Source organism: Bubalus bubalis, chromosome 16 (assembly GCF_019923935.1).
Source record: "Bubalus bubalis isolate 160015118507 breed Murrah chromosome 16, NDDB_SH_1, whole genome shotgun sequence".
Lineage (NCBI taxonomy): Eukaryota > Metazoa > Chordata > Mammalia > Artiodactyla > Bovidae > Bubalus > Bubalus bubalis.
This window is the reverse complement of record NC_059172.1, coordinates 36,051,632-36,123,720: the sequence shown is the minus strand read 5'-3', so window position 1 is coordinate 36,123,720 and position 72,089 is coordinate 36,051,632. Positions and strand designations below refer to the sequence as shown.

Sequence of the window (72,089 nt, the reverse complement as noted above, 5' to 3'; positions counted from 1 at the left end):
CAAGAGTGAACATTGACATTTTAGGAATCAGTGAACTAAAATGGATTGGAATGAGCAAACTTAATTCAAATGACCATTATATCTACTACTATGGGCAAGAATCCCTTAGAAGAAATGGAGTAGCCCTCATAATCAACAAAAGAGTATGAAATGCAGTACTTGGGTGCAATCTCAAAAAGGACAGAATGATCTCTGTTCATTTACAAGACAAATCATTAAATATCACAGTAATCCTAGTCTGTTTCCCAACAACTAATGCTTAAGAAACTGAAGTTGACAGTTCTCTGAAGACCTACAAGACCTTCTTGAACTAACACCAAAAGATGATGTCCTTTTCATCATAGGTGACTGGAAAGTGAAGGTAGGAAGTCGAGAGATACCTGGATTGACAGGCAAGTTTGGCCTTGGAGTACAAAAAAGCAGGGCAAAGGCTAACAGAGATTTGCCAAGAGAACACACTGGTCATAGCAAACAACCACTTCCAACAACAAAAGAGAAAACTCTACATATAGACATCACCAGATGGTCAATACCAAAATCAGATTGATTATATTCTTTATAGCAGAAGATGGAGAAGCACTATAAAGTCAACACAAACAAGACTGGGAGGTGACTGTGCCTCAGATCATGAATGCCTTATTCCCAAATTCAGACTTAAATTAAAGAAAATAGGGAAAACCAATAGACCATTCAGTTCAGTTCAGTTCAGTCACTCAGTCTTGTCTGACTCTTTGCGACCCCATGAACTACAGTATGCCAGGCCTCCCTGTCTATCACCAGCTCCCGGAGTCCACCCAAACCCATGTCCATCGAGTAGATGATGCCATCCAACCATCTCATCCTCTGTCGCCCCCTTCTTCTCCTGCCCTCAATCTTTCCCAGAATGAGGGTCTTCTCCAATGAGTCAGCTATTCAAATCAGGTGGCCGAAGTATTGGAGTTTCAACCTCAACACAGTCCCTCCAATGAACGCCCAGGACTGATCTCCTTTAGGATGTACCAGTTGGATCTCCTTGCAGTCCAAGGGACTCGCAAGAGTCTTCAACACCACAGTTTAAAAACATCAATTCTTCGGTGCTCAGACCATTCAGGCATGACCTAAATAAAATCCCTTATGATTATAGAGTTGAAGTGACAAATAGATTCAAGGGATTAGATCTGATAGACCGAGTTCCTGAAGAACTATAGACAAAGGTTTGTGACATTGTAGAGTAGGCAGTGATCAAGGCATCCACAAGAAAAAGAAATGCAAAAAGGCAAAATGGTTGTCTGAGGAGGCTTTACAAATAGAAAAGAATGCAGAGATCCAAAGAATAGGAAGGAGAGATAAGAAAGCCTACCTCAATGATCAGTGCAAAGAAATAGAGGAGAACAATAGAATGGGAACAACTAGAGATCTCTTCAAGAAAATTAGAGATACCAAGGGGACATTTCATGCAAAGATGGGCTTAATAAAGGACAGAAATGGTATGGACCTAACAGAAGCAGAAGATATTAAGAAGAGATGGCAAGAATACCAAGAAGAACTATACAAAAAGATCTTCATGACCCAGATAACCACGATGGTGTGATCACTCACCTAAAGCCGGACATCCTTGAATGTGAAGTCAAGTGGACCTTAGGCAGCATCACTACGAACAAAGCTAGTGGAGGTGATGGAATTCCAGCTAAGTTATTACAAATCATAAAAGATGATGCTGTGAAAGTGCTGCACTCAATATGCCAGCAAATTTGGAAAACTCAGCAGTGGCCACAGGACTGGAAAAGGTCAGTTTTCATTCCAATCCCAAAGAAAGGCAATACCATAGAATGTTCAAACTACCACACAATTGCACTCATCTCACACACTAGCAAAGTAATGCTTAAAATTCTCCAAGCCAGGCTTAAGCAATATGTGAACTGTGAACTTCCGGCATTCAAGCTGGATTTAGAAAAGGCAGAGAAAGCAGAGATCAAATTGCAAACATCTGTTGGAACATGGAAAAAGCAAGAGAATTCCAGAAAAACCATCTACTTATGCTTTATTGACTATGCCAAAGCCTCTGACTGTGTGGATCACAATAAACTGTGGAAAATTCTGAAAGAGATGGGAATACCAGACCACCTGACCTGCCTCCTGAGAAATCTGTATGGAGGTCAAGAAGCAACAGTTAGAACCAGACACAGAGCAACAGACTGGTTCCAAATCAGGAAAAGAGTACATCAAGGCTGTAATTTGTCACCTGATTATTTAACTTATATGCAGGGTACATCATGTGAAATGCTGGGCTGGATGAAGCACAAGCTGAAATCAAGATTGCCAGGAAAATATCAATAACCTCAGATATGCAGATGACACCACCCTTATGGCAGAAAGCAAAGAAGAACTAAAGCGACTCTTGATGAAAGTGAAAGAGGAAGGTGAAAAAGTTGGCTTAAAACTCAGCATTCAGAAAACTAAGGTAATGGCATCCAGTTCCATCACTTCATGGCAGATAGATGGGGAAACAGTGGAAGCAGTGAGAGTTTTTTTTCGGGGGCTCCAAAATCACCGCAGATAGTGACAGCCACCATGAAATTAAAGGACACTTGCTCCTTGAAAGAAAAATTATGACCAACCTACACAGCTTATTAAAAAGCAGAGACATTACTTTGCCAACAAACGTCCATCTAGTCAAAGCTATGGTTTTTCCAATATGGGTTTTCCAGTCATGTATGGATGTAAGAGTTGAACTATAAAGAAAATTGAGAGCCAAAGAATTGATGTTTTTGAACTGTGGTGTTGGAGAAGACTCTTGAGAGTGCCTTGGATGGCAAGGAGATCCAACCAGTACATTGTAAATGAGATCAATCCTGAGTATTCTTTGAAAGGACTGATGCCGAAGCTGAAACTCCAATACTTTGGGCACTTTATGCGAAGAACTGACTCATTTGAAAAGACCCTGATACTGGGAAAGATTGAAGGCAGGAAGAGACAATGATGACAGAGGATGGGATGGTTGGATGGTATTACTGCCTTAATGGACATGAGTTTGTATAGGCTCTGGGAGTTGGTGATGAACAGGGAAGTTCAACATGCTGCAGTCCATGGGGTCACAAAGAGCTGGACTTGACAGCAATTGAACTGAACTGAACTGGATATCTCCACAGGATAGTTTTGCAGTTCCCATGTGTTCACAGTAGGTTTGAGGTATTATTATTATTGAAACTGGCAAAAGCATAAGCAATAGATGACATAGATCATGGGAAGTGTAAGCAGGTTTGGACACATTATAATGTACAAAGTGGTGCCCACAAGCACCTGGGATGTCAAGATGGTCATGTGCTGGAGTGGAGTACAAATTGTCACATAGCAGTTAAAGGCCATCGCCACCAGGACTTGAGCCTCTATGCCAGTGAAAGCATGGACCAAGAATATCTAGGCCACACAAGCTCCAAAATTGATCTCATGAGCTTTAAACCAGAAGATACCCAGCATATGCGGTCCTGAGGTTATCAAAAGGGCCAAATCAATTGTTGAAATGATGACCAGAAAGTAGAACATGGGCTTCTGGATTGTCTGGTCCATCTTGATAACCAGAAGATTGTGACATTGTTCAGTAAAGCCAAAAGGTATACAGAGCAGAAAGGCAGGGAGATCCAGCCATGGACCTCTTCTAGACCTGGGATTTCAATGAGGAAAAATGTGGTTGGGTGAAAAATGCTCCTATTGTGATAAAACATTCTTCCAAATCACAGATTAGGAGAAGTTGCCACTCCTAGAAGCAGGGGAAAAAACAGATTTAATAAGAACTGGTTATAAAAATGATCAGCTAAGTGCTTCAGTACTAAGTGAAAATGGAAAGGTTTCCTATATGGAAGGACTTATCTGTTTCTTTTTTAAATTCTAAAGGAAGTCAATCTCATTTGAATGGACCAGTCTTAAAGAATGCACATAATCTTTATACAGATTTAATCCTATTTTTTAACACAAAAGTTTTAGCATCAAATCCATGGCAGAACTATAAAACATAACATGAAGTATGGAATAATGTAGTATTTCCCATACCCTTTATGAAGTCTGTGTCTGAAGAGGGACACGTGAATAATCAAGGATACACTTGTGAAAATGCAGGCATAACCCAAAAGGAGATAGGCAAGTGAGAAAATAAAGTCAAAGGCATAAATGGACACACTTCCATAATTAGAAAATGTGAAAATTCTCTAAAGATTCATTCATCCTTACTGACACAGAGAAGATTCCAACATCATACCTACTATCCAGTCCAAAAGACAGAAACAAATTTAAGAAAAATATATTATCACAAACAAAGACAGAGGCATTCTCACCTGCCCAAGAGCAGATATAGTCTGGTCACATACCTCTGTACTCAAAGGAGCCCAAAAAGAAAGATAATATTAAACCTGCATAGATTTTCATTGATATCTCTGTTTTCCCAAGGCCATTCCATTTCTTAGTGGCTCATTCTAGATTGTTATGATTGGGGTTGTTTATGGTGGTATGTGTCAATTCCTCATTAACTTCTCATTCTACATCAGTTCCACAGAAGAAACCTCCTATAACTGCTTCAGAAATAATATGCACTAGGTTAACTCCTCCTGATTAAGACACTGAAAATGTGGGTTGAGAACAACCTAGAAGGCTTCAGATTGTTAGGAATCTGCTGAAGGCATTTTTGTGCATCACAATACTGTCTAGAATAACAAAATTTAATAGGAAAAAAAGTTGCTTTCTGTCATTGTCTATAGGACATGGAGAAGGGTATTGTTGCAATGCCTTGAAAATGATGAGGAAGCAATCAAGAGAAGCCCCATAATATAAAATAATAAAACAGATTGAATTTTTTCAGAGTCCTCAACTCGAGGCAGTGTTGTTCAAGATTGGGATAAAATAGCACCTACCTCTGTTTTTACCTTTAGTATAACTCCATACTTCCCTATCTCCCAATATTTCCAGTATCAGGTTGAAAAAATAAACTGAATGTTATATATATTCTCAAGTTGAGGTGTGTGTGTGTGTGTATGTGTGTGTGTGTAAGAGAGAAAAAAAAGAAAAGAGAGCTGTATTTTGCACTGCTACTTAAACCACAATGAGGTACCATTTCAAGCCAGTCAGAATGGCTGCTATCCAAAAGTCTACAAGCAATAAATGCTGGAGAGGGTGTGGAGAAAAGGGAACCCTCTTACACTGTTGGGAATTAAAACTAGTACAGCCAGTATGGAGAACAGTGGGAGATTCCTTAAAAATCTGGAAACAGAACTGCCTTAGGACCCAGCAGTCACTGCTGGGCAAACATGCCAAGGAAACCAGAATTGAAAGAGACACATGTACCCCATCGCAGCCCTGTTTATAATAACCAGGACATGGAAGCAACCTAGATGTCCATCAGCAGATGAATGGATAAGAAAGCTGTGGTATATATACAGAATGGAGTATTCAGTTCAGTTCAGTTGCTCAGTCATGTCCAACTCTTTGCAACCCCATGAATCACAGCACGCCACGCCTCCCTGTCCATCACCAACTCCCAGAGTTCACCCAGAGTCACATCCATCGAGTCAGTGATGCCATCCAGCCATCTCATCCTCTGTCATCCCCTTCTCCTCCTGCCCCCAATCCCTCCCAGCATCAGAGTCTTTTCCAATAAGTCAACTCTTTGCATGAGGTGGCCAAAGTACTGGAGTTTCAGCTTTAGCTTCATTCCTTCCAAAGAAATCCCAGGGCTGATCTCCTTCAGAATGGACTGGTTGGATCTCCTTGCAGTCCAAGGGACTCTCAAGAGTCTTCTCCAACACCACAGTTCAAAGGCATTAATTCTTCAGTGTTCAGCCTTCTTTACAGTCCAACTCTCACATCCATACATGACCACAGGGAAAACCATAGCCCTGACTAGATGAATCTTTGTTGGCAAAGTAGTGTCTCTGTTTTTGAATATGCTATCTAGGTTGGTCATAACTTTCCTTCCAAGGAGTAAGAGTCTTAATTTCATGGCTGCAGTCACCATCTGCAGTGATTTTGGAGCCCCCAAAAATAAAGTCTGACAGTTTCCACTGTTTCCCCATCTATTTCCCATGAAGTGATGGGACTGGATGCCATGATCTTCGTTTTCTGAATGTTGAGTTTTAAGCCAACTTTTTCACTCTCCTCTTTCAACTTCATCAAGAGGCTTTTTAGTTCTTCTTCATTTTCTTCCATAAGGGTGGTGTCATCTGCATATCTGAGGTTATTGATATTTCTCCCGGCAATCTTGATTCCAGTTTGTGCTTCTTTCAGTCCAGCGTGTCTCATGATGTACTCTGCATCTAAGTTAAATAAGCAGGGTGACAATATATAGCCTTGACATACTCCTTGTCCTATTTGGAACCAGTTGGTTGTTTCTTGTCCAGTTCTAACTGTTGCTTCCTGACCTGCATACAAATTTCTCAAGAGGCAGGTCAGGTGGTCTGGTATTCCCATCTCTTTCAGAATTTTCCACAGTTTATTGTGATCCACTCAGCCATTAAAAAGAATACATTTGAATCAGTTCTAATGAGGTGGATGAAACTGGAGCCGATTATTCAGAGTGAAGTAAACCAGAAAGAAAAACACCAATACAGTATACTAATGCATATATATGGAATTTAGAAAGATGGTAATGATAACCCTGTATGCAAGACAGCAAAAGAGACACAGATATATAGAACAGTCTTTTGGACTCTGTGGGAGAGGGAGAGGGTGGGATGATTTGGGAGAATGGCATTGAAACATGTGTAATATCATATAAGGAACAAATCACCAGTCCAGGTTTGATGCATGATACAGGATGCTTGGGGCTGATGCACTGGGATGACCCAGAGCGATGATACAGGGAGGGAGGTTGGAGTGGGGTTCGGATGGGGAACACGTGTACACCCGTGGCGGATTCATGTTGATGTATGGTAAAACTAATACATATTGTAAAGTAAATAGCCTCCAATTAAAATAAGTAAATTTAAATTAAAAAAAAAAAAGAAAGAAAACTGAAACTTCCAGGTAATTGCCAGTGGTCACTGTCAGGGTGCTGGCCAAGAGCAAGGCTTCTAGACTTTGTGATGCCTACTTGAGTTTGTCTCCGGAAATAAATGCTCAATATTAAGTCAGTGCTTACCTCAGACTTTCATCAAGCTTCCTTAATGCATTTCACTCAATCCCTTTAACCCTTTCCAGAAGCAGAAATTTTACTTTATCAACCAAATACATAACCGTTATTATAAATAGATTTTAAATGCTTTTGATCTAGATATTTTTGAAGATACATAATCTCCATTTAAAAGTTGCAAGATAGAGACACTGATGTATAGAACAGTCTTATGGATTCTGTTGGAGAGGGAGAGGGTGGGAAGATTTGGGAGAATGGCACTGAAACATGCACAATATCATGTATGAAACGAGTTGCCAGTCCAGGTTCAATGCACGATACTGGATGCTTGGGGCTGGTGCACTGGGACGACCCAGAGGGTTGGTATGGGGAGGGAGGAGGGAGGAGGGTTCAGGATGGGGAACACATGTATACCTGTGGCAGATTCATTTCAATATTTGGCAAAACTAATACAATATTGTAAAGTTTAAAAATAAAATAAAAAATTAAAAAAAATAAATAAAAGTAAAAAAAAATAAAATAAAAGTTGCAAGATTTCCCACCTGAAATGGATTACTGCATCAAGCATATCATATCAAGGTATTAGCTCTCAGCCACCTTGAATAGATCATGCCTCTTTCATTTGAATTCAGTACACACCTAATTCAAAAGAAAAGCCATCATGATGCTTCATTCTCCACAAGAAGTGAGACGCATAATAAATATCAAGCAGTAAAAATCTATGCCTATTTTTTCATATAGTCCAAAGACAGAAGTTTTATATTAAGATTGTAGCTGCTTGTAGGTTTGGAAAAAATGAGTTAATTCCACTTTCTCTTAGGAGAAGGCAATGGCTACCCACTCCAGTGTTATTGCCTGGAGAATCCCAGGGATGGGGGAGCCTGGTGGGCTGCCCTCTATGGGGTCGCACAGAGTCGGACACTACTGAAGCGACTTAGCAGCAGCAGCAGCAGCCACTTTCTCTTATAAATCGTGTCCTGGGATTAAATCCTCTGAAAGTGAAAGTGAAGTCGCTCAGTTGTGTCCGACTCTTTGCTACCCCATGGACTGTAGCTTACCAGGCTCCTCCATCCATGGGATTTTCCAGGCAAGAGTACTGGAGTGGGTTGCCATTTCCTTCTCCAGGAGAGCTTCCCAACCCAGGGATTGAACCCAGGTCTCCCGCATTGTAGGCAGATGCTTTACCATCTGAGCCTCCAGGGAACAAAATCCTCATACTATGATTTAGAAAAAGAGAAACCCACGAGAAAGTAACATGGATAGGAATTTATAGAGAGAAAGTTATGAATGTGGGACAAAACCACACATATTATCATTTGTATATGCCGTAGTTAGAAATATTCATGTCCTCTAAGGAAGATTTTGCGTTCAGTTCTGTGGGTTTCTGTTTTCTAGGTAAAATCCGTATTCTAAGTTAGAACATAATAACCTAGCATTGGAGACTCTGTTTTCAGCCTTAGCTCTCCCTGTCTCCCTTCACTGACCAGGTATCTCAGTTCATTGAATGCTTAGCTTTAGGAATTCTAATCTGTCAGTCTTTGGACCCACTATCCTCTGTCCAAGATTGTTCCCCTTTTATAGTTATTCATATATACATATGACAGAGGTCATACAAATGAGTGGTAAAAATAGTCAACCCTGGAAATTTAGACTCCATTCAAATACTAGATTCCCCACGTATGACTATAAAACTATGAATGATTTACTAATTATCTCTATATCTTTGTTTCCTCAACTGGAAAATTAGGGATAACAGTAGTACCAACAGCATAGGCTATTTTTAAGATAAATTAAGTAGTGGATATCAGGCACTCAGTATAATACCTGGCATGTTTTAAGCAGTTAATTAAAGTAGAATTTAGCTCACAACACCACTTTTGTAAACCTTGGACCTATGTAAACTACACTGAGAAATCTCTCAAGCCATCTAGTCTGTAGCATTTGGTCTGAAATTCTCAATTATTGTAACATTTTTTCATGAGTTTTTAGTCTAATATTTACATAGTTCTTATTCTCACTGAAATAAATTTATTTTGAGTGTGAAAATTATATCTCATTACATTTAAACTGACATTTTAGATAATACTTAAGCAAAAGTCTAAAAAGGCTTAAGATACAAAGCACAGACTACAAAGTGTGAAGTTAAATGTTTCTTTTGACTCATCTTTCCAGTTGTATCACACAAACCTTAAAGTTAAATCCCTGTTAATATAAAATTTAATACATCATATGAAGTGGAAATATATATGTATATATACATATAAATGCATTTGTATGTGTATATATGTATATATAGTGCATATATATGCACACACATATATATTTTCTAAAACAATTGAAGATATATACATTTGAGAATGGCATTTTCTTGGAGATCTTGTGCATATAACTGATAAGTTCAGTTAGAGTGAATTTTAGAACATAAACTGAAAAAGCTTAGGCAAGATCATACCCCTTTTTCTGGTCTTTGGAAATGAGGAAGCATCTATTCCTGAGGAGTTGCTGGTTAGATGTCTTAGGACCAAGCCAAGAGCAAGCCTTAGAACCAAGATGAGTCACAGAATGTCAGCCCTGAAATATTGTAAGAAACTTATTCCCTGGTATCAAAAAATATCAGACCAACGTCTTGGTGACAGGGTACTCAAACCAACATTTGCACTTTGTCCAAGGGTGAGACAAAATTCCTGTTAATGTTTGAGTAAAGTTAAGTAAGATTAGTTTTTGTTTGTTTTATTTTTTATTTATAACCTAAAATGTTATACATTTTAGGTTATACACAACCACATTTTCACATTTTTTTTTCCCATGAGAACTTCTTATCAGAGGCCCTTATCCCATTGTCCCAGCTAGGTTTGCTTTTACTTAATGTGTTATTAAGTAAGTGAAAGTGAAAGTGAAAGACACTCAGTCATGTCCAACTCTTTGAGACCCCATGGACGTAGTCCATAGAATTCTTCAGGCCAGAATACTGGAGAGGGTAGCCTTTTCCTTCTCCAGGGAATCCTCCCAACCCAGGGATTGAACCCAGGTCTCCCACATTGCAGGCAGATTCTTTATCGGCTGAGCCTCAAGGGAAACCCAAGAATTCTGGAGTGGGTAGCCTATCCCTTATCCAGTGGATCTTCCCGACTCAGGAATTGAACTGGGGTCTCCTGCATCACAGGCAAATTCTTTACCAACTGGACTATGAGGGGAGCCTAAGAGGTATCTTCAAAGTGCATTTTATTTTGTTCATCTTTTTAGTCTTTGAAATAGCCCTATGATATAGATACTATGCTCATCTGCTTATACAGATGGAAAACTTGAACTGTGGAATATTTTTAGAAACAACAAAGGTAAAATTTGAACCCAAATGTCTGATTCCAAATCTGTGCTATTATTCAATACATTATAGTGGTGGTGTTGTTCAGTCACTAACTCCTGTCCGATTCTTGGTGACCCCATAGACTGTAGCCCACCAGGCTCCTCTGTCCATGGGATTTCCCAGGCAATAATACTGGAATGGGTTGTCTCCTCCAGGGGATCTTTCTGACCCAGGGATCAAATTCGCCTATCTAGCTTGGTAGGTAGATTCTTTACCACTGAGCCACCAGGGAAGTCCCTTGATACATTATACTGCCTACATTTTCAGTTTTGAGATATTGAGCCTATCTCATGTTTCAACAAGCCTGTTAAAGTTTCCAGAATCATACTGTACAGTCTTCACTTACACATGAGCTTATAACTTCATACACACTTAAAAATACATGTATTGTGGTAGGCACTGATTGTTCTGAATGCCTTCCAAGGCACCTCAAGCCTACCTTCCATTTCAGCAAGTGGGTCTCTCTAACCATAAAAATTGGTTTCTAATTTTCAGAAATAGCTGGGAGGTTGAGGAGTTGGTATCCTCAGAATCAGTTAATCTTCATAGTTTTGCTTGAAGCTGCAATCTGACTCATGATGTGTGATAGTATGTCTTTTTCATGTTCTCATTTATTTGGTGCAGCAGGCAATCACAGGCTTATTGTGATACTGCGTGAATTCAAGCCACTTTGTTCTGTACTGCCACCACTTCTTCCAATTTGGAACAGGAACAACAGAACCTATGGCAAAGTGTTATGGGAAAATGAATGGAGATTACTTCTGTAGAGAGAATTAAAAATCTCCCATTTGAAGACATTGATGAATATCCATGTTAAGTGCAGTATTATTTTATCAACCAGCCAAGCCTTCTGATTCTCACTCTGGCTTTACTCCTGAGATCAAATGCTAGACTGGAGACAGGAGCCAGGAGGTCAGAAAAGGAGTTCCAAGGAGTTAGATGCACTTTGTTAAGTCACTGGAATTGCAATTCCTAAAAGTTGCACAACAGAAAAAAGCAAATAAGCCTGAATTTTTTTTTGTTGTTCAGAGTAGTAAAGTAGTAAAGCTAGAATTTAGTGTGATTAGAAAGCAAACACTTCAGCAGTTAATGTGAGGAAACAAAGTTAAATTAGGGAATCATGAAAGTTAGAAAAAAGGAATATTTGAAAATGTGAAACTTAAAAAAGTGATCAAAAACAAAGGTCAGGAAAGCAGAATTATGTTCTAATTATTAACAGTCCTGCTGACCAACAATTCTATATTAAATTATAAACCCTGGATAAATGATCTAAAAACTGTTTATAGAAATAAAACAATATGCAGCATATTTCTAGTTGGAAATTAATATGAATACCTATTAATCAATGGATAGGTAAATAAAATCAATGTTATAAAACAAAATATTTTAATCTAAATGAATTAATAACTAAAATAGTGTGATTGGTTGTAGAGCTAAAAATTTATGTACTGTGATGTCAGAAAAACACATGATAAATTTTGCCTCTGGAAAAATAGCAGAGAAGCTGTATTGAAACAGTGTTAAAGATGATTTCAAGTTTAATTCTGTATACATATTTATTAAGCTTTATCTCTGAGATGAGTGCAATGTTAAAAGTCATTAATGTGTGAGTTGTAGAACCAAAGATATTTATTATATTTTTACTTTAGTTTTATTTGTTAAGAGAAGGAAAAAGAAAATGATTCTTTGAAAATAGTAATGTAACAAGTTTGATGATGCAAAAGCTTATTGTTTGGTCTTGGAAAATCTTATTGAATCAATCAAAAGTCCTTGGTCATATAAAAAATTGACTATTCTTAGATGTATAATTTGTATGTTAAAGTACAAATGATAATTTGTAAGTTAAAGTCTGTGAAGGCATTAGGGATAGATCATGGGTTTAGAAAGAGAGGTCTTGGATTTGAGGATGGAATATTTCAGGGTCAAGTGTAGATTGAGAGAACAAGGCAGTAAAGTGATAGGAAGAAGTCCAGCATGCATCGTGTAGACAGCAATGCTATACGTAATAAACCTCAAGACCACATTTACATTATGAGCTAGAGTGCAAAGAAATCACCTAAATGGCACAGATGACATTAGTGAGAAATTGTATTTAAATTTTATGTGTGTTTTGTCTTCTCATTACACTGAGTGTTACATGTTTGGCAGACCTTTCCACTTCAGGATACAGAGTTGATAATAATTTTTATTGAAACTATGAGCCTGGCTTTTTTTAAGGGTACAGCAGGATGCAAGCTCCATAAGAATAGATGTTCCTGTTAGTTGGGGTCATTGATTAATCCTCAGTGATAAGAATCATTGAAGACATACAATAAACACAAATGAGTACAAATTGAGTAAAACATGAATGAATGAATGAATGAGTGGACACAGGAAACAGGGTCAAAGTTTTAGCACCCCATTTCTCTAATTACAGAACAATAAAAACACAATATAGTAAATCATCTCCAGAAAAGAAGCGATTTCACGTTACCAAGGACAATGTATGATAACATACAAATAGGGGTCACACAATTCCCTTTCAGGACAGCCCATAAACCTTTGAACTAAATTTCCAGTGAGTTTCCACAAGTTCTAAAATTCATTAGTCAGCAGTCAGGAACAAACCAACTTGTGTTGCAATCTGGCAGCAGGAGATACTTGTTAAGACAAGAACACACAAATTTTCCTAACGAGATCAAAATCCTTAGTAAAACAATATGGTAGGTGTTTTATTTTTTAATAACATATGGAGCACTCACTCCCGTATTTGTTTGGTCCTCACACCATAAATGATGGGGTTGAGCGATGGTGGGATAACCAAATAGAGATTGGCAACAAGAATGTGAATATAGTGGGGTACGTTGTGTCCAAATCGGTGGCTGAGGAAAGAGAAGAGTGAGGGGATATAGAAAACACAGAGGACAGCAATGCGGGAGGCACATGTGCTTAGGGCTTTTAGCCGTGCATCTTGGGATGGCAGATGGAAAACAGCCCGGAGTATATAAACATAGGAGATGCCAATAGGGACTGGGTTTAGGAGAAAAACAGAGACCACAAAGAGCCCATAAATACCATTGACACGGATGTTTCCACAGGACAGTTTTGCAATTCCCATGTGCTCGCAGTAGGAATGAGGTATTATTACATGAGCCTGGCAAAAGGGTAGCCAGTAGATGAGATAGATCATAGGAAGTGTAAGCAAGACTGCAAAAATTATAATGTACAAAGTGATGCTCATGAGTACCCAGGACGTCAGGATGGCTGTGGAGTGGAGTGGAGCACAGATCGCCACATAACAGTCAAAGGCCATTGCTACCAGGACCCCAGCCTCTATGCCAGTGAAAGCATGAATCAGGAACATCTGGGCCACACAAGCTCCAAAGTTGATCTCATGAGCATTAAACCAGAAGATACCCAGCATACAGGGTACTGAGGTTGTTGAAAGGGCCAAATCAATTGTTGAAAGAATGGCCAGGAAGTAGAACATGGGCTCCCTGAGGGTCTGGTCCATCTTGATGACCAATAGAATTGTGACATTGCCCAGTAAAGCCACAAGGTAAACAGAGCAGAAAGGCATGGAGATCCAGCCATGGACCTCTTCCAGACCTGGGATTCCAATGAGGAAAAATGTGATTGGATGAAAAGTGCTCCCATTGTGATATGTCATCCTGTCACTTCTCGAAGAAAGTGAATCTGGTTCTCTTGCTCCTGTCGACATAAAAAGTAAAAGAGAGAGGGGGAGAGAGAGAGATCAGAGGGAGAATGATCTGTTTCATCAATTCCTAGCTCAGTGTGTCAGCACAGAGTTTATGTCATGTTTACTAGGTAAGTAGGCCTGTTACTGAATCACATGTATGGAGTCGTTCCCCCTAGCATTTAATATACCAGGTCAGAGTCATATTCAGTTTTTATTCTGCCTGCTGATTGAGCTCTAATTCCAAATGTGAAGGCTTATAGCAAGCTCAGTGCAGAATGCCAATAATTAGACCATGCCATTCACTTTGAAAGAGAGTTGGATGTGATTCTATTTGGGGAAATCCACTCTGGTAAGTGACTCTAGAAAAATCAAGACTACACAAGAGAACAAGTTAATGCATTACAGAGGCATTCAAAAATGCCTTCAAGGGTTCATAATGAAAATAAATTATAGGTGTATAGGAGCTTGTACAATTCAAGCCTGAATTCTTCTGATTCCCCATTATTCACATAGAGACATACATGCAAAAATTCTGACCCAAGCCCAGTAGCCTCTCACAGACACCAAATCAGATCATAAACGACACAGTTACATGTTCTCAGACAAATTACTGTCCCCTTGAGATGACTGGCCAGGAGCAGAGACAGCCATTGTTCATGAGTTACAGACTGCACAGAGTATCAGTTGGAGAAGTGGAGTGTTTTCTAGTGTTATTTACACTCTTCTCTTCTCTGTCCATAGTTTATCAGGTACTCTCAGAACAGCTGTTAATTTTACTTGAGTTAATTTTACCATTGCTGTTGAGCCAACACTTGCTTGGCTACTCCTCCTACCAGTTCAATACACTGGAAGTAGATAGAAAAATCTGAAAGCCTAAGATCATTTTGGTACTAGAGGAGGTATTTTTGGTAGCTCTCTGGGATATAAGTGTCTCAATAGAGAAGAATCTACCTCTGCAGTTAACTAAAAGTGTGGAGAAAGATACTTGAGAAATGCTTTCAAAATACAGCAGAATGTTGAGCATCTTGCCATGTGTTTGTTGGCCATCTGTATGTCTGCCTTAGTATGCAAGACAGCAAAAGAGACACAGATGTATAGAACAGTCTTTTGGACTCTGTGGGAGAGGGAGTGGAGGGATGATTTGGGAGAACGGCATTAAAACATGTATACTATCATATAAGAAATGAATCGCCAGTCCAGGTTCGATGCAGGATACAGGAAGCTTGGGGATGGTGCACTGGGATGACCCAGAGGGATAGTATGGGGAGGGAGGTGGGAGGGGAGTTCAGGATGTGGAACACGTGTACACCCGTGGCGGATGCATGTTGATGTATGTCAAAACCAATACAATATTGTAAAGTAAAAAATAATAATAATAATAAATAAAAAATAGATATGAAACAAGCAACAAAGGTTTACTGTATAGTCAGTATCTTGTAATAACCTATAATGGAAAATAATCTGAAAAATAATGTGTATGTATATGAGTAACTGAATCACCTTGCTGTGCACCTGAAACATTGTAAGTCAACTATATTTCAATAAATATATATATTAAGAAAAAAAAAAGAGAGAAATATCTATTTAGGACTTCTGCCTAATTTTTGTTTGGGTTTTTTGTTTTGATATTGAGCTACAAGAATTGTTTACATATTTTGGAGATTAATCCTATGTCAGTTGCTTCATTTACAAATATTTTCTCCCATTCTTCAGCCTGTCTTTTTGCTTTGTTTATGGTTTCCTTTGCTATGCAAAAGCTTTTCAGTTTAATTAGGTACCATTTGTTTATTTTTGTTTTTCTTGTCATAACTCTAGGAGATAGGTCAAAAAAGATTTTGCTGTGATTTATCACAAAGAGTGTTCTGACTGTTTTCCTCTAAGAGTTTTTTAGTGCCCAGCCTTACATTTAAGTATTGAATCCATTTTGACTTTATTTTTGTATATGGTGTTCAGTTCAGTTCAGTCGCTCAGTCGTATCCGACTCTTTGTGACCCCATGAATCGCAGCACGCCAGGCCTCCCTGTCCATCACCAACTCCCGGAGTTCACTCAGACTCATGTCCATCGAGTCAGTGATACCATCCAGCCATCTCATCCTTTGTCGTCCCCTTCTCCTCCTGCCCCCAATCCCTCCCAGCATCAGAGTCTTTTCCAATGAGTCAACTCTTCACATGAGGTGGCCAAAGTATTGGAGTTAGGGAGTCTCTGATTTCATTCTTTTTACATGTAGCTGCCCAGTTTTCTCAACACCACTTATTGAAGAGACTATCTTTTCTCCACTGTAGTTACAGCAGTTGTAATTCAAAATAAGGCATAGAGATCCTTCCTTTTTGTCCTTGTCATTGTTTCACTTTATTGCATTTTTAATTTGGTCTCTTTTGATATAGAAAACATACCATGGTGAAAAAAAACCAAACTTTCCTTTTTTGTGAATTCAGTCTAACAGAGAAAGAACTAGTGCTGCCGAGTGCACTGACTGTTGTTTGTGATCTATAAATACATAAGCAAACTGGGCAATTAAAATGCCACTGTCCAGTAGAAAAATGATGGCCATGGCCAAGGCCAAGGCTATAGAGTCCTTGTTTATTTTGAAGCAGTTCTAGGATCCCACACTCAACAGTGGGTGCCACTGTCCAGTAGAAAAATGATGGCCATGGCCAAGGCCAATGCTACAGAGTCCTTGTTTATTTTGTAGCAACTCTAGGAGTCCACCTTCAACAGTAGATCACCACTAGCTTCAATCCTTCCTGCTGCTACTGCTGCTAAGTCACTTCAGTCGGGTCCAACTCAGTGCGACCCCATAGACAGAAGCCCACCAGGCTCCCCCGTCCCTGGGATTCTCCAGGCAAGAACACTGGAGTGGGTTGCCATTTCCTTCTCCAATGCATGAAAGTGAAAAGTGAAAGTGAAGTCGCTCAGTCATGTCCGACTCCTAGCGACCCCATGGACTGCAGCTTTCCAGGATCCTCCGTCCATGGGATTTTCTAGGCAAGAGTACTGGAGTGGGGTGCCATTGCCTTCTCCGAATCCTTCCTACTTCCAGAGAAATATATCTTATGTAGTGTGATTGACAAGATGATATTTTATGCCTTGGGTCTTTCTGAGCATTTTAAAGAATAAGCTTGAAAGTGAAAGTGAAGTCACTCAGTTGTGTCCGACTCTTTGTGAACCCATGGATTGTACCCCACCAGGCTCCTCCATCCATGGAATTTTCTAAGCAAGAGTACTGGAGTAGGTTGCTATTTCCTTCTCCAAAGAATAAGCTTATCACCATTTAAAGACATATTATTTTTTCCTACCTAGTGCAGTCTGGCAACATGATCCATTCTCAGCCTGTTCTGCCCGTGTGTCTCCCCATTTACTAGAGAGATCTATTCACCAGAAATCAGCAACTGATTCACCTTTTTCATGTGTGCAGAGGTCTTATGCACAGCATCAAGTGGCACAGTACTTACCCCTCATTCTGAACAGGGCATGGAGGGCATATTTATATTAGAGGTTGAGTATTCAAGAGATATTTCTAAGAAAACACCACACCTTTGTTCTGGGACTGAGTCCTCAGGGACTGCTCACAAACTTCAAGATTCTACTCTAGAGGCCAAAAACTCCAAAGGATATAGAAGAAGACTGAAGTGTATGTAAATAAAAGTTAAAAAGTGGAGATAAAACAGTTAGTTCATCTATACATATGTGAAAAGATATATATTATTGTATCTTCATGTGAATGTGAATACATGGCTCAGTTCTACGTGTTACCTATATTCTACACAGAGAATAAACTAATTTAATTTAAAATGTTTTTAAAAAATATGAAAAGATTTTTTTTCTTTTGCTTTAGATTTTACTAAAGAGTGCTATTGTCTAAGTCATGGCCCTGTCACATACTAGCCATGTCACTTTGAGTGACTTACATATTTCTATGCCTAAGTTTCCCTAATAATAAAAAGGGACTCAAAATACTGCCTTCCTTCTTGAGTAAATTTGGGAATAAATTAAAATTTTATTGTACATTCAGAACAGTATCCTGTACATTGTAAGTGGTCAATTATAGTTAATCTTATTATTATCATTATTATTTTATTTTTAGCAACAAATTTGTTTAATTAAAATATAACATTTATAATATTCATTTCTGGTATACAACATAATGATTCCATATTGCAAAATGGTCACCAGGATAAGCCTAATTATAATTTTTCTCTATAAAAAGTTATTAAAATAATATTGACTATATAACCTTTCCAAGTGGTGTAATGGTAAAGAATCTTCCTGCCAATGTAGGAGACACAAGAGACACAGGTTTGATCTCTGGATCGGGAAGGTGCCCTGGAGAAGGAAATGGTAACCCACTCCATTATTCTTGCCTGGAGAATTCCATGGCCAGAGGAGCCTGGTGGACTTTGGTCCGTGGGGTCGCAAAGAGTTGGACAAAACTGAGTGACTAATACTTTCACTTTCATCAGTGTTGTAGATTATATTTCTGTGACTTACTTATTTTATAACTGGAAGTTTCTGCCTCACCATCTCCCTCATCTATTTCACTCATCCCTTTATGCCACTTCCATGTGGCAACCACTTGTTTTTTCACTATATCTATGAATCTGTTTCTGTTTTGTTTGTTCAATATTTCATTTTAAAAAAATTCTACATATAAGTGAAAGCATCTGTTACTTGTCTTTCTGTGCTGATTTGTTCAACTTAGCATAGTACCCTCAAGGTCCATCTCTGTTGTCAAAAATGGCAAGAGTCCAGTCTTTTTTATGACTGAGTAATTTTCCTTTATAGTTGTATACCACATTCTCTTTATCCATCTTTTGATGGGCACTTAGATTGCTTCCATATCTTGGCTATGATAAATAATGCTGCAATGGATATTAGGGTACACGTATGTTTTTGCATTAGTGATTTTGCTTTCTCCAGGTAAATACCCAGAAGTGAAATTGCTGGAGCATATGACAGTTCTAGTTTTAAGTTTTTGAGGATCTTCCATGTTGTTTTAAATAGTGACTGCACCAATTTACAATTCAAACCCTGTGAGGGTTTCTTCTCCACATCCTTGTCAATACTTGTTTGTAACCTTTTTGGTGAGAGAATTTCTAATGGGTGTGAGTGATATCTCACTATGGTTTTGATTTGCATGTCCTTGATGATTAGTGATGTTGGCATCTTTTCATACATCTGACTGCCATCTGTATGTCTCTTTGGGGTTTAAACTCACAAGAACAAGTCCATAGGTATTATTCATGCAAAACTGCTTAAGGAATCACTTCCAATTCTATACCCATTTTCCTTCTGAAATCTCTAAAGATATTAAATATTTTCTAATTTTAGAGTCAATCATATACATATAATTTGACTTTTATTAGAAGATTAGTTTATAGATTGAAGTAATTAGATCTCTTTAACAACAAATAAAGTTTCTAGATATCTCCATACGACAATATTTAAGATTAAAAAACAAAGCATTGAGTTCAAAAAATTAGAAGTAATATTTTTCATCTGACCTTGTCAGTCTTATTTATCATTTTATACAAACACTAAAGCTATTTCCTGCAAATCCATAATTTTTGCTTCTGTTAGGTAGGTAGAATAGGAAAAAGGAGTCCAAAATGGAGGTGGCTAAAAGACAAGGAAGGTCCGAGGACCAGAGTGAAGACTTCAGGCAGAACAAACAGAACAAACGGCACTCCTGGCTAAGCCCAATTTGCATAGGGCAGGCCCAGGTGGAGGAAAAAACATATAAAAGGAGGAGCCAAGGCACTTTCTCTCGGACTCTCTCTCCCGCGTGCATGCACTCTCTCTCTCTCTCTCTTTTTCTCTCTCACTCTCTCTCCCTCCCTCCCCACGCACTCCTCCACTCTCTTCTCTTCAAGTCTTGGATTCTCCTGCTATCTTCTAAATAAAACAGAGCTGTAACACTGATTTGCCTAAGAGCTATAGCACGGTTTGTCCAAGACCCAAGAGCTGTGACGCCCCAAGGGCTTTAATGTCCGTCGCTCCAAATCTTTGTTGTGACGAGACAAAGAACCGAGGAACATACACTCGAGTGACACTTCCCTGTACATATACAATGAAATATTTTTTGTCCAATCAAGTCTTTACACACAATCAAAGTTAATCTTAAGACACTTGCTTAAAAGCATATTTCTTTCTCTGTGAATATAAACTAGAACTGCTAAAAGGTATCTCGGATCCAAGAAAGGAGCTAACAGCATCGATATTAGAGAATTTCAGCAGAAAAATATTAAACCAAACATGGTCCCCAGAAACAACTCTTATATAAAACCTGACCAATATATCTTTTGTTATAAAAGCCAATAAAATAATTTTAATGAAAAAAGATAGTTTGGGTTTTTGTTTCAGAAATTGATGGTCTAAAATATCCCAACAGAGACAGATTTCATTATTATTTTTTGTTGTTGTTCAATCACTAAGTCATGTCTGACTCTTTGCCACCCAATGGACTGCAGCAAGTCAGGCTTCCCAGTCTTTCACTATCTCCAGGAATTTGCTGAAACTCATGTCCATTGAGTCAGTGTTGCCATCCAACTATCTCATCTTCTATCTATCCCTTCTCCTTCTGCCTTCAGTCTTTGCCAGCATCAGGGTATTTTCCAGTGAGTCAGCTCTTCACATCAGGTGGTCAAAGTATTGGAGCTTCAGCTTCAGTATCAGTCCTTCCAATGAATATTCAGAGTTGATTTCCTTGCTGTCCAAGGGACTCTCAAGAGTCTTCTCTAGCACCACAATTTGAAAGCATCCATTCTTCAGCACTCAGTTTCTTCATGGTCCAACTGTCACATCTGTACATGACTACTAGAAAAACAAGAGCTTTTACTATATCAATCTTGTTGGGACTAGCCCAACAAGGAACCAATCTGAGGGAGTGGTGGCCCAGAAGAATAAGGAAAAATAAGACTCAGAAATAAAGTGAGGATCAGGGAGCTGATGCCATTAACATTCAAAAGCCCAGATCCTAAACCTTGCATGCCTTTTATTAACATCTACTTCCTTGAATGAGCTCTAGAAATATCTGTTCTTTACAATTTCAAATCAGGGATAAAGATATATACAATGCACAGTCCTCAATGTCAAACCTTCAGGCCTTTCATGACTCTGTTTAGCCCTTCCTCAGCAACTCCCTAAAGGCTCTGGTTACAGTCACTAATGGTTTTCCCTCAGTCACATCAGTACTTCAACATCTTGTTTTCAAGATGTTTTTCCATGATGTACTTTTTACTGTTCCCAGCCCTTCACCTGGGGGTGATGAGAAAGTAATTCTTATTTTTCAGAGAAGCCCTGTTAATTATAGTACAGGCCTGTGCATAGCGTATTCCCTACAGATCTTTGTCAGCAAAGTGCTGTCTCTGCTTTTTAATATGCTCTCTAGGTTGGTCATAGCTTTTCTTCCAAGAAACAAGTGTCTTTTAATCTTGTGGCTAGAGTCACAGATAGCTTATGATGAATGATGTTGGATTTGTGATCTCTGAAGAAGATTTAGCTTTGGGACTAGGGACCAGGCTTGATCACTCAAGAGCTTTTGTGTAGCAGAGTTTTATTAGAGTAAAAGAAGAGAAAGAAACCTTTTGATATAGACATCAGAAGGGGGACAGAGAGTGTCCACCTTGCTAGTCTTAGCAAGGGAGCTATATATTTTTTCAATTGGTTATTACATTAAATGAAAAGAATGTCTCAGGTTGTAAAAGTCTTACCAGACTCACTAACACAATATACATTTTAAGATAATGGGATTAGAACTAACAATAGAAAGATCTTACCAGACCCACTCCCACAACATACACTTTAAGATGACAGTATTATTCAGAAGGTTCTTAAAAAGGAGAAACATGTCCTCAAGCAGGATACATTATTATTATATAATCATTCAGTTCAGTTCAGTCTCTCAGTTCAGTTCAGTTGCTCAGTCGTGTCCAACTCCCTGTGGCCCCATGGACACAATCACCAGTCACTGGAGCCCACTCAAACTCTTGTCCATCGAGTCAGTGATGCCATCCAACAAACCAATCCTCTGTCATCCCCTTCTCCTTCTGCCCTCAATCCTTTCCAGTATCAGGCTCCTTTCCAATGAATCAGTTTTTGCATTATAATAGAATGTGGAATTAAATCAAATGGTTATCAGCCATCTGAATGATAAACAAAATGTACGATATACATTGTACTGAATTTGAGGATCAGGAAAAGGCTTAACCATAAAATGGTAGTAACACAACTTTAGATTTCTTGGGCAGCACTGGGACAGCTTGTATAGTAAGGGAAGTACCACACAGCGGGACTTCCCAGGGGTAGTGGTCAGTGCCACCACTCCAAGGGGAAAAGAACAAGGAAACTCCTGAGACAAATGGGTAATTAAGCAGGGACGTATGTTTCTTGGGACTTGCCCTGTGGGTCAGATGGTAAAGAATCTGCCTGCCAACACAGAAGACTTAGATTTGATCCCTGGGTCACGAAGACCCCCTGGAAGGGAATGGCAACCCACTCCAGTATTCCTGCCTGGAGAACTCCATGGACAGAGGAGCCTGGAGGGCTAAAGTCTATGGGGTCACAAAGAGTCAGACACAACTGAGCGACTAAGCTCCACTACTATGTTTCCTGATAATATCTTTCACTCTCATGGAAGGTAGTCACTGGGTCAGAGACTCCTCAAGGGCAACAGTGATTTGGAATTTTTTAAAGCTTCTGGATTTGTCTTATCTATAGCTAATAGAAGTTGGGTCAGCTTTGTGAGTATACTAATCAGGCAGTCTCTGTGTGGTTATAATTATGTTTATATGGGATATTGAAAGGGAATGCATGTGAAGAATTTCAATTTGGTGCCAGTGAACTTGAGATTAAAGTCATACTTGCTATAAAGAAGTAAACAGTATACAGGTCAATAAACAGGTTCTATCTTTAATCCATTTACACAATACCATAAAATGAAAAAATCAATCAGCAATAAAAAGGACTGAAGTACTGAAGCATTACATATCAGTATGCTAAATAAAATAAGTTAGCCACAAAATACATTATGTATTATTACATTCATCAGTTCAGTTCAGTTCAGTTCAGTTGCTCAGTTGTGTCCGACTCTTTGCAACCCCATGGACTGCAGCACGCCAGGCCTCCCTGTCCAACACCAACTCCCAGAGTTTACTTAAACTCATATCCATCGAGTTGGTGATGCCATCCAACCATCTCTTCCTCTGTCGTCCCCTTCATTCTTTCCCAACATCCAGGTTTTTTCAAATGAGTCAGCTCTTCGTATCAGGTGGCCAAAGTATTGGAGTTTCAGCTTCAACATCAGTCTTGCCAATGAACATTCTGGACTGATTTCCTTTAGGATGGACTGGTTGGATTTCCTTGCAGTCCATGGGACTCTCAAGAGTCTTCAATGCCACAATCCAAAACCATTAACTCTTCAGCACTCAGCTTTCTTTATAGTCCAACACTCACATCCATACATGACTACTGGAAAAACCATATTCTTCACTAGATGGACTTTTGTTGGGAAATTACATTCATCAGTTCAGTTCAGTTCAGTCACTCAGTTGTGTCTGACTCTTTGTGACCCCATGAATTGCAGCACACCAGGCCTCCATGTCCATCACCAACTCCCAAGGTTTATCCAAACTCATGTCCATCGAGTCAGTGATGCCATCCAGCCATCTCATCCTCTGTTGTCCCCTTCTCCTCCTGCCCCCAATCCCTCCCAGCATCAGGGTCTTTTCCAATGAGTCAACTCTTCACATGAAGTAGCCAAAGTATTGGAGTTTCAGCCTCAGCATCAGTCCTTCCAAAGAACACACAGGACTGATCTTCTTTAGAATGGACTGGTTGGATCTCCTTGCAGTCCAAGGGACTCTCAAGAGTCTTCTCCAACACCACAGTTCAAAAGCATCAATTCTTTGGCGCTCAGCCTTCTTCACAGTCCAACTCTCACATCCATACATGACCACAGGAAAAACCATAGCCTTGACTAGACGAACCTTTGTTGGCAAAGTAATGTCTCTGTTTTTCAATATGCTATCTAGGTTGGTCATAACTTTCCTTCCAAGGAGTAAGCATCTTTAATTTCATGGCTGTAGGCAATATATGGTGGAATGTCTTGCATAAAAGGTTAAAGATGTGTTTGAGAAAACCTAATATTTGTCAAAAATAATCATCAATATGTTTTTGTTATTATCACCAAATTTATTTCATTCAAATTGATTACTGTCCATGGGCATAAATTAGGAAATGCTGTGTATTTTGAGGGGGGTCTCCATCAAAATTAACAAAAAAGAAAATGATGCCTCATGATGTCATCTTTTGTAAAAGAACCAAATTCCAATCGAGACAGACAAATGGAAGCTCCTATACTTGTAACAAAACTGAATTCCTCATCTTCACATTCAGTTTATCCATTCTATGTTCTTTTGATTCTAAACACAACCTGTATCTTAATTACATCTCCTCACTATCTCTTTTAATCATCCTAGTATGTCACCAGCACTTCTTTAGTGAAATACCCCAGTAACCTTTTTAGTTTTTAAATGTCTACTTTTTGCTACTTACTGTTTCTCTATGCAAGATAACAGTGATCTTTTTAAAAAGATCAATTTAATGATATAATTTTTATTTTAAATATAAACTATTACTTCTTTGGGAATAGATTTAAGAAATAAAGTACGTACTGCAAGTTGATACATGTTCTTTATCCTCTCTCAGTTGAGTTCAGTTCACTCACTCAGTCGTGTCCGACTCTTTGTGACCCCATGAATTGCAGAACGTCAGGCCTCCCTGTCCATCACCAACTCCCGGAATTCACTCAAACTCACGTCCATAGAGTCGGTGATGCCATCCAGCCATCTCATCCTCTGTCGTCCCCTTTTCCTCTTGCCTCCAATCCCTCCCAGCATCAGAGTCTTTTCCAGTGAGTCAACTCTTCGCATGAGGTGCCAAAGTACTGGAGTATCAGCTTTAGCATCATTCTTTCCAAAGAACACCCACAGCTGATCTCCTTCAGAATGGACTGGTTGGATCTCTTTGCAGTCCAAGGGACTCTCAACAGTCTTCTCCAATACCACAGTTCAAAAACATCAAATCTTCAGCGCTCAGCTTTCTTCATAGTCCAACTCTCACATCCATACATGACCACAGGAAAAACCATAGCCTTGACTAGACGGACCTTTGTAGGCAATGTAATGTCTCTGCTTTTCAATATGCTATCTAGGTTGGTCATAACTTTTCTTCCAAGGAGTAAGCATCTTTTAATTTCATGGCTGTAGTCACCATCTGCAGTGATTTTGGAGCCCAAAAAATAAAGTCTTCCACTGTTTCCCCATCTGTTTCCCATGAAGTGATGGGACCAGATGCCATGATCTTAGTTTTCTGAATTGTTGAGCTTTAAGCCAACTTTTTCACTCTCCTCTTTCACTTTCATCAAAGGCTTTTTAGTTCCTCTTCACTTTCTGCCATAAGGGTGGTGTCATCTGCATATCTGAGGTAATTGATATTTCTCCCAGCAGTCTTGATTCCAGCTTGTGCTTCTTCCAGCCCAGCATTTCTCATGATGTACTCTGCATATAAGTTAAATAAGCAGGGTGGGTGCCCATTTAAAGCATGAGTATTTAATGCCACATATTTAATTTTGTGGCATTAGTTTCTTTAGATGCTCTTTGTTAAATGCCTACTTTAGCCACTTTACTACATGTATGAAAAAATGATTGACCCCATGAGAAGGTCTTGTGTAACACATTTTAACTGAGTACAATCAACCCAGTTAATTTAACTGTAGAGTAAGCTCTGACAGTTCGTTTTCTTTATGTAATGCCAGTGCCTGACTTTGACCTTTGATTGCCAAGAGACATTTTCAAAGAAGGATGTCCCTTCTTTGAAGAGCACATTTGCCACATAACTAGAAAAAGAGCCAAGCCAAACCCCTACCATCTCCCTACCCCCATCTGGCTCCTCTGTTTTAGAGATCTTGGTTGATTTCCATAGCTGTTCATTTTGAGTCCTTGTTTTGTTTTTCCTTTTCCAGCAATTTAATTTCTGCTCTCTCTGTTTAAATTCACCATTAAAAAGTGAGTCTGTAAACTTGTTGTCCAATCCCCAATCCCAATAAAAGCAGAACTCCAGATCTGTGTCTCTCTCTCCTCCCCCCTCCCCAGTGCCCTCACTATGTGGCCCCAGGTATACTATACAATTCCTAGGGCTTGTAAATATTAAAACTTTTATTTTTTTCCAAAGTTTCCTATTGCTGAGGACATCTTGCATTCATAATAAGAACCACAAGAGCCAGTCCAGCCACAAACGTTGGATATAGGTAGACTGAAACAATCAAAACATAATAATTGAATGCATTACTATTTCTTAGTAATTTGAAATCCTACACATACCATATATCAAACACGTGTAATGTATCTGTATACGTGCTTCTATGTGTCTGTGCATGAGCTTTCCCAGTGTGAGAGCTTCTGAAACATACAGGCCTGAATTCTTTCTCCTTTCAATTTTCTTAGATCATTATCAGAATTTTAAAAAATATACAGGTAAATATTTTACAATATGAATAAACTAAAAAGATATTGTTGCAACAAAAGTTTTAAAAAATCAATAAAATGCAATAGCATGATTTTAGAAGATTCTTAAAAGGTAAGAAGTAGAAGATAGCTGATTCACTGTTAAAATGAATCACTCTCTCAAAATAAATAGTAAATCTAAAAATCAGTGACAAAATATTTTAGCATCCCTTCAAAACTGATTAACAGGACAAGATATCCCATATCATCATCTATATTCAATTTGGATTCAGGTCTTAGAACACTAAGATTAATGAGAAAATAATCAAAATGGAAGGTAGAACAGACATACAAGAATCCCTGAAAATAATCCAGGATTTAAAAAAAAAAAAGGATAGATAAATAGAAGAATGAATAAATGTAGTGTAATTCAAAAGGAAAATAATAATACATTTTAAAATGTAAGACTGGCCTATTGATTTTGATACAATAGAAATGCTAGTCAACCTAATTGAAGATAGACAATTTTCATCAATCACATTTACTTGATTATCTTTAGACAAAATTAATCACTCAGAAGCACATCCAACATGATGGACAGAGTTTCTTCCATCTACCAAAATCATGTGTTAGGAGAATAAAGTTACATTTCTCAAAGTGTGGTCCTTGGACCACCAATGAAAGCATCACCTAGGAGTTTATTAAATATACAGGAACTTATGATCCACTCAAAATATATTGAATCAAAATATTCATTTTAACAAAATCTTCTGGTGATTGATCTTCACATTAAAGTTTAAGAGACACTTTAGTAAAGCACTTCTTTATTGACAAAAGTGTGAGAATTTAGTGTGATTGTGTATTAGTGGGGTTTGAAGGCTTGCAAGGATTTTAAACAAGAAGTATATAGTCACTGAGAATTCATTTCTCTCTAATTTCCACATTTCTAATTATGTCATAAGATTATGATATTTGAGAAAGTAGATATGATTTATACAGCAAAGACAGGCTGGCTACATTTGATTGCTGACCTATATTTTACTCATATTTGTTCCAAAGAGTATCCCCTGTATCTGCCTACAAGTAAGTATACTATAAATCTACACGGCATAACATGACTAACTCCACCAACCAAATAAATAGGATTGAGTAAGAAACTAAAGAGGCAAGCAGTAAAGTGGGAGAAGATATATGCTATACATCACCAACAAAGGGCTTAGCCTGTATTTATTTAAATATTTTGGCAAATCAATTAGAGAAAGACAGGTAATCCAATAGAAAATGAACAAAAGGATTCAATAGATACTTCAAAAAGAGGAATTACAAATGAGCAGTAAACATATTAATAGAGAAGTATACTTTCATGTTAGAAGAAAATTAATATACAAAATTGATAGTTTGATCTTTTTCAGAACTTGATATTCTAAATACCTAGTTAATTTATCCTGAAACATCTTGGCAGATGAGTCAAGAGCAAGAGTTGATGAATGGCTATTGGGTTTTAATATGGTCTCCAAGATCTAATCATACTTAATTTCCTTAGTCTAAGCCTGTGTTATAAGGTGTTAGATTCATCTCCCTTGAGTCAACCCCTAAGATTTCCCATGAAGTATGGTGTTATTTATCAGGCAGAGCTTGCTTGTAGTCAACTCCAAGGGTCCTCTAGGCTTTATAAGACAGGGCTTACAAAGCAAAAAAGGGAAGTCTAAGGATGCTTCCCAGATTCTAATATCATATTGGTAAAAAAATAATCTCAAAGAAGGTAAGATATAATTCTATTCATTCAGGATATTTGAGATAATTTTCATTCCATTTTCTATTTGTATTCTCAATAGATATGCTAGATGTTAAAAGCAAATCAGGAGATGCCCATGGAGATAGAAAATATTATAGAACAACCAAGGAGAAATGGAATGTATGTGTTGATAAGGGTATGTGTCCAGAGATGTCTTAGAAATGCCCTGTCTGGATGATATGTGTGAGAAAGGTGAAAGAGAAAATGTTAGTTACTCAGTCATGTCCAACTCTTTGCAGCTCCATGAACTGTAACCTACCAGGTTCCTCTGTCCTTGGAATTTTCCAGGCAAGAACATTGAAATGGGTAGCCATTTCCTCCTCCAGAGGATCTTTCCTACCCAGGGGTCGAACCCAGGTCTGCTACATTGCAGGCAGATTCTTTACTGTCTGAGTCACTGGGGAAGCCTGTATGTCTCAAAAACCACATGATTCATTTTCTCTATGTCTCATAGGTAGATTAATGGCCTTAGACAAATTATTGTACCTCTCTAAGACCTGTTTGATGCTTTTGAACTGTGGTGTTGGAGAAGACACTTGAGAGTCCCTTGGACTGCAAGGAGATCCAACCAGTCCATTCTGAAGGAGATCAGCCCTGGGATTTCTTTGGAAGGAATGATGCTAAAGCTGAAACTCCAGTACTTTGGCCACCTCATGCGAAGAGTTGACTCATTGGAAAAGACTCTGATGCTGGGAGGGATTGGGGGCAAGAGGAGAAGGGGACAACAGAGGATGAGATGGCTGGATGGCATCACTGACTCGATGGACATGAGTGAACTCCGGGAGTTGGTGATGGACAGGGAGGCCTGGCGTGCTGTGATTCATGGGGTCGCAAAGAGTCGGACACCACTGAGCAACTGATCTGATCTGATCTGAAGACCTGTTTTATTAATTATAAGGTGAATAAAATAATCGTATATAACATAAATGAGGAAAAATATATAAACCATTTAGCAGGGTGTCATATTACTATATAGGGGCTTCCCAGTGGCTCAGTGGTAAAGTATCCACCTTCTATGCAGGAGTCACAGGAGACATGAGTTTAATCCAGAGTCAGGAAGATTCCTTGGACAAGGAAATAGCAACCCACTCCAGTATTCTTGCATGGAAAATTGAATGGATAGAGGAACCTGGCAGGCTCAAGTCCATGGGTTCTTGAAGAGCTGGACATGACTGAGCATGCACATAGGCATGCATATTATTGTATAAAATTTAAAATAAGAATAAATACATAATAAAATAATTAAATCTATGTGTGCTTATTCTATACATTTAAATTAAATCTAATAGTGACTATCTCTAAAAATAATGCAGTCTTCAAGCAGTAGTGATAAAAAAGCAAGAATGCAAATGGCCACAGTATATTGACATAAGATAATTTTAGCCATATCTAGCATAGTTGGCGGAGAAGGCAATGGCACCCCACTCCAGTACTCTTGCCTAGAAAATCCCATGGATGGTGGAGCCTAGTAAGCTGCAGTCCATGGGGTCGCTAAGAGTCGGACATGACTGAGCAACTTCCCTTTCACTTTTCCCTTTCATTCATTGGAGAAGGAAAGGGCAACCCACTCCAGTGTTCTTGCCTGGAGAATCCCAGGGATGGAGGAGCCTGGTGGGCTTCCATCTATGGGGTCGCACAGAGTTGGACATGACTGAAGTGACTTAGCAGCAGCAGCAGCAGCATAGTTGGACTTCCCTTGTGGCTCAGCAGGTAAAGAATCGGCCTGCAATGCAGGAGACCTGGGTTTGATCCCTGGGTTGGGAAGATCCCCTGGAGAAGAGAACAGCTACCTACTCTAGTCTTCTGGCCTGGAGAATTCCATGGACTGTATAGTACATGGGGTCACAGACAGTCAGACAGGACTGAGCAACTTTCATTTTCAATTTTCACTTTCATAAGGAACCTATTTTGTGTAAATGGGACTATATTCTGTACCTACAGAGAAAAGCAATAGAAATTTTTAGAAAAATGTATCAGTTTGATTCAAGGAAGGAAAACTGAGTATTTAACTATATGAAGCAAAAAGCTTTAGGCAGTAGTTAATATTCTAATACTGGGAATAAGTTAGGACATGTTCATTGATGGTGACCTGTGGTACGGACCTAACAGAAGCAGAAGATATTAAGAAGCGGTGGCAAAAATACACAGAACTATACCAAAAAGATCTTCATGACTCAGACAACCACAATGGTGTGATCACTCATGTAGAGCCAAAAATCCTGGAATGTGAAGTCAAGTGGGCCTTAGAAAGCATCACTACGAACAAAGCTAGTGGAAGTGATGGAATTCCAGTGGAGCTATTTCAAATCCTGAAAGATGATGCTGTGAAAGTACTGCACACAATATGCCAGAAAATTTGGAAGACTCAGCAGTGGCCACAGGACTGGAAAAGTTCCACTTTCATTCCAATCCCAAAGAAAGACAATGTCAAAGAGTGCTCAAACTACCGCACAATTGCACTCATCTCACACACTAGTAAAGTAATGCTCAAAATTCTCCAAGCCAGGCTTCAGCAATATGGGAACCGTGAACTTCCAGATGTTCAAGCTGGTTTTAGAAAAGTCAGAGGAACTAGAGATCAAATTGCCAACATCCGCTGGATGATCAAAAAAGCAAGAGAATGCCAGAAAACATCTATTTCTGCTTTATTGGATATGCCAAAGCCTTTGACTGTGTGGATCACAATAAACTGTGGAAAATTCTGCAAGAGATGGGAATACCAGACCACCTGACCTGCCTCGTGAGAAACCTGTATGCAGGTCATGAAGAAACAGTTAGAACTGGACATGGAACAACACACTGGTTCCAAATAGGAAAATAAATATGTCAAGGCTGTATATTGTCACCCTGCTTATTTAGCCTATATGCACAGTACATCATGAGAAACGCTGGGCTGGAAGAAGCACAAGCTGGAATCAAGATAGCTGAGAGAAATATCAGTAACCTCAGATGTGCAGATGACATCACCCTTATGGCAGAAAGTGAAGAGGAACTAAAAGGCCTTTGATGAAAGTGAAAGAGGAGAGTGAAAAAGTTGGCTTAAAGCTCAACATTCAGAAAACGAAGATCATGGCATCTGGTCCCATCACTTCATGGGAAATAGATGGGGAAACAGTGAAATAGTGTCAGACTTTATTTTGGGGGGCTCCAAAATCACTGCAGATAGTGATTGCACCCATGAAATTAAAAGACGTTTGCTCATTGGAAGGAAAGTTATCACCAACCTAGACAGCATATTAAAAAGCAGAGACTTTATTTTGCCAACAAAGGTCCGTCTAGTCAAGGCTGTGGTTTTTCCAGTGGTCATGTATGGATGTGAGAGTTGGACTGTGAAGAAAGCTGAGTACCAAAGAAACGATGCTTTTGAACTGTGGTGTTGGAGAAGACCCTTGACAGTCCCTTGGACTGCAAGGAGGTCCAACCAGTCCACCCTAAAGGAGATCATCCCTGGGTGTTCATTGGAAGGACTGATGCTGAAGCGGAAACTCCAGTACTTTGGCCCCCTCATGCGAAGTGTTGACTCATTGAAAAAGCCTCTGATGCTGGGACTGATTGGAGGCAGGAGGAGAAGGGGACGACAGAGGATGAGATGGCTGGATGGCATCACCAACTCGATGAACATGAGTGTGAGTGAACTCCGGGAGCTGGTGATAGACAGGGAGGCCTGGCCTGCTGCGATTCATGGGGTTGGACACAACTGAGCGACTGAACTGAACTGACTGAATGTATCCTGTGGAAAACAGTTTCTGGAAAAAACCTTCTGGCTAATCCTGTTATCTTAAAATGTAAATTATGGGAGTGAATCTAGTAAGGTCTTTACAATCTCCAGACATTCTTTTGATTCATTGTAATAACATTAAAAAGCATATAACTCCATTGCTAACACTAGTGAGGATGCATTCTTTCTGCCCCCTTCTGATGTCCCTGTCAGAAGCTTTCTCTATTTCTTTTATATCTTAGTAAAACTTTAATACACAAAAACTCTGAGCAATCAAGCCTCATCTCTGGCCCCCTGGATTGAATTTTTCTCTTTTGGAGACCAAGAATCCTGGCGTTTTTGTGGTTCAGCAACAACTTTTCAAAAAGCAATGCCAAAGAATGCTAAAATACCGCACAATTGCACTCATCTCACATGCTAGCAAAGTAATGCTCACAATTCTCCAAACCAGGCTCAACAATACATGAACTGTGAACTTCCAGATATTCAAGATGGATTTAAAAAAGACGAAGAAACCAGAGATCAAATTGCCAAGAGAGTTCCGGAAAAAAATCTACTTCTGCTTTATTGACTCAAAGCCTTTGACTGTGTGGATCACAACAAACTGTGGAAAATTCTTCAAGGAATAGGAATACCAGACCATCTGACCTCTCTCCCGAGAAATCTGTATGCAAGTCAAGAAGCAACAGTTAGAACTTGACATGGAACAACAGACTGGTTCCAAATAGGGAAAGGACTATGTCAAGGCTGTAATTTTTTTCACCCTGCTTATTTAACTTATATGCAGAGTACATCATGCAAAATGCCAGGCTGGATGAAGCACAGGCTGGAATCAAGATTGCTGTGAGAAACATCAGTAACCTCAGATATGCAGATGACACCACCCTTATGGCAGAAAGCAAAGAACTAAAGAGCCTCTTGATGAAAGTCAAAGAGAGTGAAAAAGTTGGCTTAAACTCAACATTCAGAAAAGTAAATCATGGCACCAGGTCCTATTACTTCATGACAAATAGATAGATAAATAATGGAAAGTGAGAGACTTTATTTTGGGGAGGCTCCAAAATCACTTCAGATGGTGACTGCAGTCATGAAATTAAAAGACGCTTGTTCCTAGGAAGAAAAGCTATGACCAACTTAGACAGCATGTTAAAAAGCAGAGACATTACTTTACTAACAAAGGTCCATCTAGTCAAAGCTGTTTTTTCCAGTAGTCATGTATGGATTTGAGAGTTGAGCTATAAAGAAAGCTGAGTGCCAAAGAATTGATGCCTCTGAACTGTGGTGTTGGTGAAGACTCTTGGGAGTCCCTTGGACAGCAAGGATATCCAACCAATACATCCTAAAGGAAATCAATCCTGAATATTCTTTGGAAGGACTGATTTTGAAGCTGAAACCTCAATACTTTGGCCACCTGATGCAAAGAACTGACTCATTTGAAAAGACCTTGATACTAGGAAAGACTGAAAGCAGGAGGAGAAGGGGATGACAGAGGATGAGATGGATGGATGGCATCACTGACTCAATGGACATGAATTTAATTATATTCCAGGAGTTGGTGATGAATAGGGAAGCCTAGCATGCTGCAGTCCATGGGGTTGCAAAGAGCCGGAACCGACCGAGTGACTGTACTGAACTGAACTGAACTGAACTGATGGTTAAAGCGGTTCTGTATAGTCAGGAAAATATGACTATATATTTTCTAAAGGAACTTTTTAACTTTAAAACTATATAATTATGAATTTTCAGTTCTGCCATTACTTCAAATCTATACCCTATCATAGATATACAGATTTGATTATAGATATGAGTTAATTTACGAATCTCCCCACCCATAGTAAAGTTTGCTTTTCCTTTCAAGATTCTGTTTTTATAAAACTAAGTTAAGAAAACCATAAAATTGGAGATCTGATTTTATTAAATTAAGCCATGAGTAGCTTCATGTGGTCAAAGGGTTGTTTGGAATTTTTAGTTATATAAAGTCCAAATTGACCAAGACTTTCACAAAATGAAACAAATAGCTGGATGAAGAAGCAAGTCAGATTCTTCTTGTTTTTTTTTTTGTTTGTTTGACTTTTCTTACAGCCTGAACTGACAGTTTAAATAGACTATTTACCTTAAGAAGCTTCTGAGTTGTCTTAGTTCTATGACCTACATTTTACAAAAAAAGGAATATCTTCTTTATTTAGGAAATTTCCATCTCCACTGAGGCAAGAACCTGGTTAAGTATCTTTTTTATGTGTCATGGCTCCTCTTAATGACACCAACATTGAAGTTCTCAGATTCTTCCTTATTGGGATCCCTGGACTGGAGAAGAGTCACTTCTGGATATCCATCCCTTTCTCATCTGTGTACTTTCTTTCTCTCCTGGGTAACTTCACCATCCTTTTCTTTATTAAGACAGAGCCAAGCCTCCATGAACCCATGCACTATTCCCTTTCCATGCTATCCATCTCTGACCTAGGGTTGTCCCTGTCTTCCTTACTCATCACTTTGGGACTGTTCCTGTTTGCGGTCCATGCAATTCATGCAGCTACATGCTTTGCCCAGGAATTCTTTATCCATCTATTCACAGTCACTGAAGCCTCTGTGCTATTGGTAATGGCATTTGACCAGTATGTGGCTATCCACAACCCTCTTAGATACAGCACAATCTTAACCAGCTCCCAAGTCATCAAAACAGGGGTCTTGCTGACTTCCAAGAATATTATGTTGATTCTTCCACTGCCCTTTTTGTTGCAAAGGCTGACATACTGTCATCAAAACCTGCTCTTACAGTCCTACTGTCTCCACGAGGGTGTCATGAAGGTGGCCTGCTCTGACAACAGAGTCAATGTTGTCTATGGACTCTGTGCTACCCTTTCTACTATTTTGGATTTGCAGTTTATTACTTTTTCCTACATGATGATCTTAAAGACAGTACTGGGTATTGCAACCCCCAGAGAGCAGCCTAAGGCCCTCATCACTCACATCTCTCATATCTGTGCCGTGCTTATCTTCTGTGTGCCCGTGCTGAGTGCGGCCATGCTCCACCAATTTGCCAGTGATGTGTCTCCTATGATCCACATTCTCATGGCTGATGTTTTCCTACTGGTGCCTCTCCTGATGAATCCCATTGTGTCCTGTGTGAAGACCCATCAAATCCATGAAAAGGTTATGGGGAAATTTTGTTCAAAAAGAAGTTTATCAATGCAATAAGAAAGGGAATAAACTTATAAGTGGTAAATAAATAAACTGAATGTATAGTCAGGGGAAAGATGATCTAGAGGAATGGTCTTGTGTTTTATGGTTAGAACTCATAGAGTAAATGGCTTTAATACTGAGTATGCTTAGTACCCTCAGTGTCCCTGAGATCTTGAGAAAATTACTTCCATTCTTTTTCTCAGACTGAACATCTAAAAATTCAAGACTTCAGTGATGACTGAAAGCCTCTACTTCTTGAATTTTAAAATGCATGCCAATAAGAGAACTTACCTATCTCAATGCCTATGTTAAAAGAAAAGATATAGTTGCCATACTTTCAGTTTCCTAGCTAATAAAAGTATACTAGAGGAAAGACTGTTTCTTCCTTTTTTAGTTCATGATAATGCAGTTGATATATCTAATTCCTGAACTCCAAAGCTCTGTATACATGTTCTCTGATTTAAGAATCTGTGTGCATGTATATTTAAATGCATGCAACTTTTTTTTTCTTTCTTAGCTCTTTTTTTCCTCTTCTCTTCTATCTATCAGATATGCGTAAATCACTCTAGCCCTTCAGGCAACTAGGATTAGTAGGTAAACGTATTTCTGAAAAGACTGTACTACCTACATTTGAGTCAGGAAAATGCCAGATGGGAATGCTGTGCTTACTGAAGGATGTTTCACACTCAGGAACTAACTGCCAATAGTTCACTCAGACCTTTAGCAATGGCTGTGAATCCTTTCTTTCATACAATCATAGACTGACATGTATGTTGATGGGATTACCACTATTGAACATGATTTGCATTTCTCAAATAACTATTTGCAATAGTCTCTTTTTTTGGCATTTATGTAATATGTATGCATTTACCTTTTTAGTGCATATTTTTCTAAATAATATTAATCACCTTCAACTTTATCAGATAATTACCTCTAATTTTGTCTGCACATATTTTCTGTTAGTTTTTTAAAATTTCTTGAAACATATTTTGTTTAATAACTAAAACATTTAGAGTTAATAATCAGACACTTTTGAGAATAAACAAACATGGAATTGTATGTAGAAGGTCATATATACATATTTTGTATTGTTTATAATTTTATATACATATTTCATATGAAATCTCATACATAATACACATCAAAATATATTCATTAGCAAATATTTTTAGAATATTGGTTTGCCAATCAAACCATTTTAAGCAAAAACGATTTCAAACATGAAATTTTCTCTGAAAGTAAATAAATCTCTATCCTTGTACAACTCTGTTTGCAAGCTTTGAATTAGACAATGGTTTATGCTGGCTAAAAGAAACCAAAAATAAAATTTTGATACTCTAATTTTTCAATGCTTTGCTTAAAGATGTCTAACCTACTTCAAACAAAAATATAAAAATTGTTTAAAGGATGAGTTCTCTGGGAAGACCAACCTAGACAGCATATTAAAAGCAGAGACATTATTTTGTCAACAAAGGTCTGTCTAGTTAAAGCTATGGTTTCTCCAGTAGTCATGTATGGATGTGACAGCTGATCTATAAAGAAAGCTGAGTGCTGACAAATTTAGGCTTTTGAACTGTGGTGTTGGAGAAGACTCTTGAGAATTGCTTGGACTACAAGATCAAACCAGTACATCCTAAAGGAAATCAATCCTAAATGTTCATTAGAAGGACTGATGTTGAAGCTGAAACTCCAGTACTTTGGCCACCTGATGTGAACTGACTCATTTGAAAAGACCCTGATGCTGGGAAATATTGAAGGCAGGAGGGGAAGGGGATGACAGAGGATGAGATGGTTGGATGGCATCACTGATACAATGGGCATGAGTTTACGTAGGCTCTGGGAGTTGATGATGGACAGGGAAGCCTGGTGTTCTGCAGTCCATGGGATCATAAACAGTAGGACACGACTGAGCAACTGAACTGAACTGAACACCAAATTAGTCTGATTTACCAAACACTCCTTCAGAGGCTCACCTAGCTTTAAAATCTTATTGAAAGTGATTAGTCAGTAAAAGAGAATGCTGCTTATTCTTTCACTATAATGTTAAAGATTTTCTTTCTTTTAAATTGAATATCAGATTTGTCTTAAAATTTTCTTAATTCAGTTACTCTAAATGTATATGTAAAAAGAAAATAGGCTGAAAGAATTGTCTGGATGTAGTCATGAATTATGTCTGCACCACAACTATCCCAAGAACATTGTGAGCAAAGTTTCCTAATTTCACAAGAGCACTGTTTTTACTACACTATTATCCTGACAAATATGAACTTATATCTAAATTTTTAAAAATGTATATCTAATGTTGAGCTCCTTAATTGAATTCAAAATAGCATTTTCAATAGGACCACATGTTTTATAGAACAAAATGTGAACCCAAAACATGTTCAAAATCTTTGAATCATGACTTGGAATAATATTTTTAAACAATTTATATAACTGATTGATTTTTAGACTGACTTTAGCATCAACTTATATAACTGATTGATTTTTAGAGTGACTTGAAAATCATGGTGGAATAAGGCATCTTTTATTTGTCCTCCCTCCAGCAACAAAAACAAAAATTAACCACCCATCCATGAACAGCAAAGTGCTTCTGTAGAATTCAACACCACATTTCAAGGAACCTAGAAGGGTCACACACAGCCCTGCATTCGTAACAGGCAGACAGACCTTGCTATATGGTGTGGTCTCTAAGAGAGCTATGAACTAGTTCCAGTCTCTCTGGGCCCTGGTCCTTTAGCACTTGGAGAACACTGATTGGGGTAGACACCCCATGAATGAGAGAGCTTTCTGGAAGTCCAGATTTCCAGAAAAGTTCCAGCATGCCATTGGAGCAAAAAAATATATCAGTTTCAATGTCCTGGAGTATATGAGAACAGTTAGATTTTGTATGAATCACCCCTTCCTAAGACAGCTAAGTTTAGAGCAAAGTGAGACCTTCTCAGTCCCTTGATTTCCCCTGCAGTGGAAAGGGAGAATGGTTGACTTGACACCCAGCTTCCCCAGCTGTGCAGGAAACTACAAAAGTGACTTATTCTCATGTAGCATCCAAAGTACCAAATCATAAGCTCCATGATTGAAAAGAGGAAAGATATCAGGAGAAGGATAGATAAAATTCTCAGAGGTTATTAAAGGGCTGTGGCCCCTGATGACTATGTAGTGAACTCCATTAGGAAGTCTGTTTATGAGCCAATGGGAAAGTATCACCTGAAGATCTTTCCAACTGGCAAAAAAAAAAAAAAAAAAAAGAAGAAGAAGAAGAAGAAAAAGAAAAATCAAGAGGTGGAAGGACAGGTTAAAACACTTTTGTACAGTGAAATAATCAACAAAATGAAAAGGCAGCTACATAGTGGGAGAATATATTTACAAAACATATATCTAATAAGTGATAATCCAAAATATATAAGGAACACACAACTCAATAATAATAATAAAACAATCAACCTGATTAAAAAATAAGCAGAGGAACTAAATAAATATTTCTCCAAGAAAATATGCAAATGACCAGAGGGTACAGGAAAAAATGTTCAACATCACTAATCATCAGGGAAATGCAAATCCAAATTGGTTGAGAAACAAAGATAATAACTATACATTAGGCCCATTTTTGGCAAACTAGAATCACTCTACCAGTTGTTTTAATAATGATGCTTACTGAGAATCCATTGTGTAAGCCATCCTGTTGAGGTCTTTCCTCCAATTGTTTGAATCAGTCTAAAAGAAGCTGGTCAATCATAATTAAGAAATCTATAGTTTAAGAGTGAAGACTGGGGACTTCCCTGGTGGCTCAGTGGTAAAGAATCCACCGGCCAAAGTAAGGGACACAGACTCAATCCCTGATCTGGGAAGATCCCACGTGCCCTGGAGCCACTAAGCCTGTGGGCCGCAACTGCTGAGCCTGTGCTTCACAGCCCGGGAGCCACAACTACGGAGACTACAGGCTGCAAACACTCAAGTCAGAGTGCCTAGAGCTCATGCTCCACAACAAAAGAAGCCACTGCAATGAGAAGCCCCGCCCACCGCACCTAGAACGTAGCCTCCGCTTGCTCCAACTAGAGAAAAGCCCGTGCAGCAACAAAGACCCAGCACAGCCAAAATTAAATAAGTAGATATTTTTTTTAAAAGAAGTGGATGTGGGAAGATCTTTAAAAAAAAAACGGAAAAAAAAAAAAAAAAAAAAAAAAGACTTAAAGCTGTTATTTAATATGCAACAACCTAAATGGGAAAAGAATTCAAAAAAGACTAGATACATGTATGTGTGTGTGTCTTAGTCACAGTCGTGTCTGACTCTTTGTGACCCCCATGGACTGTAGCCTGCCAGGTTCCTCTGTCCATGGGATTCACCAGGCAAGAACACTGGAGTGGGTTGCCATGCCCTTCTCCAGGGGATTTTCCCAACCCAGGGATTGAACCTAGGTCTCCTGCATTGCAGGTGGATTCTTTACCATCTGAGTCACCAGGGAAGCCCAGATACATATATATGTATAACTAAATCACTTTGCTATACACCTGAAACTAACACAAAATTGTTAAATCAACTGTACTTCAATATAAAATTTTAAAAAAATGTTAGACTGAGGCGGATAAGGACTAATCCTTTTCCATAAATGCAAACCAAATTACACTAGCAGTTGACTCTAAAACATGTGAGAATGCCTAATAGTATCAGGGTCTGTGTGTTAAAAAAAAAGAGAAGAGGTTCCTTTTTTTAGATATAAGGAGGTAATCTCTCTAGACATTAAGTCATATGTCCTAGGTTGCTGGATATAAAGTATCAGAGATAAGGTTAAGATCAACTATGTTTTATCTGAATCTGAATCAAAACGTTATCTTGTGTAATACTGCTCTTCAATCTGAGCTGGTGCTTTCTTACACAATTTCAGAAAATGAAATCTGTTAGTACAAACATCCTTTTGAATATATTCCTTGCCTACATACAAGATTGGGGTTTCTCAGCCTCTCACAGCCTCCTTCTCTAGCCAAGTGCTTTGAGACTTCTTCAGGGAATTTTCAACCTCAGCTGAGGCCCCAAGGGAGAAGCTGCTGGGTTCTTCAAAAGAACCCTGAGTTTCAAGCAGGAAATCTTCTTGTAGTTGGGCTACCATTTTTCCTGAGTTCTGGCTGGAAGTAATGCACCCAACTCACTTTTCTCTCCAGCTGTTGCTGCTCAGGTATGTAATGCAAAAGAAAAAAAAAAAAAAAAAGATTACTGGGGCACGTAGAATCAGACACTGAACTCTCAATCTTGGTTACTTCTGAATCCCCACATCAAGTTAGTCAAAGAAGTTTTGAGAAGCAGATGGCCTGGGAATAGTCAGTCCTCACTTTGTCATTGTCTATGACCCTGTAAACGGAGAAGGCAATGACACCCCATTCCAGTACTCTTGCCTGGAAAATCCCATGGACGGAGGAGCCTGGTAGGCTGCAGTCCATGGGGTCGCGAAGAGTCAGACAAGACTGAGTGACCTCACTTTCACTTTTCACTTTCATGCACTGAAGAAGGAAATGGCAACCCACTCCAGTGTTCTTGCCTGGAGAATCCCAGGTACGGAGGAGCCTGGTGGGCTGCCGTCTCTGGGGTTGCACAGAGTCGGCCACGACTGAAGCGACTTAGCAGCAGCAGCATGACCCTGTAAAAGTAATCTTCATTGTCCATTTTACTTCTTGCTGCCTTTCATCTCTTTCCTCCTCATTAGGAATATTATTAATAGTTCCTCTACCTTTAAAATTAAAATTGCAGTCTCTACTTTGCTTACCTTAAAACTATATTATGATAATTAAATATTAAAATGAATTTGATCATGCTCTGTAACACCAATATTTAGTGTAACACTTTACACTAATATGAGGTCATAATTGTCCTTTGGAGTAATTTTGCAGACTGTCACCAACACAGATGTTGATCATTGTGAATACTATTGTGTGCAGTTATATGAAGAATAAGAGACAGAGGGAGTCAGATGTCATTGAAATCTGTTTAGCCCCTCTCTTCTCTATTTCTGCTGCAGACTCTAGGATGACATCCCTTTACACCAATAAATTAGAGCTGAAGGGTGGTTCAAGGGTGTAAGATGTTGTCTAGTGTCAGCTGACACTTCTCTGATCCATTAATCTGGAGGAAGTGGAGATAATAATTGGTGGGGGATACTATGGATAGTATTTTCCATATAGTATTTTCCAAAATATAGCAACTTTTCATTAAGCAGGCAGAATGAAACTTATCTGTATGGAAATATAGGATGAAATAGATGGTTTCTACCTCTTCTATTTCTCAAACTCTCTCAAATCTCTCAATGTGGAATGGATGGAAACTAGCTTGACTGAGTCTACTGGCTGAAAAGTCATATATATGTTTAAACTCTTATTTGTGTCTCCACTTAACATATGGAAAAATTTCCGTTCTTTATTATCATTCATTTTTAAGGTTTTGTTGAAACTTTTTTTCTTCCATCACTGTTCTCAGTGCTGGAGTCAGACTGCATTGTTGTCTGTGCCACCAACAGCATGCTATTCAAATCTTATGATATTCCCTTCTTCCTTCACAGCCCATCTTCTCTCCAAGTCTCCACTTTTCTCCTGCGTTTCTCGTGTTTGCTAGAAATGCCTCTTTATATCTTTTTTGTTTGTTTGTTTCTCCTTTGGGATCATAAAGCAACATTAATTTCAGTATTATATTAATTATTACATTAGTATCTGTTTTACTACTTGTTTTGATTTGTAGTTTGAATGGCAAAATCTTGGCATGGACATGTTGTCTTTATTCTTAGCCGTTCAATGCTTCTTCATTTTATTGATTAATAAAAGAAGCTTTTTTGAAAGAGTACCCTCAACTTTCCATCTCTCTTCCTTAAAATATCCCACCTTCACCTATCACGTAGATTTTTTTTTTCCTGGAGGAAAATTACAAGTAACATATACTTATTACATATTCCTCCCCATTCACTGATAGTGTAAGCCTGTATAGTCTTTCTCCAATCTATGGGAATATTCTCTGAAAAATCAATAATGAACTCACCATCATAAGTAAAATGCCTTTTAAAAAACCCACATCTTACACCATCTCTTTTTCTTAGTCAACAGTAATGATTTGACTTCAGTAACATTATACACTACTATTTTTATCCTATTTCTTTTCTCCAATCTCTGTCTCTTTTCTAGTTCTGATTTTATGTTCTACTCTCATGTAAAATAGTTTCCAGTATTATGAACAGAGCCTTGTCTTTTCTTCCACACTGCATCTCCTAGCAATTGCTGCATATTCTTGGGAGATGTCCTACAACTTTAGCCTCCACTCAACCCAAAGATCACTACCTATAATACCCTCTAGGAAATATCCCCCAAAATTTCTTTTTAAGTTAACATTCAGCATGTCCCAACTGAACTTAGTCCCCGGAACACATTTCCTCTCATCTGTCATGTACATAGTTGAAATGGTTGTCAATACATATATCTTGGTATAGTTTTGTTTTGTATTTTGATTTTTTTTAATTATCTGATTTTTGTAAGACCTAAAGTGCTGTGTAGAAGTATGACTACTAGTAGTAGTCCCCCTACAGTACTAGTAGTAGTCCCACTACCGGAGTAGGAAATATGATGTAAGACAATAATGTAGACTCTGGAATACCCTATCAGAGTTTGAATTCCATACTCAACCCTTACTTGCTCCGTAAATTTACCCAGGTCACTTCATCTTTCTGGGCTATGGTTTTCTCACCTGTAATATGCTGCTTAGAATAGAACCTATCTATTGATAATGTGATCATTGTGAGAGTTGAATGGCATAATAAACACTAAGCACTTAGGAAGGTGACAGAAAGATAACATATTAAACATTAGCTATTTTAAGCTTTTTATGCATGTGATAAATAATATACTAATCACACTACATTAATATACCTAGAACCCATTAGAGTGTGGCTTACAATAAACATAACTATATAAAAGTTCAGAAGGCAGAGGTAAAGGAGAGCCTGGTTTCAGGTATTATAGGACAGACCTATACCTCTGTGCCATATTATCCAAACCCCAGAGGCACAGCTCACTCTGAGAGCCTTAGGATATACTTTCCTTAGGCTAGACATTAGAGACTTTTCCTGACTATTTCAGGTTTTTCTTTTGTTATCACTGTTTTAGAGCTGATGTTTCCCACCTCGGTATCTCCATTTCTACATCTGCTGCTGCTGCTGCTAAGTCGCTTCAGTCGTGTCCGACTCTGTGCGACCCCATAGATGGCAGCCCACCAGGCTTTCCCGTCCCTGGGATTCTCCAGGCAAGAACAATGGAGTGGGTTGCCATTTCCTTCTCCAGTGCATGAAAGTGAAAAGTGAAAGTGAAGTCGCTCAGTCGTCTCCGACTCTAGCGTCCCCATGGACTGAAGCCTACCAGGCTCCTCCGTCCATGGGATTTTCCTGGCAAGAGTACTGGAGTGGGGTGCCATTAGCTTAACCACCGTGATGACAGAAACACATATCTCTCCTAATATCTCTCAGAACTAAGCCCTGAAGCACCCTGTCCTACAAGTATTTGTTTTTTTTGTTGTTGTTGTTTTTTTTTTTTTAAGACTGCCTTTTTAGACATTTCTCAGTTCCAGACTTCAAATTTGCACATCAACATTTGCCTCCTCAGCCATCAAAGGCTTTTATGTAAATTCAGGAAAGGGATCACTCTGGTCACAAATTACAAGCTTAAGTAGTCCAACAAATATTTACTCAATGCTTCCCCTGCATTCCCCTGCAGGCCAGGTACTGTGGAATGAAAGACAATCCCCAGCCAGGTTACAAATACGTTTGAAGGCTCTTGACATGCAGCTGATTCTGGAAGACAATTATGCAGAATGGTGTGTATAGTACCAGTTCCACATATAGATGGTGCAGCTTTAAATATTTTGCTGATTGAATTGGAGATTTATTTTTTTCAGGGAGGAACATATGGAAAAGGTGCCATCTGAGGTGACATCATTAAACTACTGAGAGTCCAATACAGACAGACATATCACCATAAGCCTAAATCACACAGCATCCATGAGCTATAGAAATCATCTATGACAATCACCTTCCTAGACCTTCCAGAAAAGGCTAATAAATCAGGTGCCCCAATTCTTTGCCAATTCATCTGCAGATCCTTCCTGATCACTGACCCCAAGACAGGTGAGTGAGCATTCAACCCTGTCATTCTCCAGAAATCCCATTCTATATTGTAGGTTGGTGAATTCAAGGTTATAAAGTCATGAGAATCCTAGATAATAGCAGCCTCCAGAAAGCCACTTTCTTCCTGAAGGGCTTCCAAGGTCTGGAAGATCTCCAAGACTGGATCTCTATTCCCTTCTGCTTCATCTATCTGACAGTTATCATAGGAAACCTTAGCATCATCCATGTCATCCGTACTGATGTCACCCTCCATGAACCCATGTACTATTTCTTGGCCATGCTTGCCCTCACAGACCTGGGCCTTTGCCTTTCTACACTGCCCACTGTGATGGGCATCTTCTGGTTTGATGCCAAAGAAATTGGTATCCCTGCCTGCTTCACTCAGCTCTTCTTCATCCATACTTTGTTCCTAGTGGAGTCTTCAGTCCTGTTATCCATGTCCATTGACCGCTATGTGGCCATCTGCAACCCACTGCATTATTCCACAGTCTTGACACCTGCACGTATCATCAGGATGGGGCGGAGCTCAGTGTTCAGAAGCGTGCTTTTCATCCTTCCCCTGCCATTCCTCCTTAAGCACTTCCAGTACTGCCACTCCCACGTGCTGGCCCACGCCTACTGTCTACACCTAGAGATCATGAAGCTGGCCTGCTCTAGCATTATCGTCAATCACATCTATGGGCTCTTTGTCGTGGCCTGCATTGTTGGTGTGGACTCACTGCTCATTTTCCTCTCTTACGCCCTTATCCTCTGCACTGTGTTAAGCATTGACTCCCACCACGAGCGACTTCGGGCCCTTAACACCTGTGTCTCCCACATCTGTGCTGTGCTCCTCTTCTACATCCCCATGATTGGCTTGTCTCTTGTGCACCACTTCGGTGAACATCTGCCCCGCACTGTACACCTCCTCATGTCATATGTGTATCTGCTGGCCCCACCGCTCATGAACCCCATTGTCTACAGCATCAAGACCAAGAAAATCCGCCAACACATTGTTAAGAAGTTTGAGTTAATAAAATCACTCAGGGGTTTTCAGCAGGATTAGTTTAGAGAAAGAGAAGTTTGGGGCATAAAACCCATAGATATTTTCTATTTCAGCTGTCCCTATTGCTCAGACAGTAAAGGATCTGCCTGCAATGCAGGAGACCTGAGTTTGATACCTGAGTCAGGAAGATCCCCTGGAGAAGGGAATGACAATCCACTCTAGTATTCTTGCCTGGGGAATCCCATGGACTGAGGATCCTGGCAGGCTACAGTCCATAGGGTGGCAAAGAGTTGGACATGACTGAGTGGCTAACACTACTACTACTAGGGAAAAGTAACAAACTCCCAATTATCAATAAAAAGAAAATAAATTATGCAATATACTTCATGTGTGACCTTGGGAAAATTACTCAATTTCTCTGTTCTTTAGTTTCCTCAATTGCAGAATGAAAATGTAAATAATTATATTACCTTCCTTATAGGAATACTGTGAAGATTAAATGAGATCATTCATGTAACTCTGTAACACAGTGCCTGAGGTGTTATCAAGTCTCAACAAATATTGCCTATTATTACTTGGAAAAAAATCCAAAAAAGTACACAAATTTCATCTTTTATTCTTCTAGTCAATGGAATTTGATCAGAGATTTATATATTTAAATTTGCATTTTGGTTAATTTATGTTGCTTTATCTAATTATCACTTTTATTCACTTGCAACAGACTTGCAGATACCCATGCCTATGCCTCAGTTAATAACTTTTCATAAAGGCTTCTTCCTAAGCACATACCCACAAAGTTAAGAGAAAGAAGACACTCTAGGAGCTTGAGGTAAGTTCTTCAGTTAGAACAATGGCAAAACAATAATCATAGTTGAGCCTTTTAGAAGGTAGTTAAGGTTTAGGGAAATCATTCATCATCTGAATAACTAGTCAAGGCATTTAATTTCTTTCTTCAGTTATCCTGTTATTACAAGGGTGAAAAGTGAGAGAAACACATGCATATTTTATTTTTTTTGCAAGATGCTTTTCTCATGTCGATGTCTAGCCTTAACAAACAACATACACACACACATATACACAATACACACACAGAACTGCAAAAAAGGTTTAATATATATGGATTGAATAAATCAACACATAAAGGAACCAATGAGTGAATTAATCAAAACAGATTCATCTTTCTAGATAAGACTATTTCTTAAAGAGATTGTTTTTCTTCATTTTGTATGCTTCAGTTCGATTTTTTTTAATTTAATTTAATTTTTTTAATTTTTATTATTATTATTATTTTACTTTACAATATTGTATTGGGTTTGCCATCAGTTTGATTTTTATCTCTTTCCTGTAATATCGGGAAAGATGTAAGACAATCAACTGCCAGAAAGCAGAAGAAAATTCATGTTGACGTATGCCAGAAACCAACACAATATCGTAAAACAATTATCCTCCAATTAAAAAGAAATAATTCCAAAAAAGTCTGTGCTGTGAACTTAATATTTGTGCTCCCATGTGTGCATGCTAAGTCAAACTCTTTGCAACCCATGGACTGTAGCCCTCCAGGCTCCTCTGTCCATGGGATTCTCTAGACAAGAATACTGGAGTGGGTTGCCATGCCCTCCTTCAGATGATCTTCCCAACCCAGGAATTGAACCCATGTCTCTTGTGTCTCCTGAATTGGCAAGCAGGTTCTTTACCACTAGTGCTACCTTGGAGGCCCCTTTTGTGATCCTACCCCCCCACCCTCAAAATTCATATTTTGAAGGCTAATCTCCAATGTGATGATATTTTGAGATGGTGTCTTTGGAAGGAAGTTTGCTCATGAGAATGGAGCTATCATGAATAAGATTAGCACGCTTATAAGAAGAGACATAGAGAGATGATCTCTCTCCACCATGTGAGGACACAGAGAGAAGAAAGCTGTCTGCACACCCAGAACAAGAACCCTTAGCAAGAACCCAGTCAGCCCACACCTTGGTCTTGGACTTCTCAGCCTCCTGAATTTTGAAAAATAAATGTTTGTTTTTAAACCCAGTCTGTTACAACAGCCCGAATAGACTGAGTCCAAATTCTAGGACTATAAAGGAGATAATAATCACATAGTAACACACACCAAGAAATGATGAGAAAAACAAACAGCAGAGTAATTTAGGGTGGTAAGAATTGGGCAGAATATGTGTTTTGAAGGAGTATCTAATAATATTCATGATAGTAATGACAGAATATTGCTAATATATATGAGCTAATGGGTCTGAGATTTCTCTCCAGAGCCAAAACCATAGAGTCTTCCATGACTGACAGCACATAACCCATAGCCTCTATTTTAATGGTCATTCCAGAGAAATTATATGCCTGGACATGAACTTGAGCAAACTCCAGGAGATAGTGAAGGACAGAGGAACCCAGCATGCTGCAGTCTATGCACTGTCAGAGTCAGACTTGACTTAGTAACTGAATAACACCAGCAACTTGTCATCCCCATCTTTTCTTTTCCCTAAGCAATTCAATGATGTTATACAGTTTTAAGTACGACTATCACTTTTGTGAACCCATGTATAAATTATTGACTCTGTTGGCATTCCTGGAATTTGGTTTGGCCTTTGCTACCCTCCTTAGTGCCCTGGCTATTATGGTTTAATCTCTGTTATGTTGTTATAGATGCCCACTTCACTCAGCAATTCTTCATGTGTAGTTTCTCCTTCTGGGAGTCTTCAGTTCTTACCACAACCTTATCTACTGGATGTCATTTCTCATTCACTGAGATGGACCTCTTTGTTTATTGTTTCCAGAGTCCAATAGGTAGACTCTGGGGCCAGGAACCTGACTCTCATCCTCTCCCTGCCCTTCTTCCTAAGATGCTGTATGCACCAGAATAACACAAACCTGACCTGTTCAGGTATAACTGTCACCTACATTTATGGCCTACCGGCACTGGATTCAGGTTTAAGCATGGATACTGTCCACTTCTCACCTCCTACACCCTCATCTTGCATACGGTGGTCAGCATGACAGTAGCTCAGTGATCACTCTTGGTGTTGCACATTCTGTGCTTTAGACAAGTGTATAATGACATGTATCCATTATTATTGTATCATGCAAAGTATTTTCACTGTTCAAAAATTCCCCTGTACTCTGCCTATTCATCCCTCTCCCCAAACCCATCCTCTGGAAACCACTGAGCTTTTTACTATCTCTGTAGCTTTGCCCTATCCAGAATATTATATATTTGGAATCATATAGCATGTAGCCTTTCCAGATTGACTTCTTTCACATAATATTGTGCATTTAAATATTCTACATGTTTTCATGATTTGACAGCTCTTTTCCTGTTTGTTTGTTTGTTTTGGAGTTGTACTTTATTTTTTTAATTGGAGTATAGTTACTTTGCAATGCTGTGTTAGTTTCTGCTGTATAATAAAGTGAATCAGCTATATGTATACATATATCCTCTCCTTCTTGGGCCTCCCTCGTCCCCCACCCCCTCCATCTTGGTCACCAGAGAGCCCAGAGAGCTGAGTCCCCTGTGTTATGCTCAGGTTCCTGCTAGCTGTCTATTTTACACACAGCAGTGTATATATGCCAATCTCCCAATTCACCTCACTCCCCTCCCCCACCCCTGCTGTATTCGCATGTCTATTCTCTGAATCTGCATAACTATCCCTACATTTTCTGCATGTACCAGAGTTTATCCATTTACCTCCTCAGCAACATTCTGATTGCTTTCAAGTTTGGGATCTTATGCTAAGAGTAGGTTTAGGCAAACTATATTCCGAAGTCATTGTACCATTTTTGCATTCCCACCAATGATATATGAAAGTTCTTGTTGCTCTGCATCCTTACCAGCATTTAGTGTTGTCAATGTTTCTGATTTGGCCATTGAAATAGGTACTCAGTGGTGTATCATTGTTTTAATTTGAATTTCCCTGAGAACATATGATATGGAGAACCTTATCATATGTTAATTTGCTTTCTAAATGTTTTCTTTGTTGAAGTGCTTGTTAAGATCTTTGACCCATGTTTTAATCTTATTGTTTATTTTCTCATTGTTCAATAACAACAACTAAAAAAATTATTAAAAAAAAAAAAAAACAAACACTCATTTAGCATGAGTTTGTCTCAGTCCAATAATATTCCCTTTAGGTACCCTGCAATCTCTCTAAGTTCTGTCTCTCATCAAGGTAGCATCTTTGGATACAAAATGTTCACCTGACTCTTCTCTTTTCTCTCTACCTCCCCCAACTCCACACTCTTTTCTGGGCTAGAAAATATGAGCTTTTGTTTTGTCTCTCAACACATCATGTCCTGTGTTTCCTTTGCAGAAGCTAAATAACTGAGATTTTACAGCAGACAGTATTGTCTTCCCTATACTACAATCAAACTCTATGTTCCTTCTAATCAAAGCTATTGAAAGATTAATCTAGTCCTTCTGTCTCCCTATCTCTCTCCCCTTATCTGTCTTTCTTTCTCTCCATAACACCTGAGGTGGAGACCTATTTTCTGCCAATATGCATCCATTGATAATACTATCTCTCTCTTCTCAGTACTTGGACTCAGAGGTTATAAACAAATATTACTTGTGTATGGGGGGGGGCATTATTTCTGTTCTAAAATATTTATTAACTAGATGAAAAAAATGAGTGGTAGGATGTATGCCCAAACAAGTACTACGGAATGAATTGTATCCTCTGTCCCTAACTTGTCCCAATCCCCAGTACCTCAAAATGCAATTGTATTCAAGGACAAGGTCTTTAAATAAGTAATTAAGTTAGAATGAGACCTTCAGGGTGGTCCTTAACCAAGTATGCCTGGTCCCCTTACAAGAAAAGGAAGAGACACAAAGGATTTTCATGTTCACAGGAGAAGTCAAGTGAGGACACAGAGAGAAACTGGTCACTTGCAAATGGAGAGAATAAGAAGAAACCAGACCTGCTGCCACCTTGATCTTGGATTTTTAACCTCCAGAATTGTGACAATGTGATTTTTTTTTATTTTAAAACCACTCAGTCTGGTCTTTTCATATGGCAGTTTAGGAAACTAAAACAAGTGGTATAACTCTGTTTTGGAACAAATTCCATGTTAAAAGTGAAGATGGATTTTGAATTACAGAAAGAATAGAAAAATTTGGAATCAGTGTTGAAAACAAATCATAAAGACAAGGATATATGAAATCCCTAAACTTCTTTCGTTGTCATAAATGTCCATTTCTAACTCTGTACAATAGAGGGGAGGCCCAGAAATCTGCATTTTAGAAAACATCACAAGCAATTCAGATCCAGATTATCTGGAGACTATAATTTGGAAAACACTGCTTCATGACACTCGAAATGTGTCAACAATGTAGTTGATGAAAAATCAGTGGAATGTGGCTGCAAGAAAAATCATATTCTGAAAGGACCTGACAGGCCAGTGAATTGGTTTGGGGATTCTGGGGCAGTCCTTAATGTTTATACCTTTGTACTCCCCAAAGAGATCCAATGTGATGGATGCTAGTTAGGTGGGTAATAAAAACACTGAAATGACCCTCAATTCTTCTCTCTAAATGTCTTCTCTATCAGCCTTTAAGAGTCCCAAAATAGATGATTAACTCTTCACAACCCTATGCTAACACATAAAATTCCTCTTCAAGTTTAACCATGCTTTGCAGAAACTCATACTCCCACAAAGGTACAAGAATAGACTAGTTTCTCCAATTAGCTCCTTGATGTATAGGAACAAGAACTTAGAATAGATCAGAGGCAGGAAGAGGAGATGGAGTCCCTGAGCATGGGCAGGAGTTAGGAGTGTATGGGATTACGTGGGACCCCAAGAATAAGCATCAGCATAACTGCAATATTTCCGAAGCAACCTACATGCCTACCAACAGAAGATAAAAAAGATGTGATACATATATACAATGGAATATTACTGAACAATAAAAGGGATGAAATAGTGTCATTTCATAGACATGGATGACCTAGAGACTGACACAGAGTAAAGTAAGTCAGAAAGAGAAAAACAGATATTGTATATTATCACTTATATGTGGAATCCAGAAAAATGATACAGATGAACTTACTTGCAAAGAAGAAATAGAAATATTTTAAAAATAAAATAAAATTAAAAAAAAGAAGAAATAGAGACACAGACATAGAAAACAAACATATGGATACCAACGAGGGAAAGGAGAAGGTGGGATGAAGGGGAAATTAGGATTGATAGCTATACACTGCGATGTATGAAGTAGATAACTAGTGAGAAACTACTGTATAGCACAGGGAACTCTACTCAATGCTCTGTGGTGACTTAAATAGGAACAAAATTTTAAAAATAGTAGGATACATATGTGTGTATCTGTGTGTGTGTGTGGCTGATTCACTATGCTGTACAGCAGAAACTAACACATTGTAAAGCAACTATACTCCAATAAAAATTAACCAAAAAATAGAATAAATTTTTAAAAACCCATTTAATGTTACATATGGTTTTATATATACCAACATGCACACTCATATACAAAAAAGATCTTCATGACCCATATAACCACGATGGTTTGAACACTCACCTAGAGCCAGACATCCTGGAACATGAAGTCAAGTGGGCCTTAGGAAACATATCTGCGAACTAAGCTAGTGGAGGTGATGGAATTCCAGTGGAGCTATTTCAAATCCTAAAAGATGATGCTGTGAAATTGCTGCATTAAATATGCCAGCAAATTTGGAAAATTCAGCAGTGGCCACAGGACTGGAAAATGTCAGTTTTCATTCCAATCCCAAAGAAAGGCAATGATAAAGAATGCTCAAACTACCGCACAATTGCACTCCTCTCACATGCTAGCAAAGTAATGCTCAAAATCCTCCAAGCCAGGCTTCAACAGTATGTGAATCATAAACTTCCAGATGTTGAAGCTGATTTTAGAAAAGGCAGATTTGATCTGCCTTTGATCTGGCAGATCAAATTGCCAACATTTGTTGGATCATCAAAAAAGCAAGAGAGTTCCAGAAAAACATCTACTTCTGCTTTATTGACTATGCCAAAGCTTTTGACTATGTGGATCACAACAAACTGTGGAAAATTCTTCAAGAGATGGGAATACCAGACCACCTGACCTGCCTCTTGAGAAATCTGTATGCAGGTCAAGTAGCAACAGTTAGAACTGGACATGGAACAACAGATTGGTTCCAAATAGGGAAAGGAGTACATCAAGGCTGTATATTGTCACCTTCCTTATTTAACTTGTACGCAGAGTACATGATGATAAACGCTGGGCTGGATGAAGCACAAGCTGGAATCAAGATTGCCAGGAGAAATATCAATAACTTCAGATATGCAGATGACACCACACTTATGGCAGAAAGCAAAGAAGAACTAAAGAGCCTCTTGATGAAAGTGAAAGAGGAGAGTGATAAAGTTGGCTTAAAACTCAACATTCAGAAAACTAAGTTCATGGCATCTGGTCCCATAACTTCATGGCATATAAGTGGGGAAACAGGGGAAACTGTGGCTAACTTTATTTTGGGGGGCTCCCAAATCACTGAAGATAGTTATTACAGCCATGAAATTAAAAGACTCTTGTTCCTTGGAAGAAAACTTATGACTAACCTAGACAGCATATTAAAAAGCAGAGACATTACTTTGCCAACAAAGGTGTGTTTATTCAAAGCTCTGGTTTTTCCAGTAGTCATGTATGGATGTGAGAGTTAGACTATAAAGAAAGCTGAGTGCTGAAGAACTGATGCTTTTGAACTGTGGTGTTGGAGAAGACTCTTGACAGTCCTGTGGACTGCAAGGAGATCTAACTAGTCCATCCTAAAGGAAATCAGCCCTGAATATTCATTGGAAGAACTGATGCTGAAGCTGAAACCCCAACATTTTGGCCACCTGATACAAAGAACTAACTCATTTGAAAAGACCCAGATCTGGGAAGATTGAAGGCAGGAGGAGAAGGGGATGACAGAGGATGAGATGGTTGGATGGCATCACCGACTTGATGGATATGAGTTTGAGTAAGCTCTGAGAATTGGTGATGGACAGGGAGGTCTGGTGTGCTGCAGCCCATGGGGTCACAAAGAGCCGGACACGACTGAGTGACTGAAATAAACTAAAGATGGACACTAAAGATGCACATGTGATGTGCATAAACTATAGAGTTAGAATATGTTATTAACAAGACACTGTCATCTACACTCACTGTGCTTCTGTGAAATTGTGAGGGTTGTTCAAAATTTTTACCAGATCTTTAAAATTAGTTGCAGTGCATAATATCCTCTGGGCTTCCCATCTAGATAGCTCACAGGGACACTCTCTTCTCTCTTTCTGTATCCCCAGGGTATGTGATAATGAGGGCTGGGGAGCCAATCCTAGCAGGAAATAGATTAAATATCCTTAAAAGTTTTGCAATGGGGGCCTCATGCAGTTTCATAAAAATCAGGAAGTTAAACATCCACCCTCTAGTTTCACCATGTCCCCAGAGCCTTGTGCCCTGTTATAAGGCCTGGAACTTCTGGATCCAGCCTTCGTATGTAAGGAGTCAATATAATGAGCAGGTGTTCGGTGCTGAACTGTAGAACCAAGAAGAGGCCCCCAAAGTCTCAGCCTGAGCTTTGGAGACAGGAGAGAAGGGGCTGAAAGTGACAGGAAAGGCTGTCGAGGGTGCCTGCCAAAGGAGGTGACTGCTGCCGTCAGATCTTGCTGACTTAGTAGGCAACCTCAGGTCTGGGTTTAGCCCTACAACACCTCTCTCATATCTGCTTAGCTCCTTAGTTTCCTGCTCAGAGAGTTGGGTCACATGTGTGACCCCAACAGTAGGAATATTGCTGAGATCTGGGGAGACAGGCCAGTTAAGTAGGCAAAACTGAGGTGTAGGAATGAGATGAGTTAAGTTACTATAGGTTCCATATCTACCTCTTAGCCTCAACACAAGAGTCAGAGATTATTTCCAAGAAGCAAAGAGTGGTAGGAAGTAATGTGATCCTCTGAAGAAAAGCTAGGCTGTGATATAAAAGGACATTTCCTGGAATGACCACAACGTATGACTAATGGAATTAGAAGTGATCACTGCAATTGTTTAAGTCCCTCTAGGAATGATCTCCAAGCAGAACAACTGGGGCAGAAAGGCCATCTGTTAAATCTGCCATCCACCTCTACCCTGGACAACTGATTTTTGTCCAGTCAGGAACAATAAAATTCTCGGCAATCCTGAGGATGAATACTCTAAAGATACTTTAACTAAGAAGAGCTTAGCATAGTCATCTTATTGAAGTCTTTTCAGCCAATCTTTTCCAAGCAGAGATCTCCTGGCTTCACTATTCTGAATTTTCTTTTATGTTCAAGTTCCCTACTTCTTTTTTTCCTCAAAAATCCTCTTTCTGATTCCTGTTCTGCTCTTCTCCCTTAAATTTTGAAGTACAAGCATTGATTCCAAAGAGTCCATCTTGACTAAATAGAGGTAGGCACCCAGACCTTTGATATTTCTCTTTATCATTTTTCTTTTAATCTCTACCCATTCCAGGATGTCTCAGGCTGGATTTGTTAACCTAAACACTTCTGAATTTCCAGACTGTGCCTTGGAGTTTCAGAGATTTAAGCTTGAATCCCATTTCTGCTGCTGATTGGCTGTAAGACTCAAGGCACATTATAAATTCTCTAAGCTTCTCTTGCCTTATTTGCCAATTGAGGCAATAATATTAACTTGCAAAGCTTTTCTAAGGTCTAAAGCCTATTTCACTTGCCATGTTCTTTGTGCAGTGGCTGGCATATAGCAGATGTCCAAAAAATGTGTTCTTTCTTCTTCACTATCCTACCTCATTTTCATATCAAAATATTTTCTGCCTTAGCTTTTATGAATTTCATTGTTAACCACCAGGTAACTTGCCTGTCACCACATAGCTTACTTGACATGTAAGTTTACTGCAGCTCTTCTGAATTCTTTGATAAATAATGTGCTGAGCACTGATCACGGCCAAAGAAGAAACTGAGGAACACTGAGAGTCAACCTGACCTGCAAGCGAACAGTGAGTTCATGACACTTACTGTTCATTTCACTGGTATTTGTAGCAAGAAAGAAAATGTCTGTGTATACAATTGTGTGTATTTCTCCAGGAAGTTTATTTATTAATTCAACTAAAGAGTCAGTACCTTCTTTTTGAAGGTCCATTAAGCCTTGATTTCATGCTAGTTGCTGATAGTTGACAGTGTTGTATGTAGCCATCATTTAGAGCTTGAAATCTAGAGAAAAATTAGATCTTGATTCAATTCCCATTTTGGCCATTTTACTTTGAGTTTGATCTTAGAAATGTCAAATTTTTCTCAGCCTCTGTTTCTTCACCCATAACATGGTACTGTTAATAGAACTTTACTCACAGATTTGTTAAGGAGATAAAACACACATGAAGTTAGTAGCAGCTAGCTAAATTAAATTGAACTCTAACTCTTTCATAAAAAAAAAAAAAAAAATTGCTGGGCACTTTCTGTGTCCTAAGGTACCTTCTAAGCACTGTTTTGACAGAAGTCAACAAAGCAAAACCCTCACCCATTTTGAGTTCACATTGTAGTGGGATTAGTAGTGGAAAGATCAATGCCCTGGAAGTCAGGAAGCTAAAATTAACACATGGTTTCCACCCTGTAACTATCCTCTTCTAAGTCTTCATCTTCTCCTTGACAGAATAAGCCCTAGCATTGTTGCCTTTTGTTCTCTGGATGCACTTGGACTCTGCCTTGTGATTGGGGTCATGGCCATGGTTGATGGTGTGCCAGGGTCTCCTCCCACCTAGGTTCACAGTAGTTGAATTCATAGACTTATAAGGAATGGCAGTTTCTGACTATTTTGAGCATCAGAGCTTTGATTTCTTATCCCAGCAGCCAAGAGTAACTTTACAGACAGACATTCCTGTACCCTCCAGTTCTCTCTGGAATTCTGTGAGCTGAGTATCATTTATGTGTTTTCTGGATCAAGCTAAGCTTCCAAAGTAGGAAGCTCAAGGGAGAAAGTGAGAAGGTATCTAAGTTTACCAATCATACACAACTGGAAATTAAACAGAAAGAAGGAAGGAAAAAAGAGGGAAGGAAGGGAAGAGAAAAGGAAGGAAGGAGGAAGGGAGGGAAGGAAGGAAGAAAAAAAGATAATGCAATAGGAAAGGAACTAAGAAGGAAAAGAAGAGAAGCTGGAAGAAAGGTTGAAACATTAGTGAGAGCCCCAGCAGGAAAGAGGGATGTGAGGAAGTGTTTCTTTAAATACCTACTCATAAGAGGTAAATGAAATTAAGTATAACCAACTTAGATATCTGCTACAGTGAATTATATGTGCTGTCGTGATGCTTCACAACTCTTAGCCTGAAGAAGCAAGGCAAAAAAATTTCAAAGAAAAGATTTTCTCTTTAAAAAAAAACGTTGAGAGGAAACCAGGGACCAGAAGGAAATGATCTCTGGAGGAGTTAAATCTATTTGATTCTAACCTTTCTGTTTTTTAAAAAATATCTTCCTAGGTGCAGTCACTAGCTTTTCCTCAGTTCATTTCAGGAATTTGAAGGAACCCCAACTTTCCCCTTCCCTCCACACACAATGCCATTGAGGTCCCTGGAAAACAGCAGCAGCATGTCCTCCACCTTCCTGCTGAGTGGCATTCCTGGCCTGGAGCACATGCACACCTGGATCTCCATCCCACTGTGCTTTATATACATAGTCTCCATCCTGGGCAACTGCACTATCATCCTTATCATTAAAACAAAGCCCTCGCTCCATGAGCCAATGTACCTCTTCCTGTCCATGCTGGCTCTGACTGACCTGGGTCTGTCTCTTTGCACCCTCCCTACAGTGCTAGGCATCTTTTGGGTTGGGGCACGAGACATTGGCCATGATGCCTGTTTTGCCCAGCTCTTTTTCATTCACTGCTTGTCCTTCCTGGAGTCCTCTGTACTACTGTCTATGGCCTTTGACCGCTTTGTGGCCATTTGTCGCCCCTTGCACTATGCTTCCATTCTCACCCACACAGTCATTGGCAGGATCGGCCTGGCTTCTTTGGGTCGCAGTGTAGCACTCATTATTCCTTTACCTTTTATGCTCAAAAGATTCCCATATTGTGGCTCCCCAGTCCTCTCACATTCCTACTGCCTCCACCAGGAAGTGATGAAGTTGGCCTGTGCAGACATCAGAGCTAACAGCATTTACGGCATGTTTGTCATCGTTTCTACAGTGGGTATGGATTCACTGCTCATTCTCTTCTCCTATGCCCTGATCCTGCGCACCGTACTGTCCATCGCATCCAGGGCCGAAAGGCTCAAAGCTCTTAACACCTGTGTTTCCCACATCTGTGCTGTGCTCCTTTTCTATACTCCCATGATTGGCCTGTCTGTCATCCACCGCTTTGGGAAGCAGGCACCCCATCTGGTCCAGGTGATTCTGGGCTTTGTGTATCTTCTCTTCCCTCCTCTGATGAATCCCATCATCTACAGTGTGAAGACCAAACAGATCCGCGATTGTGTGACCCACGCCTTTTGTTCCTAGCTGGGTCTAATCTTGGAGGCACTGTTTTTTTAAATGTACCCTTACTCTTCTATTCTTTATAATATCTAATGTGCATGAAGTGGAAGAGATTGTTATTTATTTACTGAACAAATAAGAAGTCACAGCTGTCATGGAACCCTCACTGTGGTATCAAGGAAATACATGGCAATATGACATGGTGGCTTGTATTTTCCAAAGAAGGCCACAGGGTTACCTCTCATCCCCAATTCTCTTCCAGAAATGCCCAATTCCTCCAAAAGGGGTTGGAATATGTTGCTTCTCCCCTTGTAACTGGGTCAGACTCAGAAGCTCAATGGATTGGCTGTTGAGGTAGCAATTCTATAAGACTTCTGAGGCTGGGTCATAAGAGGTGATATGTTACTCATTGATATTCACTCTCTTTCTCTCTCCTTCCTTTTCTGTCTCTCTTTTGATATGTATCTATAGCTCTCACTCAGTGCTTGCTTCTGAAACCTGGCCATCATACTGACCAGAAGCTCAAACCACATGGAGAGGTCACATTTAGGTGTTTTAGCCAATAGACCCAGCTGAGGCCTCAGACTTGGTTGGATCATTATCAGCTACTGGTGTCAATAAATCTTCAAATTATTCTAACACCCAACATTCCTGTCTTTCCCACTTGCCCCTGGTGAAACAACCAATGTACTCTGAGTCCAGCCCAAATTGCAGATTTGTAAGTTAAATGAATATCTGTTTTTTTTTTTGTTTGTTTGTTTGTTTGTATGTATGTTTTTAAGACACTACCTTTTGGGATCCTTTGCTAACCATACGTTAACTGTGTTCCATATGTTAACTGTGTTAAAGTGAAAAATGTTGATATAGAAGCTAAAAGAAAGATATCTTCCTCCAGCTAGGGAAAGAAATGGAATGAAAGATTTCCTTGAGTTGGCATAGAAGGCAGCCTTCAGGGATGTATTGAAGTTAGACAGGCAAACTGGAAAGTGATGGTCCAGCCTGAGAGAACAGCATTTGCTAACCTGACACAGAGGTGAGGGAGAGGACCCTGTCTTCAGGAAAATATCTGAAGTTGTTCTTATTGCCATTGCTCTTCCCTAGCAAGTCAGAGAAGAGTAGATAACGTGGGGGTGGGTGGTGGTAAGTGGACTGAGGTGGAGGCACTGACCCTATGTTATAAGCCAATGAACTAAAAGGAGAGAATTCCTTACACCCTCCTATTTGTGCACTGCAGCTCTACTACATTGCTCCAGATTTTTTTTTTAATGGATTTTTTGAATAATACTTGTCCAAACAGTATTTGTAATTTTGACTTGGAGATATTTTCAAGGAAAGCAGGCCTGGATAAGATACTACCAAGGGTAGTTTTGAACATCTAGAGGGAAGCATGAGGATGTTGTGTTCCTGCATAGTTTTAGTTCAGGGTCTAGAAAGAGAGTGACAGAAGGCCAAGGATAGAATTCTCTACTAGGACCTTTATGTGGAGGCTGTTGTCTCTCACTGGAAGTTAGTCTTATTCAAGGCTACCTATCACATTTGGCATTTAACATTTCATGTGTCACGCCCCACTGCCAACCAGTGCTTCATCCAGTCTGGCATAAGAAAACTGTTTTCAATGACAGCTATGTGGAAACCTTAGATGATATCACTTGAAAGAGCCAAGATTACTTATAGACAGCAAATAGAATATGTCCTGGAGTATCATGAGTGGTTTATGGATTGAACCCACTGCTTATGTGTTTCCCTCATTGTCAGGCAGGTTCTTTATCACTAGTTTCACTTGGGAAGCCCCCACGATACTTCAAAACAATCACAAAGCCACTACAAATACTGAAGCATACATTACAACTCCACATCTGGAAACAATATGTATGCCATCTACAGGCAATTTCAATCCTTCAGTGGGAGTCATGTTCTCTTATATCTTATAATGAATTAAAGAGTTATTGTGACATACCAGTAAGTAGAGTAAACTTGGAGTCAGTTTTGAGAAAGTTCTGCATTCTAACTGTGAACTTAGGAACTTTTTCTATTAAAATGGATCTAACAATGTCTATCCCACAAGGCTTTTTACATAGTCCAAGTATTTTATATATATATATATATATATATATACACACACACACACACACACACACATACACACACACATACACATATATATGAAAGTTTCAAAACAATTCTTAGCATGTTTTTTAGCTTCATATAATTTTTAGTTACTTTCATTCCTAAAACAAAGCCTAATGACACAGGATAAAACATACCATGGAGTCAGAGAAGAACCTCTGAAACAGCCCTGAGGTGAAGGAGAACCACTTCCTTCCAAAAAAAAAAATGGAAAATTTTCCATGGGGAATGTCCTAGGTGATTCTTAAAGAACAAGCAGAATTTAAATAGACAAAACTCTGTGTTGTACTATGCAATGCTTAGTCATTCAGTGGTGTCCAGCTCTTCACGACTGCATGGTGTGTACCCCACCAGGCTCCTCTGTCCATGGGATTTCCCAGGCAAGAATACTGGAGTGGGTTTCCATTTCCTTCTCCCGTGGATCTTCCTGACCGGGGAATTGAACTGGGGTTTTCTGCATTGCAGGTGGATTCTTTACCAGCTGAGCTACCAGGGAAGCCCAAACTGTGTGAGTGAAGGAATATTCCCTCAGTCCACAAGTATTTGTTGAGTGTGTGTGTGTGTGTGTTTTTTTTTTTCCCTAGGCAGAGTTTGCATCCTAGAAACACAGTGGGCAAAATATTAAAGAAAGACTTTTTTCTTGGTTTATATTTTTGGTTTTTTGTTTTATTTTTAATTGGAGGATAATTGCTTTACAGCATTGTGTTGGTTTATGCCAAATATCATCATGAATCAGCCACAGGTATACCTATGTCCCCTCCCTCTTGACTATCCCTCCGCCTCCTTCCCCATTCCTCCCCTCTAGGTTGTTACAGAGCTGAGAGACACAGACAATAGAAAAATCAGTGAGTAACCATTTCAAATAGCACCAAGTGCTCTGAAGGAAACCAAATGAGGGGGTTCAATAAAATTCTAAATTATGTGAAATATGAAATATTGAAAGGAAAAGCATTCCAAAAATGCAGAATAAATGTCAATGGTCTGAGGTGGGGGAAAAAACAAAGACAAAGAAAAAAAACCCAAAACTGAAAGGTTGTAGGAAAAACGAAAAGACCAGTGCCAGTATGGCTAGAGCTAAGTGAGTAAACATTAACCAGTGGAAAATTAGAAAGCAATAATTTGATATTAGATACAGGGGACAGGAATGCTAGGCAAAGCTGATGTTTTAAGGTCACTGTCAGAAAAGATTCCTTGATTTAGGCGACTGTGAGAGTTTAAAATGCTCTGAGGGACCTAGGATGAAGTCCTTTGTATCTAATATTGCAATTGTTAAACTTTGCAACATATGTAACCCAGAAATGATGGGAAAAGGGAAGAAATGAACTGCACCTTCCTGTGAGAATTCTGAGGCTCAAACTCCTCTGAAGACATTTAAAAGTACCAAAATCTGGTTCACTCATACTACTTACAAATATTCCATCACTATTTGTCAAATTAAATGCTCTATTCATAATGTATTCCTGACTTTATAATAAATTCCATACTGCACAGCTTTTCACTCTCCCCCAGTCTTCCATTAAATGGTAAATGCTGTGGCACTGAATCCACTGTGTGTGCTTAGTTGCTCATCCATGTCCAGCTCTTTGTGACGCCATAGACACTACCCTGCCAGGCTCCTCTGTCCGTGGGGTTTTTCAGGCAAGAATACTGGAGTGGATTGCCATTTTCTTCTCCAGGGGATCTTCCTGACCCAGGGATTGAACTTGCATCTCCCGTGTCTCCTGCATTGCAGGTGAATTCTTTTACCTGTTAAGCCATCGGGGAGAGTCTTGAATACATTTTAGATGCCAATAAATACTGGTCAACAGTTTATTGTCTAAATATTCAGTTCTTTTCTCTTGTTGTCGGTCAGTCGCTAAATTGTGTCCAACTCTTTGCAACCACACGGACTGCAGCACGCCAGGCTTCCCTGTCCCTCACCATCTCCCGGAGTTTGCCTAAGTTCATGTCCATTGAATTGGTGATGCCATCCAACATCTCATCCTCATCTTATCTCCTACATATGTTAGATAGCTTCCCCAAGACCTTCTCCTGGATTTGTTGGGTCTTTACACAACACACAATGGGGTTCATTAGGGGTGGCAACAAGAATATGTCTGCAATAAGGATTATAGCAAGGGGGCTTTTGTGCTTGGCAAAGCGGTGCATGGCAGCCAGTGTAATCATGGGCACATAGAAAATGAGTACAGCACAGAAATGGGAGACACAGGTGTTAAGGGTCTTAAGTCTCTCTGCCAAAGATGCAATGCTGAGTACAGTCTTCAGGATCAGTGTATAAGAAAGAACAATGAAAGCCAAGTCCAGCATAGTACAGAGAGCAACAAAGAAACCATAGATAACATTGATCTTGTTGTCAGAGCAGGCCAGCTTCATGGTATCCTGATGAAGACAGTATGAGTGAGAAAGGACATTCTTCTGACAATATTTCAATCTCCTTAGCATGAAGGAAATGGAAGCACTAAGAGAAGGCTCCTGGCGGCTAAAATCAGTCCCATTTTAGCAACTCTGTTGCTAGTGAAGAGAGAATTATATCTCAGGGGATTGTGAATGGCAAGAAAGCGATCCAAAGACATAACCAGCAGTACTGAGGACTCCATGACTGTGAATCCATGGATGAAAAATTCTTGAGCAAAGCAGGCACTGGGTGAAATTTTCATGACATTGAACAAGAAGATTCTCAGCATGGTAGGGAGAGAGAGAAGGACAGGCCCAGGTCACAGATAGCCAACATGGCAAGAAAATAATACATGGGTTCATGAAGTGAGGGCTCTGTCTTTATGATAAAGAGAATGGTACTGTTGCCCATGATGGCAACCAGATATAGGAGGCAAATGGGAATGGAGATCCACTCGTGGGCATGTTCCAATCCTGGAATTCCAATCAGAAGGAAAAGCTGGACCTCAGAGTTATTGAGAACAGCCATGAGAAGTGGGAATATGAACTCTTTGGCCAGATCTGAAATCACATAAACAAAAAGCAGTAACACTTTTGGATAAAGCTCAGTGCTGGACAGGAGTGGGGAGGAGCAGAGGGAGATGAGCAGTTTTTCTTACACTATATACAGAAGCATATATTTGACATAATATTAATAAAAAGGAATTGCCAACATTTATCAAAAAGCCTTAAATATGTTCATGTCCTCTAACATAGGAATTTTACTTACAGTAATTTATCCCAAGGTGGTGGTTTTCCAAAATTTCTAGCCAAATATGAAACTCATGTCAAAGCAGAGCTGCTTTGATTGAGTTACTGACAGATACTCAGAATCTTTTCTACAGCTTTTCCACATGATCTTCAGTAGCTCTCCTACACAGAGATCCCTGTAGATATCTACACTATCAGATCAGATCAAATCAGTCGCTCAGTCGTGTCTGACTCTTTGCAACCCGATGAATCGCAGCATGCCAGGCCTCCCTGTCCATCACCAACTCCCGGAGTTCACTCAGCCTCACGTCCATCGAGTCAGTGATGCCATCCAGCCATCTCATCCTCTGTCATCCCCTTCTCCTCCTGCCCCCAATCCCTCCCAGCATCAGAGTCTTTTGGTGAATAGCAAATGCTAGAAAGTAAATTTATAAACTAATTTAATTCTTCTTCTTTAAATTTTATTTTATTTTTAAACTTTATGATATTGTATTGATTTTGCCAAATATCGAAATGAATCCACCACAGGTATACATGTGTTCTCCATCCTGAACCCTCCTCCCTCCTCCCTCCCCATACCATCCCTCTGGGAAATTTATGATCTTGGTATTTATTACTCTATTTTATACATGAGCATAAACACCACTCTAAGCTCAAAAAATCATGAACAAGTATCTGCAATATATTAATATTGATGATATAGTGGTTTTCAAATGAAAAGCTAGGAGAAATGGAACATAGATACTCCCCTGGGAGTTATGTATCCATAATGCCTTCATTTTCCTCCACAAAATATGATAGTTTCTAGCTCAAACACCTTTGGGCCACACTTCAAGTTATTATTTATTATTTCAAGAGAAAATGTCGAAACCATACATTAGTATCATATTCATCTTATTTCTTCTCTTGATCAATTATCTTATATTTTTATATCTATGACTGAATTAGTCAAAGAAATTCAAAATGAAAAATATCCCAATCATTCCATTTACCTTTGTAAGGTAAAAATTTTAAGTCCACCTATGCATTAAGCTAAATTTTGATTTTATTGTTAAAGTCTCTTACATGAATCTGAACAAACTGGGAGACAGTGAATGACAGGGGAGCCTGAGTGCAAAGAATTGGACACAACTTATCAACTGAACAATGTCATTAAAGAGTTCACCGATTATGTTTTCAAAGGTAAAATATACAGTCTTACAGCTTATGAAATTTTTGAGCTTTAAGATATCCCAGTGTTGGATAATTTATATGAATTACCAGAGAAATACACAAATTAAGATAACCATCATAAATCCCATTTGTATTCAGTAAGCATAATGAATACATGCATATGTAAATACAACTTATTAAAGTAATCATTTCAATTGCACAAAAATAATTGCAAAACACAAAAATAAAGGGAGAGACAAAGGAAGTCAAGAGTTCATGTGAGGCATTAACCTCATTAGAGAATTTATTTTAAAGTTCAAATTGCAACAGATTAAAAATCATCAGTTTTTCCAAGGGAAAATATAGGGGACATTGGAAATCATTTGGCTAAATTAAAGTTTGTGAATTGATATTTCATTTTGTAGTTCTTTAGAGGATAACCAAGAAAATGTAATAAATAGTCAGCAGCCCTTTGTTCATATTATATATCAACATTTTGGGATATTTTCTATGCAGTTCTGTTTTGTCAGCTTGTAAACGAGCTTCATCTGCTGACTTGGAGCCCCTAAGCAGTTGGACAGATCTTATTTATCTCCCACCATGGCAGCAAGCCTCCTGCCACGTCCAAAGAAAGTGCATTTTGGAGATGGTAGTAGATTTTCAAATGCTGTAAACTTCATTCCGTATGTAATCTGTCAAACTTTGCCTATTTAGCAAATTTTACGCTGATTCTTCCACCCCAGGAAGAAGTCCTCATTTCCCAAAAGCATATAACCCTTTCCTTTTTTGCTTTTTTTGGCTAAGGGGTATTGCTTTTGGTCTTCCAGGGAATATTTCAGCTGTGCAGTTTTTACTATAGTCTCTTCTATACTTTTATAATGTACTATTTTCATGTATACCTACCCAACCAAACCCCCATCATATACACGGACTGCTAAATACTGTAAAACATAGATGGGACTTTATTTGTCTTCACATATCTGCCATCAACATAGTTTCTAGAATATGAAAGTTTCTTGGGAGGTGAGTAAATGCAAGTGGAAAAAATATAAGACATAGAATCATTTCTTCATGCCATCTCCCTTTCTTTTGTAGTGGTAAACAAAGGATATTTATGCTCAGTCCATTCACGTACATTTTCAGTGGTAAACTTGTTCTTACACACTATGCTTTTGAATACAGAGTCTGAACTTCAGGAAAAACAGCTCAACAGAAATATTGGTCATCAAATCAGAAATATTGAACTGGTAGTTGATATCTGTGGACATTGGAATAGATGAGATCCCCTAGGAAACTGTGTAAAATACAAAATTGAAATCTCAGATTAAACCCTGAAGAGTAGCAAGATTGTTGAGAGCATCTTGCTCAAGAATATCCGGACATCAGGAAGAAAAATTAAGAGAGTGGGATATAATATACTCCCATGGAATATTTCAAAGAGATGGTAATCAGTTCAAACATTGCCTAGATTTCTTAGAATTTCCATTCTTTAAGGTAAAAAATAAACCCTCAAGTCTGATACAGAAACATCCGGGTATATGTCTCATCTTTGCAGATTACCAGCTGTGTGAACTTGGGTAAGCTTCTGGTGTAAACAATAATATCTACTACCATCTCCAAAATGCAGTTTCTTTGGACTTGGCAGGAGGCTTGCTGCCATGGTGGGAGATAAATAAGATCTGTCTGGTGTAAACAATAATATCTATCTAACATAGTTATCTTAGAAAGTCTGATATAGTTTTTGCATACTGAATATATTAGTAAGTATCAGCTACTATTAAATATTTCAGCAAAAATTTCCTAACCATTTCTTCTTCACATCAAGTCCTAGACTGGCCAAAGAAGGTTTTTTATTTTTTCAGTTGACATTAAGGCTTGTTATTACTTTTCATATTATCCAATAAATGGGATCCTGCTAATATCAGATTTAATACAATTATTTTTAACCTTCAGACCACACAACCCCATCCATACTCCCTTTACACACACATACACACACACACACACACACACACACACACACACACACTCAGAGTCTCTCTCTCTCATGCTACTTCTTCCTCCCCATAGTCATTTCTTCAGATATGAAGTGTTTCACGAAGCCTTAGCTTTGGGTTTTCAAGAGGAGTTTTAACTACTTGCACATACCAATACTGGATGCTCAGTATATCCCTGAATGACAAGAGCAAGAAATTTCAACCTTAACATTTAATTTATCTAGATGCACCTACTTCTATTTCCCTCTGGGATGCAGCCCCTTGGGTGGAATAAAAAAGTCGCCAGCTCTCTGTAATCTCCCAGGAAACTTAAGTAGAAAGGGTTTGACATAGTACATTAACTCTGGTACCCAAGAACCCCAATAGGAGCTAGAGACCAATTGAGGCAAAATACAATTAGAAAACTACTCAAGTTAAAAGTATGCTGGAAATCATATTGATGAAGGATGCTCGATATGTGTCAGTCACAGAGACTAAGCAATATAGGCAAAAGAATAGGCTATTTGTTATCAAAATATTTGAGATCTAATTTGAGATTATACCACCTACCTTTTACTTCAGTTTAATCATCGACAAAATGGAAAAATAATACACAAAATATCAAATGTTTATGAAGGCACTTTATAAACTATAAGATAGTTTATCAGTGATTTCACTAATTTGACCCATTTTTGGCAAATGTGATTAGACGAGCCTTGAAATAGACATGTTTTGCCACTTCCTGTTAGATTTTAACCAAGTATTCCAAAATTATATGCACTCCAGGCTGATGTAAAATAGCACAAGATGGAGACTTAAACAGAAAAGAACGACATATATTAAAAGGGGTGAATATGTGAGTAAACATAAAATATTTTTATCCTTTCTCATTTGCTAGGAAAGAGGATTTACTTTTTAAGGTTAAAAAAAAATACAGTACATTGAGAGATTTGTAACAAAGGTAGAAATATGAACTCAGCAATAATTGCATACAGGTCAAAATGAGATAAACAAATGTATACTGTTAAAAGTTTCTTACATTACCTATGGGGTAGTATAATATTTTATTTTGTTTTTTCAAATTTATGTATTGATTGGTGAAAAATTGCTTTTCAATTTTGTGTTGGTTTCTGCTGTGCAACAATGCAAATCAGCCATAATCATACATATACCCCCTCTCTATTGAGGCTTCCTCCCCTCCCCCAAACCCACCATTTTAGGTCATCACAGAGCTCCAGGCTGGAGGCCGCCTTGTGTTATACAGCAACTTCTCACTGGGGATCTGTTTTACATACGTAGTGTATATATGTCAGTGCTTTCCTCCATTTGTCCCACTCTCTTCTTCCCCTACTGTATCCACAAGCCCATTTTCTACATGTGTGTCTCCATTTCTTCCCTGTAAATAGGTTCATCAGTATCATTTTTCTAGATTCCATATATATGCATTAATATATGGCATTTACTTTTCTCTTTCTGACTTGCTTTACTCTATATAGCAAATTCTAGGTTCATCCACCTCACTAGAACTAACTCAAATGTATTCTTTTTATAAATAAGTAATATTCCATTGTATATATGTACCATAGCTTCTTTATACATTCATCCATAGACACACATCTTTTTTGCTTCCACAACATGGCTATTGTAAATAATGCTGCAATGAACATTGTGGTACATTGTGTCTTTTAGAATAGTGGCTTTCTCAGAGTATATACCCAGTAGTAGGATTTTTGGGTGGGGTAGAATATATTAATTCATGGGTGGACTCTGATAAGTTATGGTTGCATACCATAACCCAAGGAGCAACTACAAAAAACAGAAACAAAAAAAGTATAGCCAGTCAACTGAATAAATAAAATGGAATACCAAAACTTACTTAAACTGATTTGATTTAAAGATTCAAAAGTAGTGAGTAAGTGAGTAAAGTTGTGACAGAGAAGAGAAAACAGATGACATAATGAGGAAACATAAAATAATGACAAACATAAAATCAAAGTATTAATCATTGTATTAACTATATTGGGCTCAAGATTCCAAAGAACTCATGTCACACAAGATTAAAAAACATTCTGACTACATACACTGCATGGGAAATAAAAAGACACAGATAAGTTTAGTGTAAAAGGATGGGGAAAATGTCATGCATTCCAATACAAATGGTGAATGTGACCATAAATTCCAGGGCACATGGGATTTAAAGTAAGAAAAGGCAGAGGAACAAGAGATCAAATTGCCAACATCCATTGGATCATTTAAAAAGAAAGAGTTCCAGAAAAATATCTACTTCTACTTTATTGACTATGCCAAAGCCTTTGATTGTGTGGACCACAACAAACTTGGGAAACTTCTTAAAGAAATGGGAATACCAGACCACCTTACCTGCCTCTTGAGAAATCTGTATGCAGGTCAGGAAGCAACAGTTAGAACTGGACATGGAGCAACAGACTGGTTCCAAATTGGGAAAGGAGCACATCAAGGCTGGATATTGTTACCCTGCTTATTTAACTTATATGCAGAGTATATCATGAGAAATGCTGGATTGGATAAAGCTGGAATCAAGATTACCAGGAGAAATACCAATAACCTCAGATATGCAGATGACACCACCCTTATGGCAGAAAGTGAAGAGGAACTAAAAAGCCTCTTGATGAAAGTGAAAGAGGAGAGTGAAAAAGTTGGTTTAAGACTCAACATTCAGAAAACTAAAATCATCACATCTGGTCCCATCACTTCATGGGAAATAGATGGGCAAATAGTGGAAACAGTGACAGACTTTATTTTACGGGACTCCAAAATCTCTGCAGATGGTGAATGCAGCTATGAAATTAAAAGACACTTGTTCCTTGGAAGAAAAATTATGACCATGCTAGACAGCATATTAAAAAGCAGAGACATTACTTTGCCAACAAAGGTCCGTCTAGTCAAGACTATGGTTTTTCCAGTAGTTATGTATGGATGTGAGAGCTAAGTGCTGGAGAATTGATGCTTCTGAACTGTGGTGTTGGAGAAGACTCTTGAGAGTCCCTTGGACTGCAAGGAGATCCAACAAGTCTGTCCTAAAAGAAATCAGTCTTGAATATTCTTTAGAAGTACTGATGCTAAAGCTGAAACTCCAATACTTTGGCCACCTGATGCAAAGAAGTGACTCACTTGAGAAGACCCTGATGCTGGTAAAGATTGAAGGTGGGAAGAGAAGGGGCCGACAGAGGATGAGATGGTTGCATGGCATCACCAATTCAATGATCATGAGTTTGAGTAAACTTTGAGAGTTGGTGATGGACAGAGAGGCCTGGCGTGCTGCAGTCCAGTTCAGTTCAGTCACTCAGTCATGTCCTACTCTTTACAACCCCATGAACTGCAGCACACCAGGCCTGCCTGTCGATCACCATCTCCCGGAGTTCACTCAAACTCACGTCCATCGAGTCGTTGATGCCATCCAGCCATCTCATCCTCTGTCGTCCCCTTTTCCTCCTGCCCCCAATCCCTCCCAGCATCAGGGTCTTTTCCAATGAGTCAACTCTTCGCATGAGGTGGCCAAAGTACTGGAATTTCAGCTTCAGCATCATTCCTTCCAAAGAACACCCAGGACTCATCTCCTTTAGAATGGACTGGTTGGATCTCCTTGCCGTCCAAGGGACTCGCAAGAGTCTTCTCCAACACCACAGTTCAAAAGCATCAATTCTTCAGCACTCAGCTGTCTTCACAGTCCAACTCTCACATCCATACATGACCACTGGAAAAATGAAAGCCTTGACTAGATGGACCTTTGTTGACAAAGTAATGTCTCTGCTTTTGAATATGCTATCTAGGTTGGTCATAACTTTCCTTCCAAGGAGTAAGTGTCTTTTAATTTCATGACTGCAATCACCATGTGCAGTGATTTTGAAACCCAAAAAAATAAAGTTTGACACTGTTTCCACTGTTTCCCCATCTATTTCCCATGAAGTGATGGGACCAGAAGCCATGATCCATGCAGTCGCAAAGAATTGTACAAGACTGAGCGACTGAACTGAACTGAAGTGAACTGCATCACCAAGTTAAAAGGAAACATTTTGCAATGATAAAAGCATCAGTTCATTAAGATGTCATAGCAATCTTAATATTATACATGTGTGCTCAGTCATGTCCAACTCTTTGGGACCCACTGGACTAGCCTGTCAGGCTCCTCTGTCCTTAGGCTTTCCCAGACAAGTATACTGGAGTGGGTTGTCATTTCCTTCTCCAGTGGATCTCCTGACCCAGGGATCAAACCCACATCACTTGTGTCTCCTGCTTTGGCAGGTGGATTCTTTACCACTAGGGCCACCTGGGAAGCCCTTTGTTTTTGTTTTGTTTTTTAATTAATTTTTATGGCTATACAGTTGATTTACAATGTTGTTCTAGTTTCTGCTATACAGCAAAATGAATCAGTTATACATAAACATTTATCCACTCTTTCCTACATTCTTTTCCCATGTAGGTCATTACAGAGTATTGAGTAGAGTTCCCTGTAGATACAGTAGGTCCTTAGTAGTTATGTATTTTTTGTATAGTAGCATGTATAGGACACATGATTTCTCATTCAGTGGGTTCATTACCATCATTTATTTTGATGCTCAAATTTCCTGAGGTTTGATCTGCAGGAGTCCCATCCAGACAGCTCCTATATCCTTTTGACCTGCCTCCCATAATTTTATTGAGCAGTTCCTTCTTTTCTGGTACAACAAGATGTTCTAAACTCATCTTTTACCTTCTTTTCTCCAGACTGGAAATCAGCCATGTCTTCAAGGAACTCTTTTGTTTGTTTTCAGTGAGAACTGGTATTTCAAAATCAAGATCTGAATGCTGGTTGCATGCATTCATTGCTACCAGTGTGTCACTGTTTATAGATCCTTTCAGGTGCCATATAAGAGGTTCAAAAACATGTATTTTAGAAATTATGAATTCATAATTATGCCTCCAGTTCTAATCCTGCCTCACAGTATTCTTCCTTGGCTTCCCAACTGAAATATTTGCTTTCAAAATTATTGAAATATTTACTCATTTCCTTAGTTCTGTAATATACACAAAATAGTTTCAGAATTGCTATATATTTGTACTCTGAAAAATAAACCTATTAAGAGTTCAAGATTTGTAGGGACTTCCCTGGTGGTCCAGTGGTTAAGACTCTGCATGAATTCAATCCTTGGTTGGAGAACTAAGATACCACATGCCATGTGGTGTGGCCAAAAGATTAAAAAGATTTCAAGGTTTGTATGTCCTTTTTGTCTTTAAATGCATGTATGCGATCAAAGTCTTCTCTTCAGGAGTTATGTGGAATAGGTTCTCACTTGCTCCTCCTCCCTTCACCCCATAATTTTTATTCATTTTAAATGCTTCTCTTTGAATTGAGTTTTTCCTCTCATGTTGATTTAATTTTTTGAATATATAAAATGATTTCAAAAGTCAAAATTATAATAAAAGTTGTATTCATAGATATCATTCCTTCCCTGACTCCCATTACTCATTTCCCCCACTCCTTAAAGTAGTCAATTTCATTAATTTCTGGCTCACTCTTCCAGTGTGATTTGCCAAGATAAGCAGAAAAAGTGGAATGTTCCAAAATTTAAATTAAAAAAAAAAAAAGAATGTATGTGAAGGTAATATGAAACAATTAACATATCTGTTGCTTACAATGAAAAAAAAGTTACTTTATTTCAAAGCCAATTAGATTTTCATGTCTTAATTGCATGGTAAAACCCTTATCTTTATTTTGAATCTAAAAATATTTTCTTCACTTAAACTAGGAATCAGCAAACA

At 38.8% G+C, this 72,089-nt stretch overlaps 4 protein-coding genes and 1 pseudogene across 4 annotated transcripts; 3 read left to right on the top strand and 2 right to left on the bottom strand.

Moving 5' to 3' along the window:
* Positions 1-13,194: 13,194 nt before the first annotated feature.
* Positions 13,195-14,149, bottom strand: LOC112579465 (olfactory receptor 52J3-like). Its single transcript, XM_025265911.3, has one exon. The coding sequence runs from the start codon at positions 14,104-14,106 to the stop codon at positions 13,195-13,197; it is 912 nt and encodes a 303-aa protein (XP_025121696.3). The 5' UTR covers positions 14,107-14,149.
* A 20,114-nt stretch (positions 14,150-34,263) lies between these two features.
* LOC112582618 (olfactory receptor 51A4-like) lies at positions 34,264-35,346 on the top strand. Its single transcript, XM_025277471.3, has one exon. It carries the CDS (start codon positions 34,393-34,395, stop codon positions 35,344-35,346), a length of 954 nt encoding a protein of 317 aa, XP_025133256.3. The 5' UTR covers positions 34,264-34,392.
* A 9,210-nt stretch (positions 35,347-44,556) lies between these two features.
* Positions 44,557-45,522, top strand: LOC102407649 (olfactory receptor 51G1-like). Its single transcript, XM_025265932.3, has one exon. It carries the CDS (start codon positions 44,557-44,559, stop codon positions 45,520-45,522), a length of 966 nt encoding a protein of 321 aa, XP_025121717.3.
* Positions 45,523-56,994: 11,472 nt separating this feature from the next.
* Positions 56,995-57,936, top strand: LOC112582619 (olfactory receptor 51G2). Its single transcript, XM_025277472.3, has one exon. The coding sequence runs from the start codon at positions 56,995-56,997 to the stop codon at positions 57,934-57,936; it is 942 nt and encodes a 313-aa protein (XP_025133257.1).
* Positions 57,937-62,028: 4,092 nt separating this feature from the next.
* On the bottom strand, positions 62,029-62,962 carry LOC112582620 (annotated as a pseudogene).
* Positions 62,963-72,089: the final 9,127 nt, after the last annotated feature.

What these genes read in the sequence shown, in the direction of transcription:
- LOC102407649 (XM_025265932.3), top strand. Translation starts at nt 44,557, where the DNA reads ATGAGAATCCTAGATAATAGCAGCCTCCAGAAAGCCACTTTCTTCCTG.
- LOC112582618 (XM_025277471.3), top strand. Translation starts at nt 34,393, where the DNA reads ATGGCTCCTCTTAATGACACCAACATTGAAGTTCTCAGATTCTTCCTT.
- LOC112582619 (XM_025277472.3), top strand. Translation starts at nt 56,995, where the DNA reads ATGCCATTGAGGTCCCTGGAAAACAGCAGCAGCATGTCCTCCACCTTC.
- LOC112579465 (XM_025265911.3), bottom strand. Translation starts at nt 14,106, where the DNA reads ATGACATATCACAATGGGAGCACTTTTCATCCAATCACATTTTTCCTC.